General features: G+C 47.6%; 2 protein-coding genes across 3 annotated transcripts; one reads left to right on the top strand and one right to left on the bottom strand.

Annotated features, from left to right (window-relative positions):
• Positions 1–5,088: 5,088 nt before the first annotated feature.
• TACR2 (tachykinin receptor 2) lies at positions 5,089–14,778 on the top strand. The gene is made up of 5 exons (XM_009988424.2): positions 5,089–5,492; positions 9,002–9,196; positions 12,391–12,547; positions 13,143–13,339; positions 14,583–14,778. The coding sequence occupies exons 1-5, from the start codon at positions 5,089–5,091 to the stop codon at positions 14,776–14,778; spliced, it is 1,149 nt and encodes a 382-aa protein (XP_009986726.2).
• Positions 14,779–19,931: 5,153 nt separating this feature from the next.
• HK1 (hexokinase 1) lies at positions 19,932–54,329 on the bottom strand. 2 transcript variants are annotated; one of them, XM_086616299.1, is made up of 18 exons: positions 54,267–54,329; positions 47,321–47,483; positions 42,188–42,336; positions 37,182–37,301; positions 34,262–34,357; positions 32,880–32,979; positions 32,605–32,788; positions 32,231–32,386; positions 30,526–30,759; positions 29,432–29,736; positions 28,679–28,827; positions 28,456–28,575; positions 27,119–27,214; positions 26,002–26,101; positions 23,419–23,602; positions 22,088–22,243; positions 21,159–21,392; positions 19,932–20,437 (listed from the first exon to the last, which is right to left on the bottom strand). In XM_086616299.1, the coding sequence occupies exons 1-18, from the start codon at positions 54,327–54,329 to the stop codon at positions 20,293–20,295; spliced, it is 2,754 nt and encodes a 917-aa protein (XP_086472425.1). In that variant the 3' UTR covers positions 19,932–20,292. The 2 variants fall into 2 exon arrangements, with proteins under 2 accessions (XP_086472425.1, XP_086472426.1); XM_086616300.1 differs by having other exon boundaries at positions 54,276–54,329.
• Positions 54,330–55,134: the final 805 nt, after the last annotated feature.

The following is a 55,134-nucleotide window of genomic DNA, read 5'->3' as shown; positions in this document are numbered from 1 at the left end:
ACAAGTCCCTTTGCAAAGGGCTGTTTGCCGAGGGGCTGCTCGTGCGGGACTAAGCCCGCAGCTGGAGGCTTCGGGAAAAAAAAAAAAAAATAAAATATCGCTGCTCAGACAGAAGAGAAAATATCGCTGCTCCATCGAACACTGCTGCCGGAGCCCGGAGCAACGCACGCGTCCACAAACTTCTGCCGTTGCCATTTAAGACAGCACAGACAGAAATACGTACATAGGAAGCTGCTGCTTGGGTGCTGGGTTTTTTGGTTAAGCATACATAGAATCATAGAATGGTTTGGGTCGGAAGGGACCTCAAAGATCATCTAGTTCCAACCCCCCTGCCATGGGCAGGGACACCTTCCACTACACCAGGTTGCTCAAAGCATCATCCAAGCTGGCCTTGAACACTTCCAGGAGTGGGGCAGGCACAGCTTCCCTGGGCAACCTGGTCCAGTGTCTCACCACCCTCAGAGGGAAGAATTTTTCAAAGCAGAATCCCTACGCTTTACAGCGGCACCACTGAGCAATACCAGAGCGTTTACCTTTCATTAGAACACCCAGGCAATTGCCCGTGCAAAGAGGGTCCCGTCCTGCAAATAACCCTGTACCAGTGCAACAGTTAACGGGCACATTGCACCAGCCGCGTTTTCTGCCTACGCCGACATTTATCCACGTCCCACCACGGCTGACAGTGGGTCAGTGTTGGGTCTTACACAGCGATCATGAACTGCAAACGCCATTCATGCCTACGAGATGAAATAAGCCCTTTCAAGCCGGCAGCGCTGCACTCCTGCCCCACAAAGGACTATTTTCCTCAGGGAAAAAAGTCTCATTCAAAGTGGCAGACAACTGTCACAGAGTTGGTTGTTGCATCCTGGCCCACAGTGGAGACAGACAGCATTAAAAATTAGTGTCTGGTATCAGAGAAGATGAAGTGTGGCAGCATTTATTCTTGCTAGTAAAGAGACTGGAAAACCTCCGAGCCGTGCGTTTAAAACTGTATAAGTGGTCCGTCACACATCATTTTGTTAGTTATGTACAATACACCAGTAGATGCTACCAAAACCTCCTTTATAAAGCCTAAAAAATATTCCTGGATAATTCTGTTATAAAAAGTGACATTGCTTTTGCACGCAGTGCTAAATCCTGCTTCTGGGAAACAAATAATCCAGCCCAGGTCCCTGCCAGCAACAGAACAGCTCCTCACTTCTTCGGTTTCTGACGATAACACGTAATACAATGTCCTAGAACACTCACCTTCTTAAATATCATCAACAAAATTTTCAGACAAATTTGCAAATATCCCTGACACTTACCAATGGCGGGCAGGCTGGAAATCGCATCGTGTATCACGTAAGCGCCGGGAACTGGGAGCCTACCGTGCGTTCTTCATGTCTCATGGGCATGGTTCACATCCAAACATGTTTCGCCACTTATGTGTTTTCCTTGTTTGTGTATTTAACTAAGTTAATAGTTTTGGCTTGACTGTCCTAATGCCTTATCTTGTCATTTGTGCTGTGATTTCTGCAAATAAAATTTCAGGGCACGGCTGGCTGGATGGGGAAGCCGATTACATTTTCCTGTTGTTTTCACTCTGAACTGAGCCAATACATCAAAACAGGTTTCTGTTACAAAACCGTATGAAAATAATTTAATAATGCTTTTCTTTGTCTGAATCCCAGGCTTTGTCTAGACAACGAAATGGTGAGATTTCTGGACCCAATCAGTATAGTTTAGCAGCAAACGGTGGTTTAAAGAAAGATGTTATGAATTGCCTGCAGTGCTGAGGGTCCTTCTTGGTTGCACTCTCTCCCCCTCAGCCCAATGCAGCACAGAGCTACGTTTTTCCAGCTGAGAGTTTGGCATCTCTGCCAGCATCGAGGCCGATCACGTGTTACAGCATCTGTTCCGGAGGCCATCCAATGGCTCAACTAGCGGTGGTTTTCTTCACGCTAAGGATCAGTAACTTCCACGTTTCCTCCCTTCACCTTCAGGGCTACCGAGGTTGTTGTAAGTGTGTACAAGGCATGGTAGATCCCACGGACGGTCTTCAAAAATTGTGGTCTGCAGAGCATTTGACCCAGGCCATTAGGAGATCTGCAGAAAAGGGAAGTGAACTCGCAGCTAGCCCTGCACCGAGGAGTGTCAGAAAGACCTTAAGATCTCCAGAGCTACCAGCAGCATTTCTGCCACTTTCTTCCAGCCCCAGCCTGGCTAATAAAGCTGCAGTCCAGCTGCATGTTTCTCCACCCAAGATAGATGCTTATGGTCCTCACGTCTTGCCCTCAGAGCTGTTCCCCGGACAAAGATCCATCCTCCCAGAGCCAAATTCAACGTGCAACATGATTAAACCTCTACTGCCTATATGACCTGGTATTATTTTTCCAAAGGACATAATGCACCTTATTCGCCCTTCCAAACCTGCATCGTTTGTTTGCATCTCTCACCCTTTGCTCAGGCCTGGGATCGGTGACTCAGCACGGCAACGTTTTGCCTCGAACAATCCTGCCTGTAATAAAAACAGCAGTGAAACCAGCCAAACCCAAATCCCTGCTCTCAGAAAACTCCAAAGTCATTGGAGAGGTGGGTATTGCCTGTAGTCCCAGGCAAGTGCAACTTTCCCGAGGAATTTGGAGCCTGCCTTTGTAAAAAAAATTGCTCCAATTTGCAAAGCAAAAGGCCAATAGCACATGCTGGCTGGGCTCCAGGATGATAACCTCGTCCATGCACCACCAGCAAAGGATTAAAAGGTGTGGGTGTGTATAAACTCAAGCAAGTCCCTGCTGACTTATATGATGAAATGTTGACCAAAGGGTGGCTGCTCTCCGCTTGTTGCCTGAGTAACAGATCAGGGACTGGGGCAGATGGTTCAGAAGAAGGTTACTAGGAAGTGCTGGCACCCTGATGGTCTTCAAATTCAAAGTCAGCCAAGAGAGGTTTCAGGTTGACCACTGAAACATCAGAAAATACAGTCCTTTTTCTAGGTGCTTGCTTTTGTTCTGCTTTCTTTCTACAGCAAAGACTGATAAAGCACTTTAGCTCTGCTCTCAGCTAAACATATGGAGGTTTTCGCTCATATTCTCCTCGCAATTTGGAGACACTTGAGCCAGCCAAACAAACAAACAAAAAAAAAATCTGAAGAACACCATTAGCTGTTGAATTCATATTGCAAATAAATGAAAAGCCCTCCTGGATGGCATACAGAAAATGTAAGGTTCATAAGCTGTTTAATGAGCTGTTTCAAGAAGAACCTGGAACAGCTTTACAATGCACATGAGAAGATACATGCAAGTGTAATTTTGCAGTTTCTGGGTAAGGCCGTGAGCAGGATTACCTGCAGGAAAGTCCATCGTGAGGAGAAGGAGATATTACATGTAGGTATTAATTTCTAAAAACAACGCTTGGGTAATACCATATCAGAGAAGACCTGCTTTAAAGATTTGGGGTGGTTAGGTGATGGGTTAACTAAAGGCTACCTCCAGAAATTAATGAAAGCAAGGAGAGAGTCCAGGCTGAGCTGGTGGAAAGGATCCTGAACCGATAAACACTGCCTTGTTACAGGGAAGCCTGGCACAGCTGCAGCTCCAGCAACTACAGGAGCTGGAAAATCACTGCCATCCCAGTGCCGCACGCACGGGGGAAGTTTTTCCATTGTGTTGCTCGTCAGCAGCTTTCTGAATCCTGAAAACAGGTTTTAATACCTGAAACATTTTTAACTTCCAGCAGAGCAGCCATGAGCCGGTGCCAAGAACTCTGAAATCTCAGCCTCAACGTGTTGCTTATGTTTATGTCACTGACCACAAAGCTGACAGCGAGCAGGAGTGCTGAGTGCTGAGCAGAGATGGGAGTCAGGGCTTCTCCTTTCCTACAAGGACCAGATAACTCTTTCTTGTATGTGTGAGGCCAATAATTTTCTGCAGCACAGGCTGGAAAAGGGGATGCAGCGATCCGAAGGGGTAGATGCCTCCTTCACAAACGCATTACGATATCTCCTGGCATTATTCGCCGGCGACCCTTCAAGCACCAACACACTGCTGTAATTTAAAGAAAGTAAATCCTGCCAAGTCTACTAAATATGGCTGGTCGAGTTGTATGTCATAGGGCAGTCACCGTTAAGTAAAATGTATTAAAAATGTGGATAAGCCTCCAAATAGTTGCAGGATGACCTTGCTAAAATTGCGTTGAATGTATTTTGTTTCTTTCTTGTTACGAGAGCTCGCGTGAAGCCAGGGAGGGTCCTGAAAAAGCAAGGAAGCCAGGGAGGGTCCTGAAAAAGCAAGGATTGCAGGACTGGTAAACCCAGTGAAGTAGCTACCCTTGCATTTAAGCTTATAAACCCCGACATAGCAGCATGTCCGTTTCAGAGATTATTTCAAAACAAACGGAGAAGGAGGGAAAAAAAAATTTTCAAGTACCACTTTGCCACGTTTCATTTGATGTCAAATTGGTTGTTTAGTTTTTGCCTGCAAGAGACTCCACCTCCTTTCAAAGTCCCCTTAAACCCTGCAGAGAATTTATCCCAGCAGGGCTCCTGCCTCGCGCTTAACACTTACACGGGCGAAGAAAACCACACGTCCTCAGTCCCACTGCGGAGGATTCAGATGCCTGGTGCCTTGGAAAACTGCTGCCCTGAAAAAGAAGGATTTCCATTCGGATTGAAGTATTTTCTGGCTTGATACTGCCATTTATATTTTCTTGGCCTTAAAAATTATCTAAAGGAAGACATCGCCTGTCACTGACCCGGAAAACACCTTCTTCCCCTCCTTTTTTTTTCCTACCTTTTTTTTTTTCTTCCTTTTTTCTTTCTTTTTTAGAGGAAAAAGAAACTCAAAGGGGGAGAGTCGTTCTTTAATTTTCGCTCTTCGAGCATAGGTTAAAATGCCAGGCAAGGAGGAGGCCCTCGCTATCGCTCATCTCCTCCAGGAACTGCATTGCATCACTTGGAAAACAGGATGAGAGGACATGAGACATCTCATCCCGATGTCTTTTTAACAGCACTTAGTCATATGCATGGGGATTCACAGCACCAGCATCTACTGCAAGAAAACGAGCAGATGCCAGAAGATTTTATTTTACGCTTAGCCGAAGAAAAAAACCATGAGCGCTTTTTCCGTTTTAAATGCTAGCAACATTTTGCAGGCTGATTCCCTCGAGGAGAGTGGCAATTGGACACCAGTAACCCAATTTACCCAGCCAGGATGGCAAATTGCTTTGTGGGCTATCACCTATTCCTTCATCGTTATCACATCCATCGTTGGCAACGTCACCATCATCTGGATTATTCTTGCGCACAGGAGAATGAGGACTGCTACCAATTACTTTATTGTTAATTTGGCCCTTTCGGATTTGCTGATGTCCGCTTTCAATACCATCTTCAATTTTATTTACGCCAGTCACAACGTCTGGTATTTTGGCGAGGAATTCTGCAGGTTTCAGAACTGGTTCCCCATCACCGCGATGTTTGTGAGCATTTACTCCATGACAGCCGTGGCTGCAGAGAGGTAAGAGGCAAACTGAGAAGACGAGGTCTGAAAAATTCACTGTAAGTTATAAAAAATTATTGCAATAACTTTTGGCAATTGGCCCCCACCTACCGTGCCAGGTGCCTTATCAACAAAGTGGGAGGAGTGCCAGGCAAATGGACTATGGGTGTCAGATGCTATTTATGGCGTGAAAGGAAGGCTCTTCTCTCTTATCCCTGGTCTGAATCGCACCTGAATGTTTCATATAAAGTGGAAGTGGCTGGTATTTTATTATTCCCGTGTTACTGATCATAAATTGTTTCCCAGTCATCCTGCAAACTCTTTTTTTTTTTCTTTTTAAACAATGAGAAAGACCTCTCGTTTGGACAGAGCTGGAGCAATATGAATATGTTGCAGGATCCACAATCCCACTTGTGAGTCCAGCAAGCCACCAGAAATAATGGGAATTGGATCAGAAATGGCAGAGCCTGCTCCAGTAGTTCACAATAATGACTTATTCCAAGAGGGAGGAAAGTAATTACAGTGATTTTGTTTGACTTCTGAGTTAATTTGGTATTTTCATAATACTCTCTTGCATCTGCCAAGTCTCTCTTACTCGAGCTGAAATTTGCAGAGTCTGAATGTGTTTACAGCTCATTGTTAAGTAGCGTGACGATGTTTTTCTTTTTACTAGAAAGTGGCCAAAAGTCCATGGGAATTTCCTCTCTTTAACAGCAATGGCATGTAAAAGAAGTAGATGAGGTTAATCTCCCGTCTAGGCACTCTTCCTTCCATCCTTCCTGTCTTCCCTCTGTTTCTTCCACTCTCTGCCTTGGCACTGGGAATATCTGTATCTTTTCTATCCTATATCCCTGCTACAATCCCATGGCAAATTCTTTCCCTGGGCAGCCAAACCCGGCGTGCAGAAATACCTGGCAGTCCTTTATCAAGCCCTCCTGTGGACTTTGCAGTTTCCTTCAGGATTCCTCCGTTCCTTATCAAGCGCACGTATCCACGAAGGGCCCTTCCAGCTCCCTCGGGAGCGGAGCCAGGGTCCCTCTGGAGCCATCCGAAAAGCATTGCTCCGTGAGTCATCGGAGTCACTCCCACGCCTCCTCGCAGCTCGGTTCACCCCGGCACACCCAGCCTCAGGAAGCAATCGATAGACAAATCAAACCAGATAAACAAACTAGCAGGAGAAAGACGGCTTTGCCCCGTGAGCATGGAACGCCCACTGCACCCGCACCGGAGCTGCGGATATGGCCCGGCTTGACACGCACCTGCCACGGCACAGGGCAGCAGGTCGTTAATAAGCACAGGGATGAGGGATGTATTTATCAGCCTGCAGTTGTCCAGATGAAAGCAAATCCCTATTTAGAAGCAACGGCAGCTCAGTTTTAGACTGGAATACTCTTTTGTTGTTCCTGGCTTTAAATCAAGGGTTGTTGGTAATTGCTATTTTATACATCTGGTCTGCCAAAGAAATTTTTTTTTTTTTTTTTTTAAATCCGTTTCAGCTTGTCCTCATGTCTCCCTACTCTTGTTCCTTGGACACTTTTGATGAAAGTACCTATACAGCCAAAATCTCTTTAGTCACATGGCACAGATCAGAAAGAAACTTTGCCATCTTGCTGCAAACCATATTTAGCTATTCTTTGCTTAGTCTTAAAATAGATCTTGACACTGTCTCCTGGAAACTCGCAGCTTCCATTTATTGTTATGAGAACCTGTGTTCACTCGGGCTCCGTTGTTTAACTTTGATAAAACAATGTCTTTTGAAGTGGTTTATTGTAAGGAAGGAGGCTAAGAAGTGACAGCTCTATAAGTCATCTTTGCCTGCCATGTAAAAGGCCCTGGCAATACTGCTCACCGTTGGGTTTAGGACCACTCTTTTTCCCCCGTTTCAAGCTGCTCTGTGTACTGGAGCAGCTGTTTCCACTGCACACTTTCCGCAGTGCTCCAGGCAGAAATGTAGTACATCAGATCGAGTTTCACACTCCAGTTAGCAAAGCCTCCTAGGCCCCCTTCGGAAAGTGTGCAAGGATGTCCGAAACCCAGCTTGTTTTGTCTGTGTGGGATGAGGACCGGAGGAAGGATGCCGGGAGCGTGGTCCCAGTGTCCTGGGATGTCAAAGGGAGCGGGGCACGGAGAGAGGGCACAGGGAGCACGAGCAGCCAAAGGCAGCCCTGCCACACAGCAACAGCAGCCAGGAGATCTCAGCAGATATGGTAAATCTCCCAGCTTGTAGGAGCTTGCCTAAAAGTGTGGCTCGCCTCGGGGGTGCACCCCTGGCTGAGTGGGAAAGCCTCCACCCACAGCCCTGTAACACCTTCGATATCTGCAACACGGGCTGCTGCATCAGGCTGCTTCGGCGGCACCGCTTATGCCCAGGGCTTGCCATTCACCAAGAGCCACGGATCATGGATTTGGGCACTTCCGTGGGCAAACGTTATCCAGAATTCCTTCCTGAGCAGATTGAGCATTGTATAACAACATTTTCTTCAGCCTTACAACGAGCTGAAGAAAAGCAAGGTGACATGAAAATTTTGTAGCTAAATAAGGCTCTGCTGCCGCGCGGTTCTGGCTTACTTACTGCGCTGTCTCTCCGTGCAGCCGCCCTCCGTCCTGCCGCAGCAGCCGGGCAGAGCTCCCTCCCAACAGCCTGGCCAAGAGACAGCACAGAGTTTGTCAGATTGTCGCTATGAAAACCAGGAGGCAATTGGCATTTTCCACTCTATTTTGCCTTTGTAACAGCCATGACAAAGCGTACGGAAAGCATGACAAGAAATGCATAATTGATTATGTACTCATTACGATACCATGCATTTCTACATGGGGAACTTAAAACCAGAGAGCGCCCTGGGCTCCCAAGTAATCCAATAGTCAGATGTGCCATGAGGGCTCTGAGCAGGTGTGGGACGAAAGGGTCAGCCTTCCCTTTCCACCGCGAGCGCAAGTGCTCAAGCATTTACAGGCAGAGGTGGATGGTGCATGAGTTTTCCACAGCTTAAAATCAGTGGGGGAAAATTCAGTGTAAAGGGTACTCGAAACCCCAATCTGCTATTGTGATAATATGAGGCGTCAGAGGAGATTGACGTAATTAGGGGGAAACAGAGTGCCCGGGGTTTTTTTTTGGTAGAAGAAGGAGAAAAGGGCACAGTATTAAACAGTGTGTAACGCCAAACTAACACAAACAGTTCCCAGCATGACATTTCAGACCAAACACATAAAGCATCTGAAAAAGCAGTTTAGAAAAAAAATTTCAAAGTAAAAGGAAAACTTTCGAAGACCATATGCAGAAGGCATAGATGACTGCTTCCTCCGCACACCAGAAGCATCCATCCACATGGGTTTAATGTATTCTACCCTAAGACTTGCAATCATTCTCTTCAGAAAGGGTTAACTTCTAATTATTTATAGGCTGGAACCTACCAAAATGTGTCTATAAATAAAGCCCATTATCCCATCCTGGTGAGTTTTTACACTTGTTATATTTGTTGTACAGTTTACCAATGCAACTGTAAAAGCATTACCTATTTTTCTGGCAGGTACGTGGCAATAATTCATCCCTTCAAGCCCAGGCTCTCTGCTGGAAGCACCAGAGTCATCATAGGCATCATCTGGCTGGTGGCATTTGGGCTCGCCTTCCCGCAGTGCTTCTACGCCGAGATCATGATGGACAACGGAACGACAAAATGCATCGTCGTCTGGCCCGACGACGTCGGATCCAAGCACCAGCTCACGTAAGAGAAACGAGATAACTCCCAATTCATGCAAAAGTTAACTAGGTCATCTCCAAACTTTTGGCTACAGGCAATACTGGGAGAGAGGGCAGGGGGGAACCACGCAGCAGGGGTATACGGGTCTGGGGCAGCCCATCTAAGCTCAGTTTAAGCCAGCTGTGGAAAAAGTTGCCAGGTGATCATGGCTCAGGGTTAAAGAAGGGTGATGCACCATCCTCCCCTGCTTTGAAAACTGGTTATAAGGTCTAGAAACCCTAAATACAGGGGGGATGTAAGAGAATCCAGCACGAAAAGTCTCTAAAGGAGCAATAAATCCTGATTCCAAAGATTTTGGATTTTCTCCCTCCGTCAGGGAGGGAGAAACTCAATATCTTTAATGCTAAGAAGCCACATAATTAGCTAAAAATTATGCTGCTTTTTGGTGCAGGGCGAGGGGGAAGAGAAGCATATTTCAAACATCGTAAGGTTTTATAGACTGACTTATCTGAGCACACATCTGCGCTCCCAAAAGCTCCCAACCCTCACAGCAATTTCCTCCTGCTTTAAAGCAAGATTGTTCAGACAGATGAAACAAGCCATACTCTGCTTTTAGGGGATCTGCTGTGATTAATCATTATTCAAAGCACACGATACACAGAGCAGTTTGAGAAACTTATCAAGCAAAACATATTTACCCAAAGTAGTAAGGGAAGAACTGCAGGAAAGGAACAAACTGATTAACAAAATGGAAACAATTTTTCAAACCAAAACCAAGTGCTAAGCTCCCCACATCCATTCTTCACCGTGTATGCTTTTGCCCAGCTCCATGAACCAGGGACATTTTTCCCTTCGCAGTCACTACCTCTGGCAGACAGCTGGACGCCTCCTACAGTTAGTTATTCCAAACTAACTGGTTTTCACGCTAATATGTGCCAGGTTCCAGGAGCTTCATGAACGTTTAGCTGAGCTGCAGCGTATTCAGCCACTGGCAGTCAGTTGTCCCCGGTCTCCAGAGTCACAGAAGAGCAAAGAGTAAAATCAGGCTCACGTTATGTTGGGTGATGCTCCTCCTGGGGCTCCTTCGTTGGTACCCCCCATGGCACATGCTGGGGAACACAATATGCCAGGCTCCTATTGATTGAGAAGGAGGGATAGCAGATAATCACTTACATATAAGTCACTGATGACTATTCCATTCAGATGAAAAGATTTAGGTTTATTTCTCCCTCGTCCACTGTTCGGGAAGGATTCAAACAAGAGTTTACGAGCATGCCGACAAAATCTCTGCGAGCTGGAAAAGTTGGGTCCTGAATAGGGCAAATAACAGGGCAGGTTCTTTCTGAAATCCCCAGCTGAAGAGCAGCAGCTCCCAAACACATTAAATCACTTCATCCACCAGCTCACTCTGCCTGAATGGCCTCAGATTTGCACGTTTCAGTAGCTCTCCTAGAAAGGAAGTTGGAAGCAGCGCTCCCCAGAAATCATCTTGAGTGACGGATCTGTCCGGACGAATGGCTGCAACACAGACCAGGGAGAAAAAGCCACGTACAGCCACTCGTGCTAGTCCAAATACAGAGGAAAAGCAATAATAAGAAATTCAAAGAAAAACACAAATAAATGGAGAACTGGGTTCCTCTGTTGACCGTGGGTCCTCCAAATAAAACCAGCTTTCAAGATTTGATGTCAAAGATTTTCAAGATTTCTAGACTTTGGAACAAAGGAGAATTCTTTTCTGCAGGAAAAATGTGTATAATTATGACAGAAACAAGTTAAAAAAAAAAACAAATAATGACCAATACTGTGACTGCCAATGCCCGAGAAATCTTGGATACGAAGGGACTAAATTTGTAGAATTTTAACCAAAATAAAGAACCTTAACCACAGAGGATTTTTTTTTCAGGTGACAGGCTAATTTTGCAGCAAAGTAGCAAAACTACAAGACTACAAGTTTCTTTTTGCTACGCGCTCGAGCTTAGGCTCCCATCCTCTCCTCCTCCTCCCAGGATGGGAACTCTAAAAGGGCTTTGGGTTTCTGCTGCGCTCCACACACGGTATTAGACCTTCAAAAGAGGTACCCCTCCGAGGAGACTTGGGAAGGGTGGCAAACAGGCAGCGATAAACTCGCCACATATCACAAATAGAATATTTTTCTCTGCGCAGCCACCGTTCTGGTATTTGCAACCCCCCCCCCCCCCTCAAGGAGCAAACACCACCAAGCGGCACCCCACCACCCGTTTCAACCGCGCTCTGCAAAGCAGCTGACCCCGCTCGCTAACGCGGCAAGTGGCCCCAGAGAAAGACCATTTGCACCCAGCCTTTTGTGGTCACTGCCAGCAGCGTGTGCCAGAGCCCTCCTGCCTAATCCTAGTTTTTACACTGTTTATGTTAATCTGACAGCTGCTGTAAGCCAGCGAGCATGTTGTTCCCTCCCCATAAATGGTGGTTCCTTAAAATAATCAAACCCCAGCGTGAGGGAACGAGCAGAAGCTTGCGGGATAACATGGAAAGCTAGGAAGGGCTGAGCTAAAATACAGCCGAAGGAGATGCCAGCGCTTTCGGCTGGAGCAGTAACCAAGCAGCCTGTTGGCAACTCATAACTGTGTGTGCACACACAAATAAAACCAGCCAGCAACACAAATGCAGCAATGACTGCCACTCACTTTCTGCACGCTCTAAGCAGGCAACATTCCGTCCTCGCTATCTGCAGAGTCTTCCCTGATGACTTTGTGCACCCTGTTAGCAGCCAGCTCATTTTGCAGTCCCCAATCCAGGTTTTTTCACTGTTGCCACTATTGCATTCGTCAAGTTACTCCGTAGTTTTCGGAATATTCCTTTTCCATATCCGTGATTTAAAGGTTCGTGTTTTTACAGCCACAAGTCTCAAACGTCTCTCTCTCTCCTGACTGCAGTGGGATAGCAAAGCTCAGGGCAGGTGGCCACGGAACGTAACCCTCTTGATAAAAGAAAAACGATATTACTCTGTCTCCAAAGAGCAGTGAATCCAGTCCAAGGACTAATCATCACAACACAAGAGAGATGAGCCTTTCCTGTTTACAGAAGTCCCTGCAATGATGTTTGTAGGCAAAATTTCTGCTTCTTTATGCTTTGGGGCTGAAGTTAATGGGAGCCAGACACACATGTCCAAAAGACAATTTCTGAAAGAGCCCTTCAGGAGATGTACTGACTATGAAAACCTGCTTGTTCTTCTTTTTCAGGTATCACATTGCAGTGATCGTGTTGATTTATTTACTGCCTTTAATGGTGATGTTTGTTGCATACAGCATTATAGGAATTACTCTGTGGAGCAGCGCGGTTCCAGGCAATCACCTTAACAGAGCCCGCTACGAACACCAAGTTAATGCCAAAAAAAAGGTCAGAAGCGAAACTTAAAAATAATTACCCCCAGCGCACCAGCCCTGCTGGCTCCAACTCCAAAACAGAGCTTGTGTTTGATACAAAATCTTGTGGGATTGGGCCTAAAAGGTTGACAACATATTTTGGGCCGGGTGTAAAGGGCATTATCCAGCAAGTATGAAAAAAATGGTGATCTTCGAGCCCAGGAAGAAGGGCTCACGTCAGTAGGCAGCAAGCCAGTTCCCAGCAGTCCTTAAAGAGTAAATCCCAGTGTCCAGGGAATCTGCACGTCACAGGATAAACCCAGGAAAAACTCTGGATGGGGTGGGGAGGTTTTGGTGTAACAGCAGATCTCGCGTTTCCCTAGCACATCTTTCTGATGTAGCTGCAAGCAGTTCCTATGCAGAAAGTCCACTCAGTGCACCGGGAAATGTTTGCTCTAACTCTCATCCTGTTCCCAGTTTACATCATCGAGGCTCGTTTCTTTGCCGTAGCAGCCCAGGTCTACATGCCATGTGCAAAACCAAAGCAAAAGCAGGGCTTCCCATTTCCCCAGCAAGTTCAGTCGGTCACTCAGAGGCCCAGGAATCACACACTGGTTTTGTTTTTCTAGTTTGTGAAGACCATGGTGGTAGTTGTGATCATTTTTGCTGTCTGCTGGCTGCCCTATCACATATACTTCATCCTGGGCAGCTTCAAGGAAGACATCTACCAGCAGAAGTACATTCAGCAGGTTTATCTCGCAATCTTTCTGCTTGCCATGAGTTCGACAATGTACAACCCCATCATATACTGCTGTCTTAACCAAAGGTGAGTAGCGTGCACATGTGTGCGCAGTGAAAACGAGAATCTCAGTCTGAAAAAGCATAAATCTCTGGAGGTGACAACAACTGTGATTTTCAACTGCAGTACATATGCGTGGTAGAGAAAAGTTAATATATACTCTGCTGATGGTGTGAGATTAGCCATACCGTGCAACTGAGATTTTAACTCAATCCTTAAGATTTTCTGCTTCCCAATAAAGCGCAGGCAGCGGGCGTATGATCAGCACAGCCACAACTGCACCAGTTTCCACACGCAGACTACCGTATTTCCAAAGGAGGAGGGAGGAATTTGTAATCCCTGCAACGCATCTGCTGGCCTGATGCCAGGCTGGCTCAGCCACTCGCTTCTCCCGCGCAGCCACCCCCCAGCACAGCCCTGAGCCCCCCACGACTCACCCTCACGAGGAGCAGGAGCAGCCCACGGGTGATCTGCCGAGATTCCCGTCTGGACACACAACCAGTAGGAGCGAGCAGCTGGGAGAGCACAGCCTCGTCATGCCAAGAGATGTCTCTCTTGCTCTGCGCTGAGAACGGGCTGCTCTCGGGATGCTGGTGCGTCGGGTGGCTGAGCGTAGGGTGCTGCTCTGGCTGCCCTGCGCATCTCCATCCCAAATCCTGCCTGCAGACCTCTCCCTAACCCGCATCTCTCTCCAGCCTCGCTGACGAGCAGTGAGCTCTAAGGGTCACAGACACCTATCAGCACACCACCTCCAGTGCAGCATCCCTGGAACTCCACAGTACGATGCCGAACTGCAGAGCGATGCTCGCTCGCAAAGGAAGGCAGTTCTGCAGCCCGTGCAGCCAATCTGCGTTTAACGTGAAACTCACAAACGCATCCTCCTCCTCCTCTCTCAGAAAGCAGACACCATCCTCATTTAATTATTCATGGGTCTTTAAAAAGTTTCCAGTGGGTAAACACACGGATTTTCCTCAGATGCTCTGCTTCTCACAAATACTGTTACCAGCATCACCTACTGAGCACATCAAACATCTTGCCATTTCACTGATCTTATGTATTTACTTAAAATATAAGGAAATCTGATCATAAACTCCTATTGCTTTTCCTCCATGGTTTTATATATTTAGCTCTTCACCTTGCTTCTTTGATTTCAATAGAGACTTTTTATTTCCATGGTCATTCAGAGGTAGAACCAAGTCATGCATTTTTTCTTTCTCTGGGCAATTAAAAAGATCATTTCACCATTTAATTTCTTTTCTGACATCTACAGGTTCCGTTCTGGCTTCAAATTAGCCTTCCGGTGGTGTCCATGCATAAAAGCAACTGAGAAAGACAAACTTAAACTTACGTCCCCATCTCTTTACCAGACGACCCACAGGAAGTCAAGAACAACAAGTTTCAACACAGAAACTCAACTGAATGAGAAAGAGAAGACATCATTTACCCTCACCCAACTAACGCTTTGATTTTCTCCTCCTGGTTCTGGCTCTATCCTAATCCACCATTTCAAGGCAGCAGATTAGTAGAAGCCTGAAGCAGGTCTTTTTTTCTGGAGCAACTGTTTCCTACCAGACTTTTTCAGATGCCATCAGCATTGAAAGCAGTCTGCTGATAATACTTATATCCACATAGGTCCAAATACCACCCAGCTACGGATGCAAGTTCAGCCCTCCCTTACACCAACAACTGCAATACAGAACAGATTTTTCCCATGAGGTCAAGAAGGCAGCGAAGCAGCCTAAGGCAGTGCCAATCAGTAGAATATAAATTATTCTCTTCCAGATAGCAATCTCCTGCTTTCTGTTCCACCAAGACACTTAAATCTGGAAAAGAGGTGATGGAGCAGAAAGGCTGGGGCACATCTGGCCCAGTTTGGATGGACCCTTGAAGCTGCGTGGGCAGCTAAGTCCCATGGCTCAGCAGTCCCAAGGTGGACAAGACTCTGGAGTAAAGCTTGTTTATGACAAAGGCAAATACTAACAGATCCAGACTGAAAAGCCTGACCTGAAAATTTTCTGAATTCTAGGATTTTCATGCCTGCAATTTCACCAGCACCATCTCTCATCAGATAAAAGCAAGAAACAGTTCCTTAAGATGTCGTCGTTGCATGGATTTCTATAACCTTGTACCAAAATACGATGTCATTTTCCTATTAAACTGTGCCCAAGTGATTCCTCCAACTCCACATTGTTAATGGCGGTGCCTAATTTGGAGAGCGAGGCTCTCTGAAGGGTCAGTAGCCAGGTGTTGGACGCTCACTGGCTTGGTCAGGGCTCATGAATCCTATGTGAATCCACCTCCCTTACCTCCTGTTAGTCCTGACCGCAGCCTGACCCATTGCTGTCTTTTCCCAGATAGTCCCTTCATCTTCCCTTTCCAGACTTACCCCATTTTTATTATCACTGTGCTTCTCTTCTCAGATACGATAATAAAGGCTGCAATATGCCATCTTCAAAGCCTGAGATGTTATGTGCAGGCATGCAAAACAGGAGAAGCTGAAATATAAACATTAAATAAAAGTAATGCAGCGTTTAATACCGGTGTGATTAAGTAGCTCCTCGCAATCACCCTCACCTTTCATGGCAGGTTTGTATATAATATCACAGAGCCATACCTTAGCATACAAAAAGCTCCTACAATGGTCAACAAGATCCAGTTATTTGAAATATTCCCTTTTGCTCTGTGAAAGCAAAACTACAAAGCATTGCCAGGCTTAAATTCTGCAGGAATCCACAGGAACCAGCAGATACACCTTTCTTCTCCACTTAATCATCATCTCCCTGGCTACTGTTGGGAACAATTATGTTGCACAGAGGCCCAACAAACTTGTCTCACTAATGGGACAACACAGCACAGGGTTGTGTGCACTTCTTAAAAAGTTCATTGTTTTAAATCATTCCAGAAGGTTCATTATTTTAAATCATTGCAGGAGGCAGTTTCTAAGCCTAGATGTTACCTCACCAGCCCTCTTAACTGCCCAGCCTGCTCTTCCCGAGACGGCACCGCTGGGGCGCGTGCAGGGCAGAGGGAGAGCAAGAAGAGGCACTTACAGACAGCCACCACCAAGTCTGCCTGGTGAAAGGGTTTCAAAGCGACTTGGGAGGGATGCTGTGCAAGGCACACGTCTCTGGGATCAGATGAGAGGCTGCAAAGACTCTTGCTCCGAGGAACCAAAGGACACCCACACGCAGGGTTCACTGTTTCATATACATAAGATGCACCTCTCCGATGCCCAGCCAACGTGATTCAAAGGCCTTTAAACCCTTTAAATCCTGCAGCTTTCTAACACGGATCTTTTTAGACCAAACAGGCCTATCTTGAGCACCCCATCCTCCCCTCCACCTTCCACCACACCTCAGCAGCCAGGCAGAGGCTATTTCAGATGCCCAAGTGTCACGCACGTGCTGGCACTGCCTCCCCCGCACAGTCCCTGACAGGCACTGATGGTTTCTGACAGCTCATGGCATCCCTCTCTCTCCTGATCGGCTGCAGAAAGCAGAGGATGATTTCTTCGGGTCACAAGCAAAGCTCCCCGCGCCCTGCAGGACTCTCACTGCAGATCCTGAGAAGTTTCTCTGCTAGAAACAGCAACAGTTAAGAAAGCAGAGACGCTCTGAGCCCTCATTAGATACTGGAAGAAAAGCCATTCCAAGGCAGACAACATTATTTCCTGTGATATATGAGGTAACAGGAACACCGTGCTCCATAGTAAATACAGGCAATTCTTCATATAAATACAGACATGATTAAATACCACGCAGCAGTAAAACACCTCCAGGTCAGCAATAAATCCCTCCTCTGCACAGTTACTTGTGCTCTGAGCAGCAACGGAGTCTCTGCAGTCGGTAAAGAAAAACATTGGAATCTCATTTTTACGGCAAAGGAACGAACAAAAAGCACAGAACGGGGTTCAGAAGTTCAGAAACACTTTATTTTGCCTTCTGCTATTTTCTTAAGAAAACAAAACAAAACAAAGTCTGCTTGTTTTAAAACCCATTCAAAAGGCTTCTGAGAGAACCCCCAGAGGAGTAAGGAGCAGATGACATTACAACAGTGGTATGCAAATGGTCTTTTCCCCAGGAAATATAAGGTTTTTGTGTTCATATTGCAGTAATTACAGCTTAACAAGTAAGGACTATGATTTTATTCACCAAGCCTACAAGCTTTAAGTAAGACATCTCAGTCATTGCTTGGATAACATTGGAGACGTTTCTTCGGACAGTTATAGCTTGTGATTCACTTGGAACAGTTTCCTAGGGGTAGGAAGTAAGTCTGGGAAATGGAAATCCCACCAGGTCTCCCTTTGGAAAAGAACTGCCGTGTCTTACCGAGTACATCACCTATGGTCCACAGTAGGAAAAGTTGCACTGTTAGAAACACAAACTCACTCCCTATTTGTTATGAGCTGGATCCAACAAACAAAACGACCTATGCCAGCATCTCCAAAATTCACAGTCACCCTGAGACCAAGTTTAACTTCCGCTTCTCATTCATCCTCTATCCTGCACTGAGTCTAGTCCTCAGATGCTGACGAGCTCCAAACCCAGGTCCCCAGGCACATCTCACACCACCTCCACAGCACTGCCAACGGGCAGGCATAAGATTTGCAAACCTTCAAACAATTAAAATGCGACGTGTCCCGTGTGCCCAAAAACTTTCTCACCTTCTTCTGTCTCCTATTTGGGGTCATAGCTGCACATCAGGGGCGTCAGAGACTATTCGAACTGTAACGTAAGATGAGTTATTGGAGAAGCACAACTTCAGTGTATGCAGAAGGGGCTTTCGTATACAACTCCAACACAGGATGTGCAAAGCATCAAAAGCATCAGTGTACGAGCACCTGACGCTGTGATTCTGCCAACGTTAACCCTACGCACACAGGGAGGTTATGGACTCTGACGGGCATCAGACTTCTGCGGGGACACAGCAACTGTTAACATATCCATCACTGTGTATCTGGCAAAGCCTAATATCATCCCGTTGGCTTTGATGCAGTGGGCTGAGGTTTTCCTGCACTGCAAATCTGTCTCATGCCAGGGTGTGAGATGCACCCAGACAAACTACAGGCACCCTAAGATTTGGGCACTGTCAGCTCTGTGCCTCTGCTGAAATACATTAGGGAACACGAGGCATGGGGACCTGTGTGAAATCCACCCTGTTTGAATCTGACCCCGAATGCCCGGGAATAAAAACACACACACAAAACGCAGGCACCACTGGGATTAGGTTGCAGCTCTCCCTACACAATAGCTCTTCCCAAAGCACTAAGCCACCAGCCAACAGCACCTCTTCCAGAAAGAACCACTAAACACCAGTTAACGCACATCAAAAAAGTTTAATATTTTCACAAGTATCACGTAACACTAGTATTGGAGCTACTAGTGCGCAAAGTAAAAAGACTCTCTACCTTTGCAAAACCAGTCGGGCATGCAATTGTTCAGGTAGACACACACTTAAAGCTGCAATGACTGTGACTCACATGTTACTTTACAACATTCACTCACAGTGCACCATAATGCATACTGAAATGTTGTCGATACGTAGGGCAATCCAAATCTTAGGGGAGTGGAATGAGGACAAAGAGGAATAGCCTGCAAATTTCCATCTACTTTCTGTAGGAAAAGGTGGCAGGGAAAACCGTGCAGACATCTCAAATTCATTTTTGGTAGAAGAGCGGGAATTAAGGACTACTGTGTGGTCTCCCTCTTTGCAGAAAGTGGCGTGACTTGTGAATGTCATTCAAGCTTCGCCTTCCTAACTGCTTCTCAATTTAAATAATGCAACTGGTATGCAAATATAATAATGGCATTGACTCGACAGAGGACAGGATACACCAAGTGTATACGAACTTTGTTGTCGCTTCAGTCCTTGGAATAAGCTGGGTCCGATTTTGGCTTTGTGGTTTCTTTAGCTTATGCACCCAGGTCCTCAAAAGGCAAGATCAAAATCAAACCCTCGTGTTCCTTTCTGATCGCTAACTCTAGCTGAGTGTGTTTCGAGTGGCTGCTTAACTGTACTAAAGATTAAAGCTTTATGTGGAAGCAGGTACTCATTTAAGGCGAGAGACGGAAGTATACACACCCGAGTGACACTGCCCAGCTGCCGATTCCGTAGAAGGGCAGCTGCAGTGCCCGGATCTGGACTAACAAGAAGAGATAGAAAATATTTTTTATAAGAACTCCTAAACAGAAGAATACAGCACAGCCCATGTAGGGACCACAAATCTACCGATTTCCCAGGTCTGGAGATTTGGATTACCCCAGTCACCAACCACTTTGTTTCACTCTTTAGGGATTTCTTGCCGAAACACGACAGATTTCGCCCAGTAACACAACACTATTCACAGAAGCAATGGGAAGTATCAGTGGAACCAGATCTGTGGGACAAGGGCGTGACAAAACAGGCATCAAGGAAGCAAGTAAGTCGTGTTGTCGAGTCCCACTATAGAGTTACGTGCGTGCACAGCGCTGACACACCGTAATGTTTTCACAGTCGCTTTAGACGAAACAACAGCGGGTAGATATGTAGGAGGGAACTGTTGCTTCCCCTTCACTAAAAGCATCAACACCCAGGTCTGGTGGTCAGCGTGCTGGCAGTGCGCTTAACAGGGATGCTGCAAAGAACACATTTGGTACGATGCAACGGTAGCTCTCAACGCACATCACTTGGGGGAAATTTCATCTCAGACAACAACCGATTTTTGACAGCTGCAGAAATCATAGACCGATTTTTCCATGAACTACAGATGGGGAAGGTACCAACAAGGTGAATAAGAAACATGCAGATTGGGGTCCAGAAACAGGAGATATTATTAACAGCACACATTCTATCTTGTATCCTATCTTTTATGTCATTAGTTGTATCTTTTTTTTTTTCCCCAATAAAGCAGTGAGTTCTGGGTTTTTACCAGTTCTGACTACGCAGTCGCTGCTTTATGAGAAAGTGCTCACAAGACAGAATCGGGGCCAGGATTGTGGAGTTCAGTTCTGCTCGGCGTCGCGAAGCCTGCATCCCACCGCTGTGATGAGCGCTGCCCCTTTCCCGCTGCCGTCCTCCGACAGCAGGAAGGTCACGTTGCAGTTGGGTGCCAGGTCTTTGACTGTTTGGTGCATGATCCTCGAAAAGCTGTGAAATAAAACAATGGCAGTGGGTAAGGGAGGTCTCAGAACACCTGCGGAGTGTAGCACCACCATGGGCCTGTCTGGTGCTCCCCCTCTCTCTCTGGAGAAAGAATGAAAATGCTGGAAATTATGGTGGATTTGAAAACTAGGAGCAGTAAAAAGGCACTAGCATCCCACCCTTGCCTCTCTGTCTGTGTGGGGTTACCTGGATCGCTAGGTACCACAGCAACTGGGAGAGAAGAGACCACATACAATCGTCTCCTTCCCACCCATCTCTCTCCATGCCCACCGGAGATGGGCACTAGTCCTCTCCTCCTCCTGTCACCAGCTCTTAAGACCCCTTGCCCTCACCTGCCACTGCTTCACAGCAGCCAATCTCCTCTGCACACTCAACAGAAACGTGCTCCAGAGAGGCACCAGGCATTCAGCACCGCTCCGTCACTGCCTTTGCACAGCCAAGAGATCCTTCCCTTGCTGCATGGCTTCCAACTTGTTCGGCAAGCTGCGTCCTCCTTCAGTTTGTCACAGCGCCAAGAATCCTTCGCAAGTCCTTCCTGATCCTCTCGTTGCCCTTTAGAAAGCCCTGACCACTCCGGTCAAGACTTCTTTTCCCTAGCTCTTACCCCAGCAAGTAAGAGACACCAGTTTGGTGCGTCAAGAGAAAGGACGTACAGCAATGCGCTACAGATCGCAGGCAAAGAAACGCTGAGAAGGGGAATACTCACTGCGGGTGTAGTTTGTACAGCGTCCCGTCCACACCAACCGTTATCTCCAGGTGCTCTAATCCTCTGTTCTCCCTAATTTTATCTACAACTGCAGCCATGCCGGCGCCGCACAACTGAGCTGCTCGCCTCGACACCGCTCCGCACACTGTCTTGACAATGATACTGTCGTCGCAGGTGCTGTTGAGCCCCAGCTGCTGGAGGATGGCTCGCACCTGCAGCAAGGCTAACCTGTCACTGCAGAAGCAGAGGAGCACAGTGTTAAAATTAAAGGTTTCCCTCAGTCAAGCCACTGCCACAAACCCCACTGCATCCACACAACCACACCAGGCAGCAGCCCTTACTGACAGCATAAGAGACATCAAGAAAGCAAATTCATTCACCCCAGCACCATGCTGCAGTGCAGGAGAGAGGCACAGGCAGCAACACAGGCTCCAAGTCCAGCTCTGCGTTGCCTTCCCTTCTCTTTTCTTACTAAAGGGCATTTCAGGAAAATATTTTTAATAATCAGCTTGGGGTTTTTCCCCCCCTATGAAGGCTCAACAGGCTTTGAGACTACTTTAAAATACAGAATCCGAGCAATAAAGTCACAAAAATATCCAGCAAATAAGTGCTCAGTCAGCTAGCGTTCATTCAGTTCAACAATTATAGCTACGCACATACAAGGGGCACAAGAAAATGGCTTGATTTCCAGGCAAGCAAATAAAATGATACAGTAAGGGAACCCTTGACAGCCCTGCCCATGATTTAGCAGTGAGCACTGCTAGAAATTCAGACGATGTTGTGAAGAGCTCTTCTGCGCATGCGCAGGCTCTTACTGAAACCAGAATTACCTCTGGAGAACCAAGCGATGCTCTCCAGCTGTCCCTCCCCTCCAGATGAGCGTTACCACTCTAGCTCACTCTGAACAGCCTCCTGTGCAGCCCTCTTACCTCTCGATCTGAGAAAGGAACTTGGTTTCAAAGATATGTCTGGTCTTCAGTGTCTCTGAAATCTGACCTCGGAACAGAAACCCCCGTTTGGTGAAGTCGATCAAAATATTGCGGACGATTTCCCCCAGGTACATCCCACTGATCATCTTCTCGTATCTGCAACGAAAGACAGTGGTGTGGCTGAGAGACGCTGTGTCCTTACCGTTGAGAACTGAACATTTTTCCATTTATTGAAAAGCGCCTTCAGTGATGCATCCTTTAATTCACCTCCTGAAGCTCTAAAGCAGGGTTTCTGCTCTGGATTGAGCGGAGCCCAGCACGCCATCCCGCTGGACGCAGGCCACATAGTCCATTTAACACTACTATGAGCACTCTCAGGCTTGTACCCAGCAAGCGTCCTCCCTCTTGAGTGCCTAACTCTCTCTGGAATAAATTATTCCCCCTGGCAGTCTCCACTACTGCCTGTGGCTGCTTACTCCATGCCAACTCTGCCGCTGCACCAGGCTCGCTCAGCATCCGCTTCTCTGGGTCTGTTTGAGCCATAACCTCTAAAGTGCTTCCCAAGGGACCTGCCAACTTGTCTGCATCCCCCTGGTTTTCGGGCAGATTTGCTCTAGTCACAAAATCTTTTTAATAGCTCCTGGCATCAAAGCATTGCTGCAAAAAAATTACGAAAAATTGCAGTCTGGGCACACAGAGGTCTCAGCCAGTTTCATCAGCACTGGACACACCTCCTTGTCAGCCTTTTCCTGAAAGGGGCAGGGAAGCACTTGCCCAAACAAGAGCTGGACCCCCAAAATGGGATCCAACCTCCAGGGCCAAGAAAGGCAGGTCCTCTAACATGACATATTTCATCCAGAAAATTGCCTGAAATAAGACCTGGCTGCAACTGCTAGAAAGCTCCTGACTGCTTTACAGTGAGCAGCTCCAAGCTCCAACCATGCTAGCTGGTCTAGGCTGAGGATTTCTGGAGGCACAGTCCTCTACAAAGAGAGTTCAGCTAAAAGAGACTAAACTGAGACCAAGAGTAAAAGAATGACAGGCCATCTTAACTCCCTCAGTACAACACGTGATGAGAAAAAAAGGTCTCTTAGTAATTTCAAGACTCTTGAAGTTCTCCACAAAACCCCCGCTGCAGTCCCATGAGAGCAAATAAGCCACAAGAAATCAGCGACTAGGAGAAGGACAGAAGAGAGGGATCCCACAGAATAGCAGGGCTGCAGTTGTTTTCGACTCTTCGCATCTCCCTTCTCTGGGAGAAATCCAATTCTCTCTTAAAAGCATTTAAGGCAGCCTGGCTTATACTTAGCACACCGTTTATCCCACAGTACCTTTGCTTTCCGGAATTTAGTGAATAGTCATCAACCGCTTTGTCATATATTGTCCTGATATCATCCAGGCATCCATTATCCCCAAACGCTCCCCACTCTGTGTTCACGCACATCCGGCCTTGCTCACCATCCACCATCTCTATGTTTCTCATCTCTTCCATGTAACATGCATTGCTGCCAGTTCCTGAAAGAGAAAAATACCGAAATTACTCCTTGTTTGGAACAAAACAACACTAGAACAAGCACGACAATCCCGACAAAACTTTCCAGGGGATCTCAAATGTTTTTTCTCAATGATTAAGTCAAATCGTCATTTGAAACGTCATCAAAAAACCCCACTCTTCAATAATCCTGAAAAGAGGGACGATATTACTGCCGTGGTGTACCGCTCAGGGTGGCTCGGGGGAGAAGAGGCTCGTCCAGGCCAGCTGGGCTGAGGGTCCCATGCTTCAGGGAGGAGCAGCAGTTGCAGCACTTTTGGCACACCAACCCTCACGTGCTTCTGAACCCAAAACCACAGCAAGTAGCCAGCTGGATTTTGAAGTTCGGAACCACCTTCCACAAAGCCCAAGGACCCACAAATTTCAGGGGAAGAATTTGCTGAGGTGAAAACCTCAGGAAGCTCTGAAGCATCAGACAAAGAAAACCCCAGAGGTTTTACCAGCTAATTGCAGGGTAATTTTTAGGTTTTGCTTGTTTTTTTTTTTTTTTTCTGATTCAAATTGTTTAAATAGTTTCTCTGGCAGGAAGGTTACTTCCATGTTGAAATGATGCCGTATCTGACTCTGCTTATAGGGGATCCTGAGGCACATGGCAATTAAAAGCGCTCCAAGTACACAGAAGCCTTAGGAAGCAAGGCTTTACTAGCAAAGCTTTTGCTGTTACCTGGGGCAAAAGTTTTCCTGAAGTCACCTACTGAACTCTCAATTTAACCCTGCTCACAGATTCTGCATTAATCATATCAGCAAGTCTGTTTTCCCTTGTGATTTTTTTATGGAACTATACCAATAAAGTCTGAGCAAAAATAGGTCCTCCCACAGTGCTCCTCTTCTGCAGGAGAGCTGAGCCACAGTGCAGGGTTTAAGGGGAACATCTGGGCCTGCAGACCAAGACCCAGGTTTGCAGGACCAAACCAGACCAAACCCAGCTGTTGACCATCAGCACCGGTCAATCTCCCAAAGCCAAGTCTCATCATCCAGAACATGCTAAGTAAGAAGTGTCTGAATGTGTGGACATCTATTAAATACAGGCTGTTAGACTGACAGGCTTTTAGATGATCTCCTGTTGCCAGCAGAAGAAAAGCAGAGACGTGGTCTCATCAGCAGCAGCTTCCAAAGTATTCAGCAGTGGAGATTCAAAGCATTGGCTTCCCTGGGCAGGAGAGGTGGCACCGGGCAGAGACAGGGCACCAGCATGATGTGAACTCACCCCTGCAAGAATATTTTTCCCTGCCAAGCAACAGCGGGAAAGTTGACCCACCTCCCTGCACTGGGGAGAGCAGGGCGACTGCTGGCTCATGCAGGCTCCTCAGCAAGCGCTGCCAGTCTGTCCAAGGCAATTCAGGCAGGGCAGAGGGAGCTGCCAGAGCCCCAGGGCTTTTGCTCTCATTATCCCAGACTACCCAGGCCACCTCCCACCCCCTGCTCTGCACACAGACACACTGGCTGGAGAGCATATCTGGCAGAGCTACAGCAGACCGTCCTCGGAGGATGCTCTCAGCACCCCAAGGACACACTGTCCTTCCCGCAGGGAACGGCGTCCCTGAAAACACACCATCGACAGAGCTGCGCAGGCACGGCTTCCTACCCGCACTGCCCTGTGCTGACTCACCCTGGATGTTTTCCAGCTGTCTGGAGGAGAAATCGTTGGCGTCTTATTTTCCTATAAGCCACCTTGCGACTGAAAGCATTCTTAAAGCTTGAAGGTGCCTCGTCCCCTTCCCTCCCACCAAAAACTCATTTCTCTGGAGAGCTGTGGGAATTCACACCACCTTGTGCCACAGGCACCCCAAGCGTGGCATTTGCAAAGGCATCGGCAGTCACCTGTGGAATTATTTCAGCTGTCTTGCTGCTGGGAAGGGAGCTGTCAGTCGCTGCACTTTGTCTATCAGAGCTTTCCATCACATGCCATTTGGGAATTGTAGCTGTGCTTTACAAGTTTATTCTGAGACATCACATGCTCGAGGCAAGCTGTGGGCTACCTGAACAGCCCAGAAGGGAAACTCTCACAGGCTAAACTAGCAGATGCTCCAGGAACTGGTGAGGCTGCCTGAGCCCACGTTTGCTCGCTTACCAAGCAGCACGGTGCCTTCCCAGACAAAACAGGCAGGATTTGTTCAGCATTACAGCCTGCGCTTGTCTCCGCTGATCGTGCACAGAACTAAGCTGGCTGTTGAATTTTGCTCTTAATTCCTTCACGCAGCTTGCTTTTGAAGGGATGGCTGTTAATCTCAAAATCTTTCACTCCTGGACACCCTAGCTATATTTTCAGTCAGCCACAGGGACGTTTCCATGAGAATACAGACAGATGTGTTGATGAGCTGTTTAATAAAAAAGTGCCAAATAAAAAGCAGCTCTAACATACCCACAATGAGTCCAATTTCACAGTTTGGGTCTTCATAAGCACAAGTCATCATTGTGCCCACCGTATCATTCACCACGGCCACCACATCCAAGTCAAACTCCTTTAGAAAAGAGAAATAAAACAGTGAGAATTCTGGGTTTGGGGCAACCCCTCAACAAAGGGGTTTCTTCCCCCTCAAAGGGGACACAAAAGTAGTAGACCATTGGGAACTCTGTCAAAGCACACTGGAAACAAACAACTGAAAGTAACAGCCTGATTTTACACATGTAGAAGTAGAAACTTAATCTACCAGCTCCCTGCTCCTCGCATGCTTTACCAACAATAGACTATCTCTTAAGAGGAAAGTATATTCCTGGCTGTTTCTCCTCTTAGATATACACCAGTATGGATCTTGTATGTAGGTACATGGCAGAGGGCTATCACCATTCTATATCACAGCAGCACGGTAGCAAATCCAGCAGCAAAGGTTTTTAAGATCCTCTTTTCACTTGCTGATAAAACTCTGCTAAAATTCATGCTCTCCTCAGGCTATTTTATTTCTCTTCCTAGAAAGACTCAGCTAAGCTGCTTCAGGCTTCAAGAACAAGGGATGGGAGGGGGGAAAACTGTCATTCAGGGTGCACTGAGGTGGATTCCTGCAATCACTACATTGGAAGCTCCTGCCTTCTCCATGCTCTGATGCAATGAAAATTGCCACAGGGTTTGAAAGAAGCCTTGAAAGTTCTGCCAAATTTAGCAAGTTAGAGGCCTCTGGGGAAAAAAAAAAACAAGGAAGGAAACAAAATCCCCAGCGTGGCTTATTTTGAGTCGCAATTTTGGGCTGGTGGCTGAACTATCCTGTTTCTAACGCACACCCTCTAGACCATCCTACGTAGTGGTCAGGCTACATGCCAGTGTCAGAGCCAGCATAGCCACATGGCTTCGGGGGCTGCTGGCCCTGGACCTGCAGCAAGGCAAATGCCTTCTGTGCAGGACAGGAGGCACAGCCCCTTACCTCAAGGCACACAAACCCTGCGAGAGGGAACCAGCCTGACCCACAAGGTCTGTCAAGTCTGGAGGGGAGGGAGAAGTAGGAGGAGAAAAAGAAAACACAAATCAAAAGAAAAAAAAAAATCACCTCTCTCCTTTTAATTCCTTCTCTAAGTAAATATACCACATCTTCTCCCTCGCAGTCTGTAGCTTTGAAGCCTTTTGTCCAATTGAGAAGGATACCCTAAAAAGAAAGAAAATAGGTTATCAAGTTTCCTGGTGCACTACAGATTGCTCAGAAAATCCTACAATCCTCTAAGGGACGATCACTGAGCATATCTACCTGATAACTTCCTTGTATTTGCAAACCTCCCCAGCTCGTAAAAGCACAAAATCACAACGCTGGACACAGGTGACCACAGGTTATCGTACACCACAGCTCCGACCCCACAGTCTCACCAAATGGCCATAAGTATTTATGGCCAGTCGGTACACGGACTCACAGGGGCCCTCAGCTTAAGGAGGAGGTTCTCCAGTATGCACCAACATGGGTGCTATGTTTGGTTGAACAACGTGTCTTCTCTCTCAGTCACACTCCAAAGCCTCCCCGGGTTGAACAAGCCTCCTATCATCAGCGAGATGACAGCATTTTAGAGCTGGACATTTGAATGCTGTTCCTAACATCACTGCCTATTTCCTCCTTCCTTATATATGAATATTCATCTTATTTTCACTAAGATTCAAATGTTTTTCTTACTCTTGACATTTTCAATGCTTCAGCATGAGGTTATAGAGGAGACTCTATGAAAAGGAGTATCTCTTTATATATGTGGAATCTGCATCTAACACTACTAATCGTGCTAGGTCTACAAATTTCCAGAGCAATGCAACAAACTCAGAAAAAAAAAAAAAAGCGTGATGGAAAACATGTCTTTCTTCAAAAAAAACAGTACTAAGTAGACAGGAAACTATTAACAGCTGCACAGGTGGAGTTGGTGGAAGTATGTGCCAGTGAAGAAGCTAAACACGAAAGCGAAGAGAAAAAGGGGACACTTGACAGGGACATGCTGTAGGCTACACTGTCACCCACAGGGTAACATAGCTGGTCTGTCTGGGGAGACCAGACCAGCTGGGGAACAGGAGCTGACAGTGGAGATGGACTTCTGCTTACTGCTCGCAAAACCCGGCATGTATTGCAGTCCAGCAGGTTTATAAGACTGGAAAAATCATGATACCTTAAAAAAAGGGGTATCATCGCCATGGAAAATTTAAATGCTCTTATCTGTCACAGCCATGGGCTGAGCAGCATTTGCATTATTACCTTTAAAGGAACTATTTATAGGAGCAGCTGTACTGGTCAGGGTCAGAGCACGAACCCTCCCCTTGTACAACCTCCCTGGGAGTGTCAGGTAGATGATACAAGGGCAGAGAAATCACGCCTAGCACAAGTACAACAGCAGATTCAAAAGATACTAAGGAACTTACAGCATCCAGACTGGTCTGCTTGCAAGGGAAGGAAAACGTGAAGCCAAGAGGAAGACGTGCGCCTTTTATCCCCATATAATCCAGGAAGTCAGAAATGCAGGTAACGATGTGGTCAAACAGCTTTAAGGAGAAAAGTCGTGCATTTGAAGTTGTACATGTTACACGCTCTTACAAAGGTATTTTAAAAGTAGCAGTGCAGCAAAAGAGAAACACAAATACTCACCTCTTCTCCTGTTCCCTGCATGACCTCTATAGGAATGGCATAGATCTTGTTGTGCATCTCAACTGTTCTCCTTTTACCGCTGCGGATTTTCACCAGCAAAACTCTAAAGTTTGTCCCTCCAAGGTCAAGTGCCAGGAAGTCTCCATTCTCTGGAAAAGAATACGTGTGTGTATTTAAAGAATCATAGCAAAATCTTCAAAAGTCCTTTCCCCAGAAAGCACTTTGATATAAAATCTCTTAGAAACTCTCAGCTGGGAAGACCTTAATCAAAGCAGGTTTTTTTACAAGCTGCTCTGATTATTCCAGTCTTTTTTTGTGTGTGTGTGTGTCTGGTTTTTGGTTTTGGTGCGTTTTTAACCAACAAGGGAAAGAGGATCCACACAAGTGTTCCCTGAGGGAAAGCAGAAATTTGGCCAGCCACTCTGAAATGCAGAGAACTACCCAGGTTGTGTGGACGGGGTTCGGATGGGTTTGGGTTATGAGCCCAGCTGTGGTTTTCTTCCCCCAGGCCCTGGCTTGCTGGCACCCTGGGGAAACGACATGGGGCTGGGTCTGCCAGCAACAAGCACAAGGGCAGTGCAGGCTGCCCTGCCCCAGGCTGGGATTTCCTCCTTTGCACAGCCCAGGAGGCTCCTCTTTCATTGCATCAGATCTGCACACCCTCCCCCAAACCTAAACCCCATCGCTGGGAGCCCATTTTGGGCACCCTGCAGCCGAGCCGGTGCCCTCGCTCCAGGGAGGGCATGCCTCTACCTGTCCCATCTGGCGTGCTGCGGACAAAGGTGGGCAGCATTTTCACTTTGGCAGTCTCATGAGTCTTCTTCTTCAGCCCCGCTTCCATCTCCGCCCTCATCCTCTTCTTCACCTGCAGCAGCTGCTCGTGGGTGAGCTTGAACTCAGCCAGCGTCTCGTCAATGAGCCGGTGCTGTTCCGACAGCCGGTACGCCACCGCTGTCACCATCGCTGCTCCCTTCCCACTGCCGCTCTCCGACAGCAGGAACCGAACTTCCGAGTCAGGCACCAAGCGCCGGGTGGTTTTGTGCAAGCGACGGGCGTACCTGCGGGGAGGAGAGGCTGCGAGCCCGCTGTGTTGCCTCCCCCACGGCCCCCAAAATCTACACTGCCAACACGGACTGGGATGAGGACTCTCCCCATGCCTAAGCTAGCTACAGCCTCCCAAGTAGGAAAACTGCCAGGGGAAATGTAGTTCTTCCCTACAGCCTCTTTTCTCCTGAATACGTAAGAAAAGCCAGCAGAAAGCAGAATAGAGCATCACAGTCTCATGCCCTGAACCTGATCCTAGATGGGAGAAACTTCCAGGCTCCAACGTTGGATCTCCAATCTCCTCTCCCGGGTTCGGCAGCTGCCCTGAACTCACTGGTTTAGAAGGTGTGGGGAAACAGTCATTTTCAAAACAACTCTGTTTAAACTGAAAATGGGGGATCAAGGCGCATTAATGCACGTCTCCTCAAAGCCCAATCCATGGGCACAAAGTAATATTTGGCACAAAGAAACTCTCCTTCCAAGAGGTCTGTCGAGATCCCTTAAGGTATACGTAACTCAGACCACCATAGTTTTCACCGATACTGTAGGATCCAATTTTGGTTCTTTTCTTTGTGGTTTTGTTCATTTTTTAAAAATCTCAACCCACTTCTTCAGTTAAGGACATCTCTCCTTTCCACTAAGCTCCCCATCTCAGACCAAACCCCCACACCCATGTTTTGGGTGCCTCAGCTCACACCTAAACTGCGTGCCTGGGTGATGTCTTGGGGTTACATGCTCGACCCTTTGCAAAGCAGAGGCCATGGCAGGCGAAGAGCAATAATGGCAGGAGCGGAGGGACTCACTGTGGATGCATCTTGTAGAGGGAGCCATCGACCCCCACAGTGGTCCGGAGGCGGCCGACCCCTTTGTTATCCCGCAGCTGGTTGAGGATGGCACCCAGTGTGGAGGCTACCAGGTTGGCTGAGCGGAAGGACACGATGGTGCAGACGTGCTGGACGGCGATGCAGTCCTCGTGGGACGGCTCCACCCCCAGGCGGGTTAAAATTTCTTTGGCTTTGTTCAAACCTTCTTTGCTCCTACAAAGAGAGCAGTAAAGGGTACTCCTTAGTGGGGGAGCTACAAAATGCAGGACAGAGGCACATCCAACCATGGGTGTCCCTGCCTAGGGTTTGAGAAAGGGGTTAGAGAGAAAATTTCTTAGATATCTGGACTGGGAAGCTCCATGAGGAGGCTTGAAATAAAATGCCTCTAAATAGGCATTCATTCATGAACAGAAACAGCTTTCAATTAAAACATGCCACCTACAAAACATGTAATTCCAGGTATTACAGCAGCCACTCTATGGGCACGCTCGTATGTCTCAATAAATTAAGCTCAGCGTGAAAAACAAAACCCTGAGCAAAGGCTGCCTAAGTGATTTCATCCTACTGGGGCTCTTTGCAGGCTTTTACAACCTCACTGAATTTCTGCCTCTTGCACTGCGTTTTCGCTCATTAGCGCCCAGCCTGAGAGCAAAGTTTCTGGCAAAACTTATCCATGTCCAGCTTAGCCATTTGTCGGACGAAAACACATGGAGTGTATCTTGTCGTTACTAACTGCACTCTATACATCTTTTTTGCATCTTGCTAGCATTAGCTAGAAATTTGAAGCTGCACAGGATGTGCCCCCTACTTATAATGAAGGTGCTCTTCAGGGAGTATAGGGGGATTTCAGGGCAAATTTTGATCTTAATGACTGAGTTTCTCAGTAAACTGCACTTTTCTCGTTGTTGTTCAACATTACATTGGTCCATATACGGACCTCTGTGGTTAAGACAAATGAACACACACATCTAATGGAAAGCTGTTCAGATAAGACAGTCTGCAGGGACAGGAGTAAAACTGGGCAGGGGGCAACAGGCATTGTAGAAGTTACTGGTTGTTCCCTTGGCGTTGCACTGGCAATCAGCAGTATTCTGAAAAGAAAAGCCAGCCCAACGACTACAGTACAAACTATCCCAGTGATGTGAATTTTAAAAACACAGGGGGAAGAGCCAGTAAGTACTGACCAAAGGGGTGATGACACCATAAGAAACCAACTGGCGCATAGCTCAGAGGTCGCCAAGCAGCACCCGGCACTGCCTATGAGAAGGAATGCTCTGCCTTGTCACGCTTGTTTTCCTTCTGCCCAGTGATCCCGTGGATACAGCAAGGAGCAACGCAAGCATTTGCTAGGGGGCACTAAGCCAATTCAGCCCCGTGTTTAGCTGCAGGGTAGCAACTTCTGAGTTTTTGCGAGCAGGGCGAGAGGTAGCACAGTGCATACCCTGTAGCCGCACGGACTGGCAGGCTTTCATAGTTCCTCCCAACACAGAAAAAGGGAAATATTTTGAGGAGGAGGGCACGGACTGTCTGCTCGGAGTCCCCACATGCCAGCTCTGCACATGCGCTGAAGGATGGCAACTACCCCCAACGCAGCACAGCTCTCCACAGAGCAAAAAGAGATGCTGGAAAATTAACATTCAGAGTCACTGTGAAACCCAGAGGGTGAAAAGGGATGGGTACTCACTTTTCTATGGCAGAAACGTGCTTTGTCTCGAACTTCCCTTTGGTGAGAAGCTCAGGGGTGATTCTTCCCTCAAAGAGCAGCCCCTCCTTGGCCATCTTTACCAGGATGAGCCTTACCAGCTCCCCCATGTACAGCCCGCTGACCATCTTCTCAAACCTGCAGGAGAGGACAGCAGCATTCACCCACCCATCCACAGGCAACCCTGGGAGGCAGAGCCCAGCTGTGCCACCGCACCGCCCGGCCCAGCCTGCGGTTTGCCTCACCACGGGCAAAGTCAAGCTTTCTTGAAACGCTGAATTCCTAATACAAGTGGAGAAGGGAGCACGGAGCAGAAAATGAAAGCAGCAAAGTTCACAAATAACTGCCTCACTCACAGCTGCTTCCCAGGATTAAGGGATCCACGGTCGATTTCTCGATCAAACTCGGTCCTGATGTCTTCTAACGAGCCGTCATCTCCAAAGGCACCCCACTCCGTGTTAATGCACATCCTGCCCTCGTCCCCTTCCACCAGGTCGATGTGTCTCATCTCCTCCATGTAACAGGCGTTGGTGCCAGTGCCTTTAGGGAAAGGACATCAGAAGGTGCTAACCAAACGGGCCAGGCAAAGGGAGAAAAGCCACGTGCATGCTGCGGCAGCAATGTGTGTTACCAATGATCAAGCCAACTTCACAACGCTGGTCATCGAATCCACAGGTCATCATAGTGCCGACGGTGTCATTCACAACAGCCATGATATCTGCATCGTAGTCCTGATGAAGGAACAAAATGTTACTTGGACCATATGGCTTCTCTGGAAAACGTTGCTTGTGTTTATGACCGGTTTGCTTCTATCAACTAATTTCGTAAGGAACAGGAGACAAATAATTTGTCTGAATACCACAGCTCATCTTCTTAAATATCACCTGTTCCATCTGCCAGTTCCCTATCCCACATATCCGAGAAGACAATAAAAGCAAACTAATGCACCAGGCAAACAAGCAAACAGCAGTAGTGTAATTCTAGAGAGCAAAGATCTGCTCTCACCTAAGCGCCCTTAGGCAGGAAAGAAAAGGGCTACACATGAAGGAGGGAGAAACTCTACACCTAAACATCATGGAGTGATTCGAAGCAATTGCTTGAGGGGTCAACCTAGAAAATATTCCCAAGTTACGTATTTCTCATAGAATTCACTTAAAACATCTAATAAAACAGGAGTTTTATTTCAACTGAAGATTTTAATACAAAAATATAAGCAAATAACGCGATTACATAAGCTATCCAAATAACATGCACTCACTCCTTTCCAGATTCTTCAGAGTGTTATCCCACCCAATACCAAGTCTGATGATAGTTACTGACTATAGCAATGTTGTCCGGTGACAGTAAAACTCAGGTTTGCTTAAAAGTCCACAACTGCCCAAAGAGAGCAAACACTGCTCTGTTTCCGATTAATTTGGATGCCAGCTAACAAACACATCACCTGGCTGCAAGCGTTATGCAAACCCAAATTCATTCCATCTCACGCTCAGTGCCTTTTTATTTGTTTAAATCAGCAACCTGGTCACCTTCACCCTCTATAAAACCAGCAGGGAGAAACTGCAGGGAGCAACACAGCTTACTGAGCCTGAAATCCCCTTTCTCTTCCACTCTGCCCCTCTCCTGCTCCCAAGCAAGGCAGTTGCACAACTCAGCTGAGCCCAGACCACGAGACGCAGTTTCTCAGGGATGGGATGTGTCGGTATCGCTGAAAAGCCATGGCACCGACACACAGCACTTTCTCAGCTTTTGGAGAGTGATAAAGTTGCTGAAGGTTGCCAGCGAGAAGCCATAACATACTAACTCCGGTTTGTGCTATGAGGAAAATCACAGCTTCCACATGGCTCCGTTTTCCCAGCAAACGGCAAAACCACACATCTTCATGCAACAAAGCAGAGCGGCACCATCACTCCGATCACACGCTCGAGTCAGTGAAATGAAGGGTGGTCCCAGACAAAGAACACCAGTTTGCTGTTATATGGAATCAAAAAAAAAAAAGAATGAAGCACAATTTACCCCACGTTTCTTGATGGCCCTGTTAAGCAGCCTCACGACATCTGCTCCCTCCACTCCACTTGCTTTGAAGCGCTTCGTCCAGGTTATCAGGATACCCTGATAAAACAAGAAAGCAATACTCAACAGGATGCCACCATAAGACACAAATTGTTTCGGTGCTTGTTTTGTTTTCTTGTAAAAACAATTTTTTATATTTCAAATGCATCTTCAAGTCTCTTTTCTTATACGACCTAACAACCCAACCTGAGACAACTGGCAGTGTTTGGTTCTCACTACAGTAAGCTGAAAGATGGGAAATCGTTCTTCCCTCCCTTGCTAGAAAATAGTTTGTTTGCATTTTGTATTTTCAGCTCACTCTTCTCCCGGTTACTCCTCGACAGTTTTTCTTGGAAAACCATTTAATCCTTTTGGGCCATGGAAATTGACTGCTTTCAGAAAAAGCTGACAGCGCAGGGCCGACTAAAGAGAAGGGATGTGATGTTTGTACGCCCAGGGCTCGGCTGCAGCGGGGATCAGACTGCTGCACGTTTGCTGCCTGGAGTCCCAGCTGTTTCTCTGTGGGATCGTGCTTATGGTTTGAGGCAAATGGAAATACTGGAAATGTAACAAATGTATGTCCCTGACTTACAGTATGTATTGAAAAGGAAATCCTGGTATCGAATTCCTTGCCTGCAAACTGTCATAAAGAGCCTGCAAATCCCACAAGGTAACGACTACATTCAATTTTTTTCTATTTAGATAATGCCTGGCTGATTCAGAGCATTCAGCATATAAGTCAATAAAGATAAAAGAAATAAAAGAGCATTGACTCTAGTCAACAGGAAAGACAACTCAAATGAGCTCAGCTTTTCATACCCACCACAATATTCACATCTATCACAACAGGAGTCCACGAAGCTGAAAACCAGAAAAGCTGAAGCCTACAGGCACGAGCAGCCATTGCCCAGGTGAACATTTGCCTGTACCTCAGCTTTAAAACCAGCCACGTGTCTTGTGCACATCCACCCTCCCAACTGGGATAGCTACAGGGGACGGAGAGGTCGGGGCAGCTTTTTCCAGACTACATCACAAACTCAGTTTAAGTAAGTTTTGCCACTGAGCTGCCCTCGTTAGCATCATCCAGAAACCCAGCAAAGCCCCGTGCCGCTGCGCAGGGAAGCCATGTGCAAAGCCCACTCTGCAGGCACAGCTTTACTGGGCAAAAGGGCCCCCTGTTCCACGTAACTTTTATCATTCAGGAAACCAACTGGTCACACCACAATGGCAAAGAGCAGCTCCTCTCAGCATGACCGGCCACTGTGCTGGAAGGATTTTTTGCTTCGCCAGCAAGCCCTTGGCAGCAGGGAGGAGCCCTTGGAGCACAGCAGGGTTGAACGGGACCCAACCATGCGGTGCTGCCTTGTCACCCTTGGAGAAACCAGGGTCCACCCTGCCTCCTTCTGCTCACCAAGCACAAGAAACCGGCACCCAGGCAAGCACAGCCTCACAGAAGCAGCAATCCAGAAACAAACATGGCCCACAGAATCCAGAAAAACATATCAAACACCCAAAATAGCACAAAAACTCTCAGAAAGAGAGTTTTATTTTTATTTTTTTTATTAAGAAACATCCTCCCTTGTCTCTCACTATCCTCCTCCACTCTGCCACTGATCATCTCCAAGTCTCTACAGGTGTCCCCTGTTGCTCACCAGCCTAGGCTGCGGCTCCAAGGATGTCGTTGCGTCTTCCGCAGCCAGGAGGAAATGGCCTGCCTTTTGTAGGCAGGGCCTAAACCTTAATTAGATAATTACAAGCCAGCTGGGTGATAGCCATAGTCCCCAACCCATCCCACATGCTCCCTGCCTGCGCCTGCCCCACACAAGCATGATTTCATCCCAGCTGGCTTGAGCAAACCAGCCTGCAAACAAGTGCCTTTCATCATGCAGCTAAACAAATTTTCTCAAGGACAACTCAACTTCACAACCACATCCTCAGCATGACTCTGCTGCGGTCAGTATCCTGAGCCCTACCATGCATCATGGCCAGACTGGAGAGCTGCACCAAAATCAGCTCACTTCTTCTGAACTGATGCAGGGAAAGGCAGCGCTCTGTTCTTAACTACATTCAGACCCTGAATTAGTAGTAAGCACCCTTGGTTTCAGCTCTCAGCATCGCTCAAGAAGCATGAAATGGAATAAAAATCCTGCCACCTGGCCCTCCTCAGCACCAACGCCTGGGGAGCTGTTGCACCAGGCTAACCTAGAGACCTGCAAGCTAGAACAGCTTGCTGTTAAAGCACAACTTCTTAACCGTTTGTGTGGATTTAACTTTCCTGCCTGAATTTGCTACACCGTTGCCATAGCAATGCTGTACCAGGAGGCTGCTGAGTCATTTGTGATATAATGAGCAAAAGAAGGAAAATATCATAGCATCCTTGTCATGGGAATCTCATCAGTCACTTCACAGGATGCTGGTAATTCCCATCATTTTTTCAAGCACGTTGCTTCCAGGTGGCCTGCCCGACTGCCGAGCACCCAGCCGGTGGGCTCAGGAGGGAGACTCCCATCTGGATCAGTGTGTGCACCTGGGAAGTCCAGCAAAATCTGAGCAAACGCTGCTGGGCTTGGTCCTTCCCAGTTACACCCCACGGAGAGGTGAAAAGGGCTGCACAGGAGGCAGGAAAAACCACTGCCGTGTTTACAGGGTAAACCAATGGACTGAGGAGCTCACGCAGAGGCAGTACAAAACATCAGATGCCTCTTCGTCATCTGTTAACCAGCTCTTTCAGACAGAACCATAAACACAAACATGAAGTCTGACAGTGAAATACGACACTCATTTATCCTGAAAATGAGACCTGTCTGGGATACTGCTTTCATAGTAGTGTTTTAATAACACGGTAGCTCTTCTGCATATTAATAAAATCATGAAATCTTCTTACCTCATCTAGCTTGGATTGTCGACACGGGAAAGAAAATGTAAACCCAACCGGTAATTTCTTGTCTTTGATTTGCTGTTTCTCCATAAAGTCTCCCAGGCATTCAGCAACATGATCGAAAAGCTACAAGAAAATTAAAAGTATAAAACCACTGTGATTAGTGATACAGTTTCAGGAGAAAATATTTCAAACTGCATAAGAAAACTGTACTGGGTGAGGGGAGCGGGGAAAATAGCTTCTCCAAATTTTTAAAGATATATAAATTACATAGCTATGAAAATACTCTCAGGCAGTGTATATTAACACCTTAATAATTAATAAATTACTAAATACATTGTCCTTTTATGCACCTAATTCTGCATGGCATCTTTTACACCCATATAAAAACACTTTTCCTGTAATAAGAGACACATGGCTCTTGAGCCTGCTGTAACCCTTCCACTTAACCTTTGATGAGAACAAAAATGTTCTTTCAACTTTTCAGTAACAGGAAGGAGTATCTCAAAAGAACATTTGGGATCCAGTCCCATAGGAGTTTGAACACTTTCACAGCGATGTCTTCATCATCTGCTTCACTCAAGCATTGCTGAGACCAGAGAACCCAACACTTCGCAGGAGCCACCCAAAACGACATAATCCCTCAAGTCTATTCCTAAAGCACACAACAAACACACACAAACGAAACCCAGGGCATTCATCTAAATATTTCACATGCTCTGAGAAACAACCCTAAATGGGAACATTTTCTACATATTTTTAAAACACTGAACTATGCAGGCAGCCTGCACCAGGCTCACGGGTACCAACGCCCCCCCCAGATGCCTTGACGGCCCCTCGATGGCATCCTGTGACAATAGCACTACGTGTCCCTGCCATGCATGCCAGGAGCCAAGCATGCCAGGGAGCGTGTGTCCATGAAGGTGAGGGACGTCTCTCACACCGAGCTATTTGAAAAGCCCCTCAGGTAGATCGCAACACTCAAAGCTGAAATCAAGCCCTAGCAATTGAAGCAACAAAAATACACGTTTGTATTCAAAAAGCCAGGCATGCCTCGAACTGACCCACACCACAAACGGACATCAAACTATTAACAAGACTCAAACTATTAACAAGTCGCCGCCTGCCCCAGAAGATAACTGTGCTTCACATTTTAACTCCCTGGAAAAAAAAAAAAATACTAAACAAACTCAACCCTATCTACAGCACCGGTGGGACGAGCCCAGGAAAACTGCCTAGAAGATTGGGGATAATTGGGAGGGAGTACAAAAAGATATCTGTTGATTGCAATTAGCCTGCATAGCTTTATTAAGAACAATTTACGGAGTCTTGGAGAGTTGGGAAAGCACTACAGACAGGCTGCAGCAATTACAAAGAACGAAGAGGAGTATTTTGCCGTTCGGAGCAGGTCAAGAAGCAGTGCGTGTAATGTTCTAATTTAACAGAGCACCTTAAGCCCATTCCTAAAATGAGGTCAGATTTGATTAAGCAGAAGTACAGCAGTTTCCCAGGGAAAATGTTGCCATTCATTGTCCTGGGCAAATAAAGGACACTTCACCGAGCACACGCAGTGAAACGGCATGGGAAAGCAACGTGCACTGCTACACTTCTCTAAGACTGCTTTCAGCTGTTCAGACGAGGTAGAGAGGAAAAGGAGTTACAAAAAAGAAGAACTACAGTTAAGTAATAAAGTATGACAACTTCTCCGAGGAGGAACACAGAAATTACAGGCGTGTACGCTTTTACGCTTTCCATCTGAAAGCATCTTGCTAAATACTCAGTCCTACTAAACTTTCAGCTGCTCCCAGAATTACAAACCATAACCAGGGGCCAAACTCAAACCCCTCAGGAATTCAGAGAGCAGGAAGCGGAAACATTGACTGTGGACGTTGCTACACAAATCCCTCTCATGCAATGAACTACGACTGCATAGAGAAGAGACAGGACCTGCTTTGTTAAGTCCGACTGCAAAAGATCCCTGGGCATTCCCAACGCTCTCTGGAAAGCCCATGCAGTCCCAGCAGGACCTGCCAAAGCTCACCTCCTGCAAGCAACGCACCGTGAGTCACCAGGGCTCCGGGATGGCAGTGAGGCGCGTGAGCGTAACCCGTGCCGCAGCCCGCACGGGCAAACACGGTTAACTATTAGCCACGGTCTTGACACTCCAGTAGCAGTGTCTGTTCAGCAATGCACAGTCTGGCTGTGCTACTGTTTTTAATAAAGCACAGCGGGAAGGCACTGCTCTAAAGGAGAAAAGAAAGAGAGAGGCATTTATTAGTTTTCCTACCATTGATGGACATAAGGTCTTTCTCAAAGAGACTAAAGGAAGCATCTGTATATGTCCGTGCCCATGTTAACATCCAAATCTTACAAATGCCAAACAACTGACAGGATAGTAGAGGGAATCCTACAAATGCCAAACAACTGACAGGATAGTAGAGGGAATATTACAAAGTTCCTGTGGATTTCATTCAAGCAGGGCAGGCGGATTGAGGAAAAATCCAAGTTCCTGTCCACCCACAGGCGTGCCATAGGTAACAGTACGAGCCAAATATTTTATCTTATCAGATGTCAGAGACGGACAGAGCGAACGCTGCAGCCACAAGGAAAGGACCAGTTGGACTTTACACCTTTATAGACCTGAAATGATACAACCACAAGACGCTGAGCGATACGATATCGAGCTTCATTACTTCCTCTGGCCATCAAGCTGCCTGCTCAGATTAGGCTCCAAGAAGTCTCCACAAGGATGCATCCGGCTGGCAGCCAGCAGATTTTGGCAAGCAACTGGAAGATCTGGACTCGAGCTCGAGCCCCTGAATGGGGAAGATTTAAGGAGCAAAGAAACCACAGCTTCAGATCGGAAGAACAGCCACAAATCTACAACCTAGCTCCAGTGGCAGCAGAACCCAAAAAGCAACACCAAAATCAAGCCTCGGGCACGCTCCCACGCGTTGAGCTGACACGGAAGACAGGCTTCTTACAAATCATAAACCTGCTGTTACGCTGATGAAGTCAATGACAGTTTTGCCCTTGACTTTGACAGGGAACTGTCTCCGACTGGCAAAGCCCATGCCTGGCAGACAGGCAAAAATAGAAGTCTGAATGCAGTGAAGTAGAAAATATCAAAACAAACCGTACTAGCGAGACGTGAAGCTATAAATCGCAATCCCTTCAATAAGCTGATTATTAGGCTTTAAGAGCATAACTTACTGAAGTCAATGACACAGCTTGCTGAAAAATACATTAGTAGCCTACCCCACGCAGGCAGTTCAGCCCAAGCATCCCACTAATCTGGCTCAGAGATTTCAGAGAACCTCAACTGTATGCTTCGGTGATAAGCGCCAAATCACCACCTGCCTGTGTGCCTCCCGGGCATCCACCACGCTCCCCTGCGAAGCCTCACAGCGAGCGTTTTAGTCATGGTTGGATATTGTCACGGGACAATTTTGAACCCGGATGCAATTCTGATGATGCTTCTGGTTGTCCTTTTCTTTTCCTGGTACTTAAACACCAGGACTGGGACTGACTGTCCCCCCAGGGTCAGTGGCAGCCTTGCTTGCCTCTCTTCCAGTTTAAAAGCCATGACAAAGCCTATCAGCCTGAGCTCCATGCTGCTGGTTCCCAACAGCCAAACGGCCTTTGGATATTTAAAAATTAAAATATAAACATGACAAAGCCCTGGAAAGAATGCAGACCTGGCGTCTCCTTTCCTGGCTTCTCCTCTCCTTCTCATCGTGTCTCCATCAAGTCTCCCCTTAAGTCAGCCTGCCTTGCCTCCCCAGGACAGACACGTGCCCCCTGGGTGTGCGGGCAGCCCTGCTGATTGTCGGTCTCCAAGTCCATGGACAAGCAACCCCAAGCTCCAAACCTGCCTCTGGGCAGTCCACCCAACTTCCCTGCCTCCAGCAGCAACAGGCAGCTCAGCTCAGCTCCCATCCAAAACCGTTCCCTAGGAAAGCCACTGCTATCTTTTGGCCAGATAACAAAGTAATAACATTAGGAGAAGTCTTTACAAGAAAGGTATTTTATTGCTGTGGTTCAAGTATCACAGCAATGCTTGTATCAGTGCTACTTGGAAGTCACAATTGCCATCTTACAGTCACTATTGTGTAAGAATGCAGCAGCAGTTATTAGATACGTATTTTACGGGTATTAAGGTGACTACAGAAAACATATTCAGGGTAGAAATGTTTGCACAATTTTTCTTTTCTTCCTCTTTTGTTTACTCTGAAACAAGCCATAAGTTTCCTGCAGGTCTCATACTTCTAAATAGCACCTCATGCTAGTACAAAGTATAAAAACTTGCTTTTTCCAACAACATAAATTACCTGGTTTGTCTTACACTGTCACGGAGACAAATCTGTCAGTAAAATATTCATTGTAATCCACTTCCTTATCATAAATTCTTCCAAAGAACCCAATTTGAAATCCAAGTAAACAGATCCAAACTTCTTCTACTCTTGGAACATAGGAGATTAAAAAAACCTCATCGTTTATTCAGTAAAAATTAAGTTGAAGTTGTGCCAAAACACTCTATCAGCTTCCTGTAATTTTTCTAATGTACTTGTACTTTTCAGGACTGCTGAGTTGCTCGGACCGCCAGGACAGATATGTGGCTGTCATGGGTATTTCTGTCCCTCATCTAGCATTACAATTGTAGGGCTGATGATGCAAGACTAAGTTGTTTTCCAGCTCTCCATTCCTACCTGTGGAAAGTAACTTTATTACAAAAGTCAGAATAGTCAGAATTTTTACTTCTAGGCCCTTTTTTCCCTGATTCAGTCAAAATTCTCCCACACAATGACAGATGATTAGCAGCACCCGTGCATGCTCTACTACACTAACTACTGCTTATCTATTTTCAGTATCGACAAAGAGCTGTAGTCGAGCCCGTGCACGTTGTAGGTGCAACTGTTAAGATGTTAAGGTCGTTCTTGTGGTGTTCTTCTAAAATGGCAGCATGAAGGCAGCTAATCTTCAGAGAAACGTCCTAAGGAAGGGGTGCTTACCCGTGTTCCGCTGCCGTGCATGATATCTTCGGGCGTGTTATAAATTTCACTTTCCATTTGTACCGTCTGCTTCTTTTCATGCGATACCTTCACCCGCAGAATTCGGAAATAAGAACCACCGAGATCCAGTGCAATGAAATCTCCTTTCTCTATGTGGAAAACAAGACACAAGTGATTAAAAATTGTACGCAACACAAATCTAGGAAACGTCGAGCTCTGTTAAGTACAACGTGTAGGCAGACACCCAGTGCCTACAGCAAGGAAGTTCTAGCTGCAGGGCGTCCACACGAAGCATCAACCTGATTCCCTACAATTAAACGTGAAGTTGGTACAATGGCAACGCCAACCACCATTGATACAGAGGCAACTGCAATGAGGGTTCATCCAATAAGAATCGACTAAGAGTGGACAGTCTGTATCCAGATTTCATGATGAAGCTGGCAGAATGAAGATCTCAGGAGAAAGCCAAAAAGGTGTTGAAAACAGAGACAGTAAAACAAAAGGATGCCAAACCACTGATGACCAGTCTTTTTCTGTAAACGAACCTATGTCATTTTGGCAAATAACAGTGAATTGTGGCTGGATTGTGCACTACCCTAAAATCAACAAATTACACACAGATGGAGTTAAAGGAGGAACCGCTTATTTCACCCCTGGAAGCTGAGATTCACTGCAAGCTGCAGTCAGATAACAGAAGTCAGAGAAATGACAGTCTGAAAAATCACAGGGTGGCCCTGCACTGCTGCAAAAGTTATTCAGATGGTGCGATCCCTTGCACAGAGCTCCTGAATAACTCCCCAGGAGCCAAGGAGTGAGTTAGGCTACCTCCATCTCCCTCTGTGGTGGAGAGGGATTTGGATTTCAAAGATCTGAAGCCAAATCCACTACCCCCCCAGCCCCACAGACTTCAAGGTGTAATTCAGGCAACGGAGGCACATGGTCTGGCTCTCTGAGAAATGACACTTTCAGCACCCCATGGAGAGCAAGGCAAATAGACCTGGCTGAACCGCTCGTGCTATCTCGCCTTATCAAAGAGGGAGCAAACAAAGACAGCGATCATTAAAAATCTGCGAAAAGATAATATTTAGGGAAGCAGCGTGCAGGAGTTATCACACAGGAGCGCATGTCTAGGCTGCACTTAATCACTGAGGCTCTTCACAAGCATGCGTGTCAGTGCACGGCATCCCCGGGCTCACCGAGGCTGCTCCGAGGGCGGTGAAGCAGAGGCACACGGCACTTTCGCATCCTGGTTTCCTCATCGATTTGTACTTTTCTGAGGTGTCAGAAGAGCCCCTTGCCGTGGCGGGACAAGCTGCCTCCCCCACCACTGATGCATGTTGCCAGTCCCCTCCTGCAGCACTCTTTGGCCTCTCTTCATTCTGCCTTGCAACTTTAAGCTGTAACTTTGGGAAGGCCATGGCCAACGTCACCATTTTTCCATTTCATTTCCCTAAATTCATTGTGGAAAAACCTCTAGCAGCTGGGAAGACCGGTACCTTCTGATGTGTCACCTCAAACTTCAACTCAGTTCTCAGAGCCTTCTGAACTGTGCTGTCACCAAAATATCAGGTATGCAATTTATCCACCAGGATTTACAAACCCAGACTTACCTCTGAGATTACTCTGCCCAAGCTCAGACCAGAACTCCTAAAAGTCTAACTTAGTGGACCGCCATTCCTTCATCACCCCAGGCACCTCCAGGAGCTCCATCCTGCTCAGCAAAGCTGATGAGCTGGACGGAGTGTCCCTCGGGGCAGGACCTCAGCAGGAACAGCCTAAGAGAGGCAAAGACACTGCAAAAGTCCTCACGGTTTCTGAAGGTTGCAGTGGAATACAGAAACAAAGCACTGTCATGCCAGAAACCACAAAGAACAATAACCTCCGTACAGAAAAAGATAGCAAAAGGACAGTTGGAGCCCAGAACTCCTAACACTCTTCCTAATTTTACTGCGTTGCAATGCAACTCTTCCTTCTCGCTGCTTAAGATATGGGCAAACTTGCAGGCTGCTGAAACACAGATCTTGCAGCGCTTCCCTACCTGTTTTTCTGAACAGCGTGGCTGCAAACATCGCTTCGCTCCAGTACAGATGTCGTGTAAAACGTGAACATATCCAAACTGCAGATGCAGTTCCCTCTGCCAGGTTCAGCATAACAAATTCCGTAATTCTTAACTCCCTTCACGGCAACAAGACCGGAAGCAAAACATTTACCACAAGTGTCTCAATTAAGCCAAATACCCAAATAAGCTTTATCATATGAGTATCACTTGTTGAATGCAAGCCATTACCTCCAATAAATCATGGAAAAATCAACACTGGACCAGATGGCCCTTTTTCAAGCCTAAATGCACCTTGGTACATACCTCAAACAAATACTGCACTTCAGAAATACCTTCTCTGGCAGTAAATTAACAGATTAGTGTGTTTGATTTCCAGCACCATCAAGCTCATCGCAAGATAAGAATTATTAAGAATTATCCCTTTCAGTTCAAAAGAAGAAAGAACTCTGAAGTAGAACGTAAAGCTTCCTGTATGCAAAGTAGCAGTTTTCTTTCAGCGTACTTCAGGAATTAAACCCAAGTAGCAGCATCTAATCTGTGCTTTATAACACCAAGGTGCAATCAAACCTGCTGTAAATTAATTTAGGAAGATTCTTTGAAAGCATTCTGAATTAGCTTGAGATACCGTTCTGGGCGCTCTGGAGAAAAAAACTCGTGGCTTTCATAAATTAAGCAACTCTGAACGAAGCAAAAAACCTGGTTAACACCAAAGTTTCCAGAGTCTCCAAAATTATTACTCAAAAGCTCCTTCTTAAACAAGTTCACAAGCATGAATCTGAAGCTAAACAAGAGTATTTTTCTGAACAGTCAGCTCTCATAATAATAATCAGACTGAGAGGAAAGAGCTTACAAGGCAGTAATCAGAGACAGGCCAGAGAAAAGAGCAGGCTTTCAGCCTCTGGCTGTTACGGCAGGGACAGCTGAAGGCAGAAATTGCCATCAGCCAGGAGCTGAGCCCCACTTGGTTTGGGCACAGCAACACGGACACATCGTCAGGGGCCCCCCAGAGCCTTCTGGAGGGAGCGGGAAGGGGGGTCCGCGTCCGTCCTGGCTGCATCTGTGCGACAGCCGAGCCCGACGTGGCAGGCACATGGAGGTGAGTCAGGGAAAGAAACGCCACGACACTCACCCACAGCTAATATTGCTCACACCTGGGGTCAGAACATGCCTTTTCTAGCCAAATAATGGAATGGTTTTGCCTGCATTTCCAGCAGCTACACAAAGAGATGCTCACAACAAGCGTATGCAGATTATTATCATGTTACATGGAATTGTCTGTGGCAAAGCACTGCCTTGCTCTAATCCATGCTGCAGATACGCTGCCCACAGCGTGCCTGTCTCGGAGAGGCCGGCAGGAGCCAAACGGGCACCGGATCAAGAACCGAGCACCTTGTGCGCAACATGCAAGGTTGCTTTTTTAAGTAGCTGTGTAATATGTGATCTGAAATTAATGCCTTGACATACAGGCATGCATACACTCGGACCAGAGCTACCCACTGCTCTGGCTCATGCTCGGTCCCAGCAGCGTTCAGCAATCTCTCCCACCTCTCCTGGTCAGGCACAGATCCCCTTTTCCCTGTGCCATACTGAATCTCAAAATCTCTCCAGTTTGTACCATGGAAAAATTCGCAAATTTGATTAGTGTAAGCAGCTCAGATTTGCGAACCTGCAGTGCCTGAAAGAGCAGGGTACTGGGGACAAGTCTGTACTCAACTGGATGTAAACACACATGAAGGAAACACCAGGGATTTCGGAGTCAGTAAAAATCCTGGGATTCCACACAAAAGCCTTGAAGTCATCTCACCTACAAACCCTTAGAGCAACCCCTGCCCATGACCCAGCTGTGTGTGACAGCTTCTGGCTTTCTCAGTAACCTGCGAATTTCAACACAACATTTCAACTTAACAGCCAGTACTGCTAAATTAAGGGAAACACAGGATTCAAGTTTCTTCTCCCTTTGGTGTTTTTTTAGACAGAGAATCACATTTCAGCCAAAAAGCTTAAGGTGGCAGAAAGCAACAGCAAAGCAGAACTATCAAAGATTTCCACCTGTCAGACAGCACCAAGGAACACAAAGCACCAGGCTTCATGTTCTTTCACCCAATAAATTCTTGATTTTAACTCAAAAAAAGCCTCAAAACAGGTAACCGTGTTATGCAGCTCCTGCAACTGTGCAATTTCTGCACACGGGGACATAATTTGTGGTAGACACTAAACTACAATTAGCCAACTCACGCTACATGAGAAGGAAATCCAGTGTTACCACTAAATAATAAACACTATTATATACTGTTTACAAATATATGTATATACTCTCTCTATATATATATATTTTTTTTTTTTTTTTTTGCAAACACTAAAATAAGTAACAGGGACAATCTTGGTCTCCAATACCAACACTTCATCTTTCTAGTTTCTGATAGCTCTTTGTTCCACTTTTATCAGGTACAGCAAGCATGGAAAAAGCGAGTCCTACATCTGGATGGAAAAAGCTCAATACACCAGAGTAGCAGCTTTCAAGCCACACACTGCAGCCTCCTTGAGTTCTGCGAGTTTACCCTAAGACAGTCTGCAAGAGATAGCTACAAAAAGCAAAATGAATGCTAGGAAACTCAAATTCAGCATATGAGGGTCCATGCTTCCACTGGGGAAAAACAAGGAGAAGACGAGATGTTGAGTCAAACAGCAAATTACTAAAAGCCACTGCTATTTGTTAAGACTCTAGATGAGTGTGATTCACATGAATGATTTTTGCATAAATCAAAAATCTTCCTATATAAAGCATTGATTGTTGGCAGACAAATCTCAGCGTAAATGTATCGACTGTTAGTGGACTGACTGCTAGGAAGGGCTCTTCCATGGGCATCAAAGTGGGTTTGACACAGGAATCACAAAATCCTCCAGCACCTGTGGGAACAGACCTGCACACAGAGGGGAGGCTGTCTTCAAAACGTTGTCTGGGCTTGCCAGAAAGCAAATTACTCTTGTTCTTGGTAGTGCACTGGTGTATTTCTAACAGGCTTCCCATGAAGCATACCATTTTTAACATGGAAAACAAATACTCAGCTCCTTACCTGAACCATCAGGGATGGACCTCACAAATGTAGGAAGCATCTTCACTGTAGCTGTTGGGTTAAAATCTCTGGAGAGGCCGTTCTTCATCTCTCTCCTGAAGCGAGCCATAATGTCTATCAGCGTTTCGTCAGAGAGCCGCATGGCGTAAAGGTATTTGTCAATCTGGGGAAAAAGACCAACACCACCATGGAGTGAAAGACCGCTCTGAGATGCTCGAGCAGGGCCATACCCCTCTTTAATTGCAAGAACAGCGTATGGCCCCAGCTTGGCATCAGGGCTCTGGTCAAGCTCACAACGCAGCTGCGTGCTTCCTGCCTTGTCTTTTGACAAGGAAAAAAGTCCTCAAAATCAAGGAAAACGTGCAAGTGCTAGGCCTTATGTGAGCTGACGCCCACCCCATCCTACTGCCTTCCCCAGGCAAGACCCGGTCCCACATCATTGCACCTCCTCTTTTCTACACAAAACTGTTCGCCCACAGCCTCGCATCACTATCTCCAGTCCTCACCCCACTTTTCAGCTATCCTGATCTTCCGTGAGCCAAACAGCTGAAGCTAAAAGTCCCTCTTTTGACACCCTGTCCCAGCTGGGGTGACGTGAGTGTCACTGTAGTCCACCAACGTGCCTTGTATTTAAAGCCTTTCATTGCGAAGGACTTGCCACAGCAGTTTCAGGGCTACATCCCAGGATGAGAAATGATTTCTGTGTAGCAGACCATTTTCCCTATCCCACTCCAAAGCTATCACAGCCAGAGGGTCAGGAGAGGCAGAACTTGGCTTTGGGCAGGTAGTGTCTTCCTCCTCAAGATAAAACATTAAATTAAAAGTTGTTAACTTGTCCTTTGTGGCTTCCCAAGACAGGAGCTTGCTTTACCTCCCTGGAAAAAGGAGGCGGTTCCAATTTTCCAATAATATTGCTTTCCATAATACTACACCCATCTTCAGCATCAGGAAGAGAGAGAGTTGCTTTGATGCCTCAAAAATACAACTTGGCCCTGGGGGGTTCTTGCTAAACGCATACATCCCACCCCTTTTACCTCAGCTGCCAGTCTATTCTTGCCTTGTTTCATTATCTGCCCTGGAAATTCGGTTTTGCAAACAGCTCAGACCAAAGCCACACCTTTGGGATCACTTTTGCTTCCAGCTTAGCAGTACCAAGAAAATAAAACCCTGCCCATGTTTTCTGTCCTCAGCAAAACCAGAAAAGCCACCTCATTTTAAACCCCAGGCCATCTCTGTGCCAAGGACACCTGCATCTCCTTTGCTGCTCTGGAAGCCTTGAGAGCTTCTGTCTCTCAGCTGGTGTTACGTCCTAACAGGACCAACACCACGATAAAACACCCCATGTGAAACGTACGTATGCAAGCACTCCACGTACCGGGAAGACGGGAAGCGACGGATAATGCCATTCCTGAAGGAAACGCAGACAATAAGAAGGTAATTAAATCCTAAACTGACTGTAAAACCAGCACCCATTTAATTGCTCCTGCAGAAAGTACTTCTGCTGCACGTAGTCGGGGTCTGCACCAAAGGCGGTGCATCTCCCCGTGCCAGACGCCTGCCCACCGTGACCAAGCGTTTACAAGGACAAGGGAGGAAGGCATGGATGGCGCCGCTGGGCACAGCAACCCGGCCTGATCCCAAACCACAGGGCTGGGGGACAGGAGAGCTGGAACACAGGGGCCACGGCCAGAGGCTGCACAAGCTGTGAAGCGTCCGGTGCCGTCGCTTGCGGAGGAAGAGCAAAACAGTCACCAAGCAGATGCTACAGGGAAGTCGCAGTGCCACAATGTGAAATGATCCTGCGCGTTTGCTCCACGAACCGGTTGAAGTGACGGTGCAGGCATATAGCTGAAGGGCAGGAGAGCTGAGCCCGGGTTCTCTGCGACAGAGGCCAAACGCGAGACCCCAGGGCAGCATCCCCACGTCCCAGCTGTGCCCTGTGCCACCCTGATGGGCTGACAGCCCCCTCACAGCGACAACCACAGCCAGCCACTGGTCACTCCAAGAACAAAAATCTGGATGGGGTGCACCCGCTCTGCAGCCCCAGACGCTGTGCGGATGGATGCAGAGGCTGGTGTCAGGCTGAGCAAGAAGGTCTCTCCTCCACAGCAAACCCTGCTGTAAGTTTTTTTTTTTAATAGAGAGCACCAAGCCATGATGTCAGAGCATGAGGTTATTCCCTTTTAAATGGGGGGACACACACACACACTCTTATTAAGGCTGAGCTTTCAGCAGCCCACGCTGCCGCTCAGAAGCCTGATTCCCCAAATCTCCCCGTGAAAGCTACACTAACACATTGTTCAGGCAGACTTCGCTGTGCAACTAAAATATCCCTCTACAAAGCCCCACTGTGGCATCCTCCCCCCAAAAGCAGGGCTGAAAGATTGCCCCCCTCCCCAAAAGCCCTGTTGTGAACGCAGGTTTTGGCGTTTGCAGAGTCAGGACCAGACGAGCCCGTTCTCCCCACCTCTGCCCCTACGCTGCCCTCAGCAGCGAGGGAAAACGGGAGGGAGGGCTCTTTTTCCTCCTGTGAAAAAAAAAAACCCAATGAGCGCCGTCAGCGCCCTTACATAATTGAGCTGGACCCTCCTGCACAGAGGGGGAGCATCGCCTTGCGTTGCATCGCGCTGCGTCGCGTCACGTCACGTCGAGGCCATCTTCACCGCTGAGACTCACGGGGCGGGGAGGCGGGGGAGACGGGGACCCAAACCTCAATTTGAAACAAAATCAGTCCTGTGTGTTGCAGTTTCCAAAACTTAAAAAAAAAATTTAAAAAACCCCACAGTTTTTTCTCTCCCTCCAGGCAGGAAAAAAAGGGTTAGTCATTCTGGCAGCACGACTGCAAGGAAAAAAGCACTGATCTCCGAAGGATAGCAGCCTTCCGAGGGAAAACACTCAGCAAATAGCCATAAATAACTGGGAGGGGGAGCTGGAGGCTGGATTATGGGATGGAGATTTAATAACTCCTTGCTCTGCCTGCAATAAAAGCCGATCAGAAAGCAAATCTCAGCCTTATCCGAAGGGAAGCAGCGGAGAGGCCGGCAGGGACAGAGACGGGAGCTGCTGGCAGCACCCAGCCAGACTCACAGCCCCACTGAGGTTCTCGTGGCTGTGGCCCCGTGGGACACAGGTGCCAGCCCTTCCCGGGGGATGGCGGAGAGCAGGAGCAGGTTCAAGCAGGCGGTTGCGTGGGCAAGGAGCATAAAACGCTCCTTTATTTAGCTGCCATCTCAGAGCCACCCCCACAAGAAGGGCATCTTCCCAGAGTGCCACTACGGGAGCCCTCCGAGAGCTGAATCACTTTTTTTGTTGTTTAAAAACAAAACCAGCCAGAGAGAATCTGTGAGCAATTTTTTAAAAATATGATTTCATAATCTGAACCATATGCATGCAATGTTTCTTGGTTCCATAGGAAAGATACTTTTTGGACTTGGGAAGAGAAGTTTCTGAAAATCCAGCCATCGGAGCAGCCTCCACGGGAAGCTGTGAATAATTATAAGTGCATAATGAAACACGCAGCACTAAGGGCCGTTCCTTAAACGCATTTCTCATTGCCCCGGACACTGACAGCAGTCAATGGCATCCAAGGTCAGAGCAACACACAACAATTTCAGAAATCATTAGCACCTATTTTACTGACACCGCCTTTGCACGAAAACCCTTCAGCATGTAAACATTTTTCGGCAGAGCTAATCATACTCCGTACTCCTTTCAGCATCAGGAAAATTCAGCAGGAGCCAAAGCGTGTTATAACAAGTAGTTTAGACACTCTGAAACTGTTTGTGCTTACTTACGATTTATCAGATTGGTTCCTAAAAAGCCTTTTTACTGGCAGGTCACTGCCACAGGGCTCTTTTTGATGCCAGTCGCTACAGTTTACACCCCATTCCATCACGTTCTTTTCAAGGTTAAGCAACATTTAAACGTCGCTCTGGGATTGCAAGATTATTTTTTTTTCTTCTCTCCTCAGATAATACGACAAAAAAGTATTGTTGCTTTGACAGATGGAAACCAGGCAACACCTAGAGGCTCCCTTTGCTGGGGCCAGCTACTGCAGGTACAAACCTGTTGGAAACAAAGGTAAAGCAGAGACAGTTTTACAAAAGCTCCCCTGCGCGCAGTCCAGCGGCACAGATGCCAGGGACATTCCGTGGTGCCCGCACTCCTGAGGATGGAAGTCAGCCTTTTAGAGAAATCAAGGCCTCGGTTTGGGCTGTGCAAAGTCCTCTGTCACAGCGGGGACGCTGAGCTCAAACTGCTGCCCTTGGAGGATCACAAGCGTTCAAGGAGCAGATGTCTTCAAAAACATCTGGATAATTTATCCTGCTTGGAGTAAAACTACATGCCTATTTACATGGTACAGGGTATCATACATCACCAGCTTGCTTCTGCACAGCAGGGTCACGTGCAAGCGCATGTATGCGTGGTTTCATGGGAAAATGTCCCCTTGTAGGGGCTGCCGGGTCACGGGGCTGCCAACGCGTGATGAACCACCCACATCTTCGACACTACACATCCACTCTGCCTATTCCTCCTGCTCGCCACGACTCATCTGGAAAAATGTTCCAGAAACTGAAAGGTGGAAAAAAATTATTCTGAAACTTAATGGAGTGTTTAAAATTCAGCAAAACCAGTACAGAAGCAGCACACACACTAGTTCTTAGATCCGGCGTATCCTGAGGGCCGGAAAACACCAGCCCCATCCGTGCCTCTCGGCAGGGATCCCACTATAGAAAGGCAGTGCTAAGCATTAGTGCCACGTGGGGATGGGAACCCTAAAAAGGAGGAAACCGAGTCTCAAGGGCAGAAGGACATTCAGCTGCGTAACAAACCCATTCCCAAATTCACCTCGGCGGTACTTTTAACCCTTTCACACACCCCTCCTGTGACCCACAGCAGCATCCTCAAGGTGACCTGTCACCTCTGCCACCAAACGCCGAGCTGATCGCTGCCACGGATCAGCGAGTCAGAGGAGCAGCTGCCACGGCCAGGAGCCCCGTGAGGCAGAGCGGCGAGCGGGGGCAATGCCTTGGTTGGCAGCCCCCGGCCACAAGCACGTACCAGCAGCAAGTGCTGCTCTTCCGGAAGCAGAGAGGAGAGGGAGGGCCCTGACGTGAAGCCATGCAGGCACGTATTCCTGTAAGCGGCACGCTGAGATGGAGCAAAACCCTCTTTGCCCCGTGGGGTACCAGGGAGCGGAGCCCACTGGCTCCCAGCAGAGCAGTGGGGGCAGAGCCTCTGACCGCCCCAGAAACCCTCGCTACAGGACAGCCAAAAGTGAGGGGGCTCAATATCCGTTCCAAAAGGATATAAACAGGAAAAGATGTCCCCCAAAACCAGTAGCTTGCTTTTTTGTTTTTTCTAAATTGGATTTTAATTTTTTTTTTTTTTTTTTTATTTTTTCAGACAAAACCAGCTTGATCCATAAGAATGCTTTACAGCTCCCTGGCCAAACGATTTCCCGTGCCGTCAGACAATAGCAGCCTCATGGTGCCAAATCAGCCTGCAATAAATAACCCCCAGTAACAACACAGACTTTCCCCTGTGCCTGCACACTCCCACCACGCCTTCCCCACGCAGCCCTTCCGCCGCTCCTCGGCCAGCGCGCTCCCTTGTGCTTATCTTGGGTTTCTAAATATAACGCGCACAGCGAGACGGAGAAGGCCTTACCCGGGCATGCACGCCTGGTGCCCAGCAGCAGCACTTACAAATCCTCCAGGAAAAGGAAAATAAGGGGCCTGGGGAAAAGGGAGAGCCATATACGTGGGGCCAGAAGATGCAAAGAGCTGCAAGTGGCACGCAGCCTCCAGCTCTTCCAGAGAACCGCTGGGCGGAACAGCAAAACGCACACCATGGAAGTAGATGTGGAAAATATGCGGTGCTGTCTCAGGTTTTATCCAACGGAGGAGTGGGCACGGGTGAGCATGACTTGAGTGGGGCAGGATGGACCTCCCAAACACAGGAGTTGAGGTCTCCCCAGGCACAGCCAGAAGCCCAAAGGGAGGAGGTGCTCTCCCCCTGCCAGGACAAGCTCCGAGACTACTACAAACCAGCCCTAATAACACTGTCGCTGAGGCTTACCCAAAATATTTTAGGGATGCCTTCAGCAGGTGCTTAGCCATGCACCTTAGGCGGGTCACACAGCACCCCCGGAGGAGGTGGCGGAAGGGAAGCCTCTGCTTCCTGACGTCAGCCCAGCTCCGTGACAGAGCTTGGTGACATTTGCAATTATTTTCCCAATCAGTGTCCCCGCATCCCTAGCCCCAGGCCCTCCGCTCCCCACAGCTCTGCAATATGCTCAGCCGAGACCCAACTGCCATGTTTTTATTTATCCTGTTTCCTTGTGGCAGTGCTAAATCCCGGGGCTATACCGACCATACAGCAGCCGTCACCTAATGCTAAAAGAAAAGAAAACAAGTCCATAGAAACACTTCTTCTTTTCAAGCTCAACTGACAACCACTTCCTGTAAATTCAGAAGCTGCAGTGACACATAATTCAAAAGCCACCTGCTCTTCATCTTCATCACCCCCGTGCGGGAGTGACAGATGCCCACAGGCACCCTGGGGAGGAAGCAGAAGGAAGAAGGTGCCTACGAAAAGCCTGCAAGGATAATCACCACCATACCACCACCCTCATCGCCAAAGCCTCACGCTGTGGTCCCAGCTCCATCCCCGCGGCCCGGCCCACAGCGGGGCAGCTGGGCATCACCCACGGCCGGCAGCATCCACACCGAAACCCCGCTCCGCTCCCCACCGGGGATGCTTGCCGGGGCCGCTCGGCTGGGCTTAAAAACGGATTTATTCCCCTCTCTCCCATCGCAGGGTCGCTATGGGACAAAGCAATAAACCGACGGCGGAAAAAGAAAAAAAAAAAATTAAAAAAAATAAAAAGGGCTCTAGGGTGGAGGTGGGGGGCGCAGCCCTTCGCCGGGGGATTCCAATCTACCTTTTTGACCTGATCCTCCTTCAGCTCCGTGAAGTAGTAGGCCAGGAGCTGGGCGGCGATCATCCTGCCGGCTGCAGCGGGCGGCTTCGCGCACGCAGCGATGCGGCGCCCGGGGATGGCCGCGCCGCCGCCGCAGCACCTCCCCTTCCTCCTCCTCCTCCTCCTGCGCCGGGCGGGCCCCGGCCCCGCCTGCAGCCCCTCTGCCACAGCCGGGCGGGGACGTGGCGGCGGCGCGGCACGAAGCTGTCTCGGTGTTATTCTGGCAGGCAGAGCGGGGAGGAGGAGGAGGAGGAAGGAGGAGGAGGAAGGCAATGCCCTGCCGTACCCCAAAGGGTCTTTCTACAGCAGCCTTAGAGACAGACTGTGGAAGGCTTCCCGCCACTCCTTGAACTCTGCTGTGCTACGGGAAGAGGAAACTGGAGAAAAAAAAAAAAAAAAAGAAAAAAAAACCCACAACAACAACAAAAAAACTAACCCGAAGGTGTTTGCAGAAGAACCTCTTCGCTCAGAAATCTTTGAGAAAATAGCAAAACTGCGGGAGCCTCCACTAACACACAGCATCCCCTGCCCACGTGTGATGCCTCCTCCAGAGCGAGCGGGACCCAGGCCGGATCCCCTGGCTCCCCAAAGAGCAGACAATCACTTAGACAGTTGTACGTTTAGGGATCCCACGTTGGTGTTCCATCAACAAAATCCCCACATCAAATACACTGATGGACAGGACCTCTCCTCCCCGTGTGCACTGCCCACATTTGTGCCACGTTGGGGTGCACTCTCCAGCACCCCAAGGAAGTGTCCACCACTGCAAAGCCTCCGAGGGCTCCACATCAACACAAAGCGATGCTATGGCCCTCCGAATGCTGAAGGC

Source organism: Tauraco erythrolophus, chromosome 9, assembly GCF_009769465.1.
Source record: "Tauraco erythrolophus isolate bTauEry1 chromosome 9, bTauEry1.pri, whole genome shotgun sequence".
Classification (NCBI taxonomy): domain Eukaryota; kingdom Metazoa; phylum Chordata; class Aves; order Musophagiformes; family Musophagidae; genus Tauraco; species Tauraco erythrolophus.
Note: the sequence above shows the minus strand (reverse complement) of the source record. Positions and strands in the feature narration are given on the sequence as shown.

What these genes read in the sequence shown, in the direction of transcription:
- TACR2 (XM_009988424.2), top strand. Translation starts at nt 5,089, where the DNA reads ATGAGCGCTTTTTCCGTTTTAAATGCTAGCAACATTTTGCAGGCTGAT. An exon ending in ACAGCCGTGGCTGCAGAGAG is followed by an intron (nt 5,493 to 9,001) that starts GTAAGAGGCAAA and finishes TTTTTCTGGCAG; the next exon opens with GTACGTGGCAATAATTCATC. An exon ending in GGATCCAAGCACCAGCTCAC is followed by an intron (nt 9,197 to 12,390) that starts GTAAGAGAAACG and finishes CTTCTTTTTCAG; the next exon opens with GTATCACATTGCAGTGATCG.
- HK1 (XM_086616299.1), bottom strand. Translation starts at nt 54,329, where the DNA reads ATGATCGCCGCCCAGCTCCTGGCCTACTACTTCACGGAGCTGAAGGAG. An exon ending in TGAAGTTGGCTTGATCATTG is followed by an intron (nt 32,789 to 32,879) that starts GTAACACACATT and finishes CTTTCCCTAAAG; the next exon opens with GCACTGGCACCAACGCCTGT. An exon ending in CAGCACGCCAGATGGGACAG is followed by an intron (nt 28,828 to 29,431) that starts GTAGAGGCATGC and finishes ATTCTTTTCCAG; the next exon opens with AGAATGGAGACTTCCTGGCA.